The 72,089-nt window shown below is 38.2% G+C and overlaps 2 protein-coding genes across 2 annotated transcripts; both read right to left on the bottom strand.

The window, feature by feature from the left end:
• Window positions 1-28,501: 28,501 nt before the first annotated feature.
• LOC136320166 (olfactory receptor 7E24-like) lies at window positions 28,502-29,404 on the bottom strand. The gene has a single exon (XM_066253329.1). It carries the CDS (start codon window positions 29,357-29,359, stop codon window positions 28,502-28,504), a length of 858 nt encoding a protein of 285 aa, XP_066109426.1. The 5' UTR covers window positions 29,360-29,404.
• Window positions 29,405-42,031: 12,627 nt separating this feature from the next.
• LOC136333223 (zinc finger protein 699-like) lies at window positions 42,032-57,866 on the bottom strand. Its single transcript, XM_066272078.1, is given in 8 exon segments — window positions 42,032-43,365; window positions 43,367-45,419; window positions 46,627-46,810; window positions 47,565-47,663; window positions 49,753-49,879; window positions 51,068-51,120; window positions 56,676-56,831; window positions 57,448-57,866. Coding segments are annotated over 6 exon segments (2,613 nt in total). The 5' UTR covers window positions 51,116-51,120; window positions 56,676-56,831; window positions 57,448-57,866; the 3' UTR covers window positions 42,032-43,263.
• Between the last annotated feature and the right edge of the window lie 14,223 nt (window positions 57,867-72,089).

The raw sequence follows: 72,089 nt of genomic DNA, 5'->3' as shown, positions 1-72,089 counted from the left end.
AAACTCAATTTAACTACAGAAAGGAGGTAAAAAAGAACCCACAAAAATGTAGAAACTAAACAACATACTTTACCTCTTTGAGAAAATACCGTGAAAAACTGTGAATTATATTGTGCTAAATAAAGCAAAAACTACCTATAATGGAGGGCCTGAGTTGGGGAGAAGTGATAAAGGAGCAAAAAAGGAGGTAGAGACCCACAAAATGCAAAAAAAGAAAAAATTTGGATCAAGAATAAAATGATTTGCTTGCAAATGATGGTTGACTGAGAGATATAATGAAAGGGAGAAGAGGAAAACAAGAAAAAGAAAAAAAATACTATTGTATTAAGTGGAACAAAAACTAGATAGAATGGAGAGCCGAGGTTGGGGGGAATGATAATAAGTTAAAACACGAAGTAAAAAGCACCCAAAATGCCACAAAGAAAAAATGAGTCCCAAATAAAATAATTTGTTTGTGAGTGAGGATTGAATTAGAGGAAAAGTAAAGAAGAAACTAAGAGAGAGAGAGAAAAAAAAGAGAAAAAGGGAAAAAAGAAAAGAAGAAAAAAAGGAAAAGAGTTAAGGGTTTTGGAGTGTAACCCTCATAGAAAAAAAGAAGAAAAAAATGGGAATGTAACACTTATGGGTAATGCAGTTCAAGATGAAGAGAAAAGAATAAGATGAGAAGAGAATAAAAGGACTCAGGTGGAAGAAAAAATAAATAAATTAAAGACAAGAAGATGGAGGAAACAAAAAGTTGGAAAAGTTATAATCTGTGGATTATTTTTATTTTGAGAGGTTATCTTCTTCCTTTTACTTTCCTCTCCCTCTTCCTGGTCGGTGACTCTGTACCCCAGGCTCTGCCCCTGTGGCACGCTAAGGTAGAGATTTGCAGTGATGAGTCTCTATGGCGATGTCATATACTCGGCTTCAGTCTTGTTGGTAGTCAGAGCTTGTTAGCATTTGCAGGCTCCAACAATGAAAGAGTCCATTTTCCCAGAGCCTCTCTTCTAGTTTCTCCTTCCTGAATTAGCAGCCTAATAATCCAGCTATGAGGTTGCTGCTGCCTCTGCCTGGAGAGTACAAGGCTCAAAGAGCTGGCAAATCTGCACTCAGCCCAGGGCTCTGGGTAAGGCTCTGTCAGTCAGAGCCTCCAGTGTAATCAGGCAGGGCTGGGAGCCAATTGCTCTCAAGGTGCCTTTTTTTTTAATAAGTAAATTTTTATTAATTTTAATGGGGTGACATCAGTAAATCAGGGTACATATATTCAAAGAAAACATGTCAGGTTATCTTGTCATTCAATTGTGTTGCATACCCATCGCCCAAAGTCAGATTGTCCTCCGTCACCTTCTATCTAGTTTTCTTTGTGCCCCTTCCCCTCTCCCTCCCCTTCTTCCTCCTTCCCTGCCCCCCCATTACCATCACACTCTTGTCCATGTCTCTTGGTCTCGTTTTTATGTCCCACCAATGTATGGAATTATGCAGTTCTTGTTTTTTTCTGATTTGCTTATTTCACTTCATATAATGTTATCAAGATCCCACCATTTTGTTGTAAATGATCCGATGTCATCATTTCTTATGGCTGAGTAGTATTCCATAGAGTATATGTGCCACATCTTCTCTTTTTTTGCAAGCAAGAACTTTATTTATTTATTTTTTATTAATTTTACTAGGGTAACATAAAAAAATCAGGGTACATATGTTCAAAGAAAACATGTCCAGGTTTCTTTGTGCCCCTCCCCCTCCCCCTTTTCCTCTCCCTCCCGCCCCCATAACCACCACACTCTTATCAATGTCTCTTAGTCTTGTTTTTATGTCCCACCTATGTATGGAATAATGCAGTTCTTGTTTTTTTCTGATTTACTTATTTCACTTTGTACAATGTTATCAAGATCCCACCATTTTGTTGTAAATGATCTGATGTCATCATTTCTAATGGCTGAGTTGTATTCCATAGTGTATATGTGTCACATCTTCTTTATCCAGTCTTCTAGTAAAGGGCTTTTTGGTTGTTTCCATGTCTTGGCCACTGTGAACAATGCTGCAATGAACATGGGGCTGCATGTGTCTTTACGTATCAATGTTTCTGAGTTTTTGGGGTATATACCCAGTAGAGAGATTGCTGGGTCAAAAGGTAGTTCTATTTTCAGTTTTTTGAGGAACCACCATACTTTCTTCCATAATGGTTGTACTAATTTCCATTCCCACCAACAGTGAATGAGGGTTCCCTTTTCTCCACAACCTCTCCAACACTTGGTATTACCTATCTAGTTGATAATAGCCAATCAAATAGATGTGAGGTGATATCTCATTGTAGTTTTGATTTGCATTTCTCAAATAGCTAGTGAAGATGAGCATCTTTTCATATATCTGTTGGTCATTTGTATGTCCTCTTTGGGAGAAGTGTCTGTTCATGTCCTCTTCCCATTTTTTTTTATTGGATTGTTTGTTTGTTTGTTGTTAAGTTTTATGAGTTCTTTGTATATTTTAAATATTAACCCCTTATCTGAGCTGTTGTTTGCATATATTATCTTCCATTTAGTTGGCTGCCTATTTGTATTGTCAGTTTCTTTTGCTGTGCAGAAGCTTTTTAGTTTGATACAGTCCCCATTCATTTATTTTTGCCTTGTCTTCCCTTGCCTCTGGGGTCAAATTCATAAAATATTTTCTACGGCCACAGTCCATGAGTTTAGTACCTATGTTTTCTCTATGTAATTTATTATTTCAGATCTTATATTTAGGTCTTTGATCCACTTTGAATTAATTTTTGTGCAGGGGGAAAAACTGTAGTCAAGTTTCATTCTTTTGCATGTGGCTTTTCAATTTTCCCAGCACCATTTATTGAAGAGGCTTTCTTTATTGTGTGTTTTTTGCTCCTTCGTCAAAAACAATTTTTTCATATATATATATATGTAGTTTTTATTTCTGGGCTCTCAATTTTGTTCCATTGGTCTGTCTGGTTTTCTGCCAATATCATGCTGTTTTGATTATCATGGCTCTATAGAATAATTTGAAATTGAATACTGGTGTGATACTTCTGACTTTATTTTTTTTTCCTCAGGATTGCTTTGGCTATTTGGGGTTTTTTATCATTCCATACAAACCTGGTAATTTTTTGTTCTATTTCTTTAAAAATAGCTATTGGGCTTTTGATGGTGGTTGCATTTCTTTTGTATATTGCATTGGGTAATATAGGCATTTTATTTTTTATTTATTTATTTATTTATTTTTATTTTTTTATATTTTTCTGAAGCTGGAAACGGGGAGAGACAGTTAGACAGACTCCCGCATGCGCCCGACCGGGATCCACCCGGCACGCCCACCATGGGGCGACGCTCTGCCCACCAGGGGGCAATGCTCTGCCCCTTCAGGGCGTCGCTCTGCCGTGACCAGAGCCACTCTAGCGCCTGGGGCAGAGGCCAAGGAGCCATCCCCAGCGCCCGGGCCATCTTTGCTCCAATGGAGCCTTGGCTGCGGGAGGGGAAGAGAGAGACAGAGAAGAAGGAGGGTGGGTGGAGAAGCAAATGGGCGCTTCTCCTATGTGCCCTGGCCGGGAATCGAACCCGGGTCCCCGCACGCCAGGCCGACACTCTACCGCTGAGCCAACCGGCCAGGGCCAAGGCATTTTAACTATGTTGATTCTTCCAATCCATGAACCTGGGAATATTTTTTAATTTCATTGTATCTTATGGAATTTCTTTCAATAATGCTTTGTAGTTTTCAGTATGTAGGTCCTTTACATTCTTTGCTAAGTTTATTCTTAGGTATATATATTTTTTTTGTTGCAATTAGAAAAGGAATTTTTTTAGTTCATTTTCTAAAGTTTTATTATTTGCATATAGGAAAGCAATAGACTTTTGTATATTGATTTTGTATCCGGTGACTTGACTTTACTGGTTTATTTTTTCTAATAGTTTTTTGGTGGAGTCTTTGGGGTTTTCTATATACATGATCATGTCATCTATAAGAAGTGATACCTTTACTTCTCCTTTCCCAATTTGGATGCCTTTTATTTTTCTCTGTTGCCTGATTGTTCTGGCTAAACCTTCCAGAACTATGTTGAATAAGAGTGGAGAGAGTGGGTAGCCTTGTCTGATTTTAGAGGAAAAGCCTTTATTTTTTAACCATTTAGTATAATATTAGCTAATGGTTTCTCATATACAGCCTTTTTTATGTTGAGATACTTTTCTTGTATTCTGATTTTATTGAGTGTTTTAAACATAAAGGAAGGTTGTACTTTTTCAAATACCTTTTCTGCATTTATTGAAAGGATCATAGATTATTGTTTTTTGTTTTGTTGATATGGTATATTATGTTGAACTATAATTGTGCTTTTCAAATGAATTCCACTTGATCGAGGTGTATTATTTTTTTAATGTGTTGTATTGAATTTGCTATTATTTTGTTTAAGATTTTTGCATCTGTATACATTAGAGATATTGGTCTGTAGTTTTCCTTTCTTTTGTGTCCTTGCCAGGTTCTCATATCAGGGTATGTTGGCCTCATCAAATATGATAGAAAGTATTGCTTCTTCTTCTATTTTCTGGAAGACTTTGAAAAGAATAGGTACTAATTCCTTTTGGAATGTTTGGTAAATTCACTAGTGTATCCACCTGGTCCTGGATTTTTTTTTTTTTTTTTGTAAATAGTCTTTTTCTTTTTAATTTAAATTTATTGTGTTAACATGGATTCAAGTGTCCCACTGAATATAACACACTCATTATATCCTCCACCACCATGTTCTTATCTACACCTCCTTTACCTCTCTTCTTTTTAACTCCCTACCCTTGTAACTCTGGGATTTGCTGTCCTGTTATCTGCATCGATGTGTTATGTATATATAATTTTACTAATCCCTACATCTTCTCTGATGGCTTCTCTTCATCCCTCTTCCCTCTGAGAGCTGTCCCTCTGATCCCTGTGACCCTGTCTCTGCCTCTATTCTGTTCCTCAGTTCACTTTTTTTTATTAGATTACACTTATAAGTGAGATCATATGATATTTGTCTTTCTCTGTATGGCTTATTTCACTTAGCATAATAATTGCCAGGTCCATCTATGCCATGCAAAATGTAAGATTTCCTTCTTTTTCATGACTAGATAGTATTCCATTGTGTATCTGTACAACTGTTTTTTGATCCACTCATCCACAGATAGACAGTTGGACTGTTTCTAGATCTTGACTATTGTAAACAATGATGCAATAAAAATGGAGGTACGTATCTTCTTTTGAATCAGTGATTTGGTATTTTTAGGATATATTCCTAAAGGTGGGATAACTGGGTAAAATGGCAGTTCCATTTTTAATTTTTTGAGGGAAACCCATACTGTTTTCCACAGTGGCTATATCAGTTTGCATTCTCATCAGCAGTGAAGGAGGGTTCCCTTTTATCCACATCATCATAAGCACTTATTATGTGTTGTTTTGTTCATTAGCGCCATTCTGACAGGTGTGAGGTGATATCTCATTGTGGTTTTAATTTGCATTTTTCTGATAATTAGTGACATTGAATATTTTCTCATATACCTATTGGTCATTTGTATATCCTCTTTGGAGAGTTGTCTATTCAGTTCTTTTGCCAATTTTTTTTTTTTACATTTTTCTGAAGTGAGAAGCAGGGAGGAGGCAGACAGACTCCTGCATGCATTCAATCGGGATCCATCCAGCATACACAGAAGGGGGCAATGCTCAGCCCTTCTGTGGCATTTCTTCACTGCAATCAGAGCCATGCTAGCACCTGAGGCAGAGGCCATGGAGCCATCCTCAGTGCCTGAGCCAACTTTGCTCCAATGCATCCTTGGCTGAGGAAGGAGAAGAGAGAGAGACGAAGGAAAGGAGAGGGGGAAGGGTTGAAAAGCAGATAGGTGCTTCTCCTGTGTGCCCTGACTAGAAATCGAGCCCAGGAGTTCCATATACCAGGCCAACACTCTACCACTGAGTCAACTGCCCAGTACCACTTTTGCCAATTTTTTAATTGAAATGTTTACTTTCCTGGTGTTGAGTTTTACAACTTCTTTAAAAATTTTGGTTATTAACCCCTTATAAGAATATTGGCAAATATATTCTCCCATTGTGTGGGTTTTTTTTTTATTTTGTTCATGGTGACTTTTGTTGTGCAAAAGCTTTTTAGTTTGATATAGTTCCATTTGTTCATCCTGTCCTTTATTTCACTTGCCCATGGAGTAAAAATATTGCTATGAGAAATATTCAAGGTTTACTGCCTATATTTTTCCAAGATATTTATGGTTTAATGACTTAAATTTAAGTCTCTTATCCATTTTGAGCTTATTTTTATAAATGGTGTAAGTTGGTGGTCTAGTTTCATGTTTTGCATGTACCTGTCCAATTTTTTCAACACCATTTATTAAAGAGATTGTCTCTACTCCACTATATGCTCTTACTTCCTTTGTCAAACATCAATTGACCAAAAAAGCATGGTCTTATTTCTGGGTTCTCTGTTCTGTTCCATTGATCTGTATGCCTGTTCTTATGCTAGTACCAAACTATTTTGAGTACAATGGCCTTGTAGTATCACTTGATATCAGGAAGTGTGATACCTTCTACTTTATTCTCCATTTTCAAGATTACTGAGGCAACCCATGTTCTTTTTTGGCTCCATATAAATATTTGGAATATTTGTTTATATCTTTGAAGTATGCCATTAGTATTTTCAAAGGAATTGCACTGAATTTATAAATTGCTTTGGGTAATATAGTCATTTTAGTGATGTTTATTCTTCCTATCCATGAACATGGAATATGTTTCCACTTGTTTGTATTTTCCTTGATTTCTTTTTCCAATGTTTTATAATTTTTTTAGTACAAGTCCTTTACCTTTTTGCTTAAATTTACTCCTAGGTACTTTATTTTTGTTGTTGTTCTTGCAGTAGTGAATGAGATTGTTTCCTTAATTTTGCTTTCAGACAGTTTATTGTTGGTGTATAAAAATGCCTCTGATTTCCCAGTATTAATTTTATGTCCTGCCTCTCGGAAAATTTATTTACCAGGTCTAGTAGTTTTTTGACTGAGATTTTAAGTTTTTCGTGTACAGTATCATGTCATCAGCAAATCATGATAGTTTTACTTCTTTTCCAATTTGGAAGCCTTTTATTTCTTCTTCTTGTCTGATTGCTGTGGCTAGGATTTCCAGCACTATGTTGAATAAGAGTGATGAAACGGGGCACTCCTAACTTGTTCCTGATCTTAAGAAAATTGCTTTTAATTTTTGCCAGTTAAGTATGATGTTGGCTGTGGGTTTGTCATAGATGGCCTTTATCATGGTGAGGTATGTTCCCTGTGTTCCCATTTTGCTGAGAGTTTTGATCATAAATGAGTCCTGGATTGTATCAAATGCTTTTTCTGCATCTATTAATATAATCATGTGATTTTTATCATTTCTTTTGTTTATCTGGTGAATTACATTTATTTATTTGTGAATCTTGTACCAGCCTTGCCTCCCCAGAATAAATCTCACTTGATCATGATGATAAATCCCACTTTATTCATGTATTGCTGGATCTGGTTTGTTAATATTTTGTTGAAAATTTTAGCATCTAAGTTCATCAGGGTTATTGGCCTATAGTTTTTTTTCTTTGTACTATCTTTACCTGGTTTTGGAATGAAGATTATGCTTGCCTCATAAGAGGAGATTGGAAGTCTTTCTTCCTCTTGAATTTTTTGAAATAGCTTGGGAAGAATAGGTATTAGTTCTTTTTTGAATGTTTGGTAAATTTTACTTTTGAAACCATCTGGTCCAGGACTTTTGTTTGTTGGGAGTTTTTTGATAACTGTTTCTATCTCATTTGTTTTTATCGGTCTGTTTAGGTTTTCTAATTTTTTCAGATTGAGTTTAGAAATATTGTATGTATCTAGGAATTTATCCATTTCACCTAGGTTGTCCATTTTTTAAGGCATACAGATCTTTATATTATTTTCTTACAATCATTTGTATTTCTGTGATGTAAGTTGCTACTTTTTCATTTTCATTTCTAATTGTATTTATTTGAGTCCTTTTTTTTTTATGATAAGTCTGGTTAAAGATTTGTCAATCTTGTTTACCTTTTCAAAGAACCAGCTCTTGATTTCATTGATCTTCTCTAATGTTTTTAGCCTGTATGTCATTTATTTTCACTCTGATCTTTATTATTTCCTTTCTTCTACTTCCTCTGGGCTTTATTGGTTGTTCTTTTTCTAATTGTTTTAGATGCAGTGTTAAGTTGTTTATTTGAGCTTTTTGTTTGTTTGTTTGTTTCTTAAGGTATTCCTGTAATGCTATGAACTTCTTTCTTAGAACTGCTTTTGCTGTGTCCCATAAAGTTTGAATTGTATGTTCATTTTTATTTGTTACAATGAAATTTTTTATTTCTTCTTTGATCTCGTTGCTAACCCATTCATTATTTAATAACATGCTATTTAGCCTCCAAGTGTTTGAGTATATTTCAGTTTTTTTATTGTAGTTGATTTCTCATTTCATGCCATTGTGATCAGAGAAGATGCTTGATATGATTTCAATCTTCTTAAATTTATTGAGACTTGTTTTGTTTCCTAACATGTGGTCTATCCTAGAGAATGTACCATAAGCACTTGAGAAGAATGTATATTCAGCTGTTTCAGGGTAAAACATTCTGAAGATATCTATTAAATCCAGTTGATCTAGTGTGTCATGTTTCTTTGTTAATTTTCTATCTGGAAGATTTATCCATTGATGTTAGTGAGATATTAAAATTTCCTACTATTATAGTATTGCTGTCGATCTCGCCCTTTATGTCCATCAAAATCTGCTTTATATATTTGGGTGCTCCTATATTAGGTGCATAGATATTTACAATGTTTGTATCTTCCTGTTGGATTGCTCTCTTTATCATTATGTAGTGACCTTCTTTACCCCTTAATATAGCCTTTGTTTTAAAGTTTATTTTGTCAGATATAAATATTGCTACCCCAGCTTTTTTTTTTTTTCATTTCCATTTGTGTAAAATACTTTTTCCATTCCTTCAATTTTAGTTTATGTGTATCTTCTGTTCTGAGGTGGGTCTCTTGTAGACAGCTTATGTATGGTCCTGTGTTTTTTGTCTATGCAGCTACCCTATGTCTTCTGATTGGAAAATTTAATCCACTTACATTTTAGGTTATTATTGACATGTACTTATTTATTGCCATTTTATTATTTAAATTTATATTCCTCTTTTTCTCTATTTTTAAAATTATTTTTGTTCTTTTTACAGCAGGCCCCTTAACATTTCTTGCAGTACTGGATTTGTTGTAGTGAATTTCTTGAGGTGTTGTGTTTTATTTTTTTCTGAGAAGCTTTTTATTTATCCTTCAATTTTAAATGATAACCTTGCTGGATAAAGCAGTCTTGCTTGTAGGTTCTTATTTTGCATCACTTTGAATATTTATGGCCAACCCCTCTGGCCTCAAGTGTTTTTCTTGAGAAGTCAGATGTCATCCGTATGGGAACTCATCTGTAGATCACTAACTGCTTTTCTCTTGCAGCTTTTAGTATTCTTTCTTTGTCTCTTAAATTTGGCATTTTAATTATAAAGTGTCTTGGTGTAGGCCTCCTTGGTTTCCTCTTTAATGGGACTCTCTGTGCTCCTTGAACATGTGTGACTTTTTTCTTCATTAATTTAGGGAAATTTTCAGGTGTGATTTTTTCAAACAGATTCTCTATCCCTTGTTTGTTCTCTTCTCATTCAGGAACCCCTATGATGCAGATGTTGTTTATCTTCATGTTGTTACAGAGCTCTCTTAAAGTTTCCTCAGTGTTTTTGAGCCTCTTTTCTCAATTATAAGTTATAATTAAGTGAATTATAACTTAAATCTGAGAACACTCATTGTGAAAGACAATTTTTGGACTGAACTAGGAGAATTCTACAACCAAGGACCACCAAAGAACCAACACTGAGCCTGGTAGGAGTGGTAGAGACACAGAGAAGGCTACTGTGCTCCTGGTACTAGGAAGCAGGGACTGGGGAGCAGAGCCTGGGAGGAATTTTCACAAAGAGGAGGGCTTTCCAGCTAGTTGCAGGTCCTTATTCCCCAAACCAGAATCCCAGCCTAGAGCCCTGGAGATGGGAGGGGGCTGGTGGACTATATTTGGCTGAGAAAAAAGCCAAGACATGGTTTGAGAGAAGGAGGCAGGACTCTCTAACCTAGGCTCTGTATTAAAAAAACTGCACGGATAGCCTCACTCACAGCCACTTTCTCAGGGCTCCAGGAGGCCAACCTAACCCCTGGGCTGAGTCACTCCCCAGATTTAAAGTGAACCAACAACATCAGCAAAGGAAAAAAAATGCCCCATCAACGGGAGGTTCCTCTACCCTTGCTAAAAAAAAAAAAAAAAAAGGTGCTTAATGCCAGGCGTCATGTTAGGGACACAAATAGGGAGTACGGAGGTCTAAACTAAACTACCCACTGCACTTCTGAGTGCTTGCCCAGGGCAGACAGGCTAGAGGCGACAGGGCTCATCTGCGGAGGTTCAAAAGAGCATACACAAGCTGGCCCACAGAGCCCAGGACCGCGGTTGCTGCTGGGAAAGCCTGGGCTCACGCACACCCCTGCTCCCTGAGTGGCCTGCCCTAGGCAGACACAGAGGCCCAAGAATCAACAAAAGGATAACACGCAGGCATGCACCAGCCAGCCAGCAAAGGCAGAAGTAGCCTGGCAGCTACAAGGAGCCTGGCTGGTGCTCAAACTGGCCCAGGGCTGGGCATACCCTTGGCAGTGATCTGAGTAGAGGCAGAGCCCCAGTGGCAACTGAGTGGGAAAGCGCTGGTGTGCATGCAAGTCCGCCAGTGACAGTGGAAGTCACACTAGCTACTGCAGGATCCTAGGCAGTGCGCAAACCTGCTCAAGGTGTAGACATCCCCTCAGCATGGGCTAACTCGGCAGAGATTTGAGAAGGCGGGTGTGACCCCTGAGGCAGCTGCTGAGATCTGAGCTTATGAGGGCAGTCCTGGAAGAGGTCTAAAGAGGCATGTAGGCACGCATGAGCCCAACCAGGGCAGCAGTGGTCATGGAGTTGGGCTGGAGCCAGCAGCACCTGAGCCCAAAAGCTCTGGGCAGCAATAGCAGCAGTGGCCTGGTAGAGAGACAACAAAATGGGAGCTAAAATGTCTAGAGAGAAAAACATCTGAAGCAAAGAAGTAGGCCACATCTAATACCATACCTAATTACTGAATTACAATACTGAGCCCAACAAGTAGCTAGCAATAAAGGAAAACAGAAAGCTGATTTTAGGGGAACTTGACCTTTTAAAGTAACTTCTCCCAGACCAAAAGTAGATAAAAGCAAGCCTAGCAGTGCAGCTGATATTTACAATGGCAGCTGGACCCAGCAGAGGCAGCCACAAGATATAGATAACCTGTAGCTCCCAAAAAGTGTATAAGAACCAGTCACAGGCAGTGATCTCCACTGACCTACCCCAGGCCCCAACCAGGGAAGTCCAGGGCAACACAGACAAAATGGGAAGACAGAGAAGTGCAATCCAAATGACTCAACAAGAGAAACCCTCAGAACAAGAACTGAGTGAGATGGATATAAGCAAACTACCAAAGGCAAAGTTTAGAATAATGATTATTAGAATGCTGAAAGATCTTAGAACAACAATGGATGGTCACAGTGAACACATAAAAGTATTAAAAAGGACATTGAAATAATAAAAAAAAAAAACCAGTTAGAAATGACATACAATATCTGAAATGAAGACTACACTAGAAGCAATTAAAAGCAGGCTGGATGAAGCAGAGAATTGAATCAGTGATTTAGAAGACAAGATAAATGAAAACACAGAAGCAGAGCAGCAGAAAAAAAAAGAATAAAAAATCTGAGGAAACTCTAAGAGAGCTCTGTGACAATATGAAGAGAGATAACATCCGCATCATAGGAATTCCTGAAGAAGAAGAGAAAGAACAAAAGATAGAGACTTTATTCAATCATAACATAGCTGAAAACTTCTCCAAATTAATGCAGGAAAAACTCTCACAAGTTCAAGAAGCATAGAGAACTCCATTAAAGAGAAACCTAAAGAAATCTACACCAAGACACATCATAATTAAAATACCAAGGCTAAGTGATAAAGAGAAAATATTAAAAGCTGCTAGAGAAAAAAAAAAGGCTATCACCTACAAAGGAGCCCCCATAAGGATGACATCTGATTTCTCAACAGAAACACTTGAGGCCAGAAGGGAATGGCAAGAAATATTCAAAGTAATGTAGAACAAGAACCCTCAACCAAGACTACTTTATTCAGCAAGGCTATCATTTAAAATTGAAAGAGAAATAAAAAGCTTCCCAGACAAAAAGAAACTCACAAAATTTATTACAACCAAACCAAGGCTTAAGGGGCCTGTTGTAAACAGAACAAAGAGGAAAAAATACAGCAAAAAGGAAATATAGCATTAAAGAACAAAATGGCAATAAACAACTACATATCAATAATAATCTTAAATGTAAATGAATTAAATGATCCAATCAAAAGGCATAGAGTAACTGCATGGATAAGAAAACAGGACCCATACATATACTATCTACAAGAGACACACCTAAAAACAAAGATACAGATAGTCTAAATGTAAAAGAATGGAAAGAAATATTTCATGCAAATGGAGATGAAGAAAAGCTAAAGTAGCAATACTTATATAAGACAAAATAGACTTTAAAACAAATGCTAGAGTAAGGGATAAAGAAGGTCACTACATAATGATAAAGGGAGCAATCCAACAGAAAGATATATCTATGTACCTAATATAGGAGCACCTAAATATATAAAGCAGACTTTGATGGATATAAAGGTGAGATCAATAGCAACACTATAATAGTAGGGGGATTTTATTACCCCACTAACATTGATGGATAAATCCTCAAGAAAGAAAATTAACAAGGAAACAACAGAATTAAGGGATACACTAGGTCAACTGGATTTAATAGGTGGATCCTGATCAGGTGTATGCGGGAGTCTGTCTCTGGCTCCCTGCTTTTCATTTCAAAAAAATTAAATAAATAAATAAATAAATAAATAAATAAATAAATAAATAAAATCTAATAGGAGCAGTTCTACTGCTCCTAGAAATCTAATAGGTCCATGTTTGTTGCCACTGTTAATGAACAGAATAAGGAACATGACTGAGATCACAATACAGCAGTGAACTATGGTCCATATATACTTTACCCACCACAATCAGGCATACTCCCAGGACTTAGATAAAGAATGTGAGGCTCCAGCATAAAATAAATTTCTAGAATCTCAAAGAAGGTAATGAGGAGGAAGAAAGCTTCCCTTCTACTTTGAGAGAGAAGAAACCAGAAGAATACAAGGGAAAGGAGCCAGCAGTGATAACTGAGTCAGCAGTTTGAAATTAACTACATCCCATAGTTCTCTAAATGGTTGCTTGGAGCCACTTGCAACACAAAACAAAAAATGCAGGATCTGTATGTAGCTACAACCAGTGATCTGGAAACCCCGTTCCCCTTGCTGACCCCACTGAATCTCCCCATCCCCTCTTCTTGAGTCTTAGGAAACCTTAAACAAGGAAATCACACACCCTTTGCTTTAATACTGTAAAGGTATGTAACCTATAAAAAAATCTAATTTGGAGAGCTAATGCTTTGATGCTATTAGCCTTATGTGCTCCACTGGCTACTAATAATGTCTCCTTTTTCTATTAATTAAGTTGTCTGAGTGACTCCTCCATCAGGGTTGTTTTCCTGCAACAGCCCCTCTCTTGCTTTGTGTGTGATGAGGGCTTGGGTCTTTCTCAGGTCTGGCACGAAGAAAGACTGGCTGGGACCTTCTGATACATAAGCCTGCAAAGAAAGGCAACTCAGAAATATGGAGCCACTATAGTAGAACTAAAAATCCTAAGGGCTGGAGGCATCAGACAATTATGTACAATGGTATGACCTCAGGAGCTCAATGCACAAATCTCCTTATTAGCCATCTGGTCCATGTTGTCCAGTCTCTGGAAGTTGGCTAATATTAATGAAAAGGGGTGAGGAAAAACTTAATGTCCTTGAAGGGTCCTAGATTTTTCTATCCTGATAAGAAAGGTGTGGAGGAACAGTGTGTTATATATTATATACAAAATCATATATATATACTTTTGAACTCAATTGAACATGAACAATAACCATTGCAAAAAAAAGTGGTTTCAGAAATGACTGAGTTATTTACTTAAGGTGGGATAAGACGTCCTGTGGCAATTTCCACTGAAGCCAGGGAGGATGTTCTTATATCTTAATTGCTGGCCTAAGTTAATTATTTTAGAATGTAGTGACCTTTCTTTGTTTCTAGAAGTTATGCAGAAAGGGCCCACATGTTACAGCCTCCAGAAAAAATTTTCCTATGAAATATTTTCTATAGGAAAATAGGGTCTCAGACCACCCCTGAAGCTCTAGAGATCTTCTCCTCATTGATGCACACAGGGGGTGGGGGACTGGGAGGGGGGAGGAGTAAATTTGGAGCCCAGGCTGATGCTTCTCAGTCTTTTGATGGTTTGGTGAGATTTGCACATACTCATTATTCTCTTTTTCTTAGTCTATTGCTTCAACTGGCTATGACTCAAGAACTCAAGGTGATGTTTCTTCATCCAGTGATGTGTAGCTTATTGTTGTGTTGGTTCTTTTTCTTCTATTTCAGGTTACATAACTTCAAAACATTTTGATTTTGCCTTGATTATCTTTTATTTTTATTAATCACAGTAAATTTTCTTCTAAAATCCATCCGTGAGTAATTGCAACTTTGTGTTATGCCTCCTGCACAGCACAGAAGGTTATCTGCATTCTTTGCTTTTTACTTCCAACTTAAAAGATCTCAATACAAAAGTTAAAATTAATCTTTTCAACTTAACCATTAAATGAATGACTTTGATATCTGTAATTCTTTCTATTAATCATAAAGTCTATATAGAAATAAGTCTTCAATACAAAGAATGTGATATTCATTTAAAGCTATACCAAATAATGTGATATTATGTCTATGTTATCAATTTATAGTTGTCTCTAAATGCAACTTTTTATTTTTATTTCCTTACATGTTGTTGGGTTGGAATTTTGTATTTTAGAGATTTACAGGTTTTTCTATTTATTTATTTTTGCTATTATGAATGAGATTTCCGTTCTACATTTTTAAAATGAATTATATTTGTATTTTTTAAAACTTTTGATTTGTATATATTTTATATATTTATTTGGTAAATAATATAAATGATACTTACCTACTTCCAGAACTTCTCACAAGGTACTATCAGGTGTCACCCAGGGCAGCAGTCATCTCAAAGCCTGACTGTCAGAGGCCCACTTCCAAGTTCACTTACAAGGCTGTTGGTAGGTGTCACATGTTTGGAAGCTATTGGCCAGAAAACTTCCTCAGTTTTTTTACACATGGGCCTCCTGATGGAGCAGGTCACAATGTGAATGTTGGGGTACATCAGTCCTGGGGAAAAAAAGAGGGACAACAAGAAAATGCCAGATTTCGCCCTGGCCGGTTGGCTCAGCGGTTGAGTGTTGGCCTAGCGTGCGGAGGACCCGGGTTCGATTCCTGGCCAGGGCACACAGGAGAAGCGCCCATTTGCTTCTCCACCCCTCGGCCGTGCCTTCCTCTCTGTCTCTCTCTTCCCCTCCCGCAGCCAAGGCTCCATTGGAGCAAAGATGGCCCGGGCGCTGGGGATGGCTCCTTGGCCTCTGCCCCAGGCGCTAGAGTGGCTCTGGTCGCAACATGGCGACGCCCAGGATGGGCAGAGCATCGCCCCCTGGTGGGCAGAGTGTCGCCCCATGGTGGGCGTGCCGGGTGGATCCCGGTCGGGCGCATGCGGGAGTCTGTCTGACTGTCTCTCCCTGTTTCCAGCTTCAGAAAAATGCAAAAAAAAAAAAAAAAAAAAAAAAAAAAAAAGAAAATGCCAGATTTCTTTCACTATATTTTCAGAAATGAATTCTCATCATTTTTACCCAATGTTCATTGTTGGAAGCAAGGCACTATCTGCAGCTCAAACTCTGGAAATACACATGGGTATGGAAACCAGAAGTTGAGGATCAGTGGGAACACCTCAGATACAGCACACCAATGGCCTTATCTCCCTAAGGGCTTTGTGTTTGTTGGTCAAATAAGTTTTTAAATATTATATACATGTTTGCTCACTTATACTTTGCATTGGGTGTAGTAGACAAGCTGTAAGTAGGCTGGATTCTTATAGCCTAGCAGGCATCCCCAAACTATGGCCCACGGGCCGCATGCAGCCCCCTGAGGCCATTTATCTGCCACCCCACCACACTTCCAAAAGGGGCACCTCTTTCATTGGTGGTCAGTGAGAGGAGCACTGTATGTGGCGGCCCTCCAACGGTCTGAAGGAGAGTGATCTGGCTCCTTGTGTAAAAAGTTTGGGGACGCCTGGTAAGGCTTAGTATTAAGACTAAGCCTTTTCTGCCTTTCAATACTAAGATCTTTTCAAAATTAAGCTTTTATCCACACCCTTGACTGTTGCATGATGTGGGGTGATGTACTCTTATGAGGAATCCTGAGGAATCCTATTATGCCTGAGGTAAGTAAATTTGTATCAGAAACTTTGAGTATTTGCATATTGGCTTTCTTTTATTATAAATTTTTATTAATTTTAATGGGGTGACATCAAGAAATCAGGGTACATACATTCAAAGACAACATCTCCAGGTTATCTTGTCAATTATGTTGCATACCCATCACCCAAAGTCAGATTATCCTCTGTCATCTTCTATCTAGTTTTCTTTATGCCCCTCCCCCTCCCCTGACCCTTTCCCTCTCTCTCCTTCACCCCCCCCATTAACCACCACACTTGTATCCATGTCTATTAGTCTCGTTTTTATGTCCCATCTATGTATGAAATCAGGCAGTTCATAGTTTTTTCTGATTTACTTATTTCACTCTGTATAATGTTATCAAGATCCATCCATTTTGTTGTAATTAATCCTAAATCATCATTTCTTATGGCTGAGTAGTAATCCATAGTGTATATGTACCAAATCTTCTTTATTCAGGCATCTATTGAAGGGCTTTGTGGTTATTTCCATGTCTTGGCCACTGTGAACAATGGTGCAATGAACATGGGGCTACATGTGTCTTTACATATCAATGTCTCTGAGTTTTGGGGGTATATACCCAGTAGAGGGATTGCTGGGTCATATGGTAGTTCTATTTTCAATTTTTTGAGAAACGACCATACTTTCTTCCATAATGGTTGTACTACTTTGCATTCCTACCAACAGTGGATGAAAGTTCCTTTTTCTCCACAACCTCTCCAACACTTGCTATTACCTGTCTTGATAATAGCTAACCTAACAGGTGTAAGGTGGTATCTCATTGCAGTTTTGGTTTGCATTTCTCTAATAACTAATAAAGATGAGCATCTTTTCATATATCTGTTGGCCATTTGTATTTCTTCCTGGGAGAAGTGTCTGTTCATATCCTCTTCCCATTTTTTTTTAAAGTTTATTTCTGTATTCTCAGCACATGCCAGGGTTTTTTTTACAGAGACAGAGAGAGTCAGAGTGAGGAATAGACAGAGACAGACAGACAGGAATGGAGAAATGAGAAGCATCAATCATTAGTTTTTCATTGCGCATTGCAACAGCTTAGTTGTTCATTGATTGCTTTCTCATATGTGCCTTGACCGTGGGCTTTCAGCAGACCGAGTAACCCCTTGCTTGAGCCAGCGATCTTGGGTCCAAGCTGGTGAATTTTTACTCAAACCAGATGAGCCCACGCTCAAGCTGGCGACTTCTGGGTCTCGAACCTGAGTCTTCCGCATCCCAGTCCGATGCTCTGTCCACTGCGCCACCGCCTGATCAGGCCTCTTCCCATTTTTTTATTGGGTTGTTTGATTGTTTGTTGTTGAGTTTTATAAGATCTTTCTATATTTTGGATATTAGGCCCTTATCTGAGCTGTTGTTTGAAAATATCATTTCCCATTTAGTTGGCTGTCTGTTTATTTTGTTGTCAGTTTCTCTTGCTGAGCAAAAACTTCTTAGTCTGATGTAGTTCCATTTATTTATCTTTGCCTTCACTTCTCTTGCTTTTGGAGTCAAATTCATAAAATGGTCTTTAAAACCAAGGTCCATGAGTTTAGAGCACCTATATTTTCTTCTATGTACTTTATTGTTTCAGGTCTTATATTTAGGTCTTTGATCCATTTTGAATTAATTTTAGTACAAGGGGACAAACTGTAGTTGAGTTTCATTCTTTTGCATGTAGCTTTCCAGTTTTCCCAGCACCATTTGTTGAAGAGGCTTTTTTCTCTCCATTGTGTGTTTTGGCCCCTTTATCAAAAATTATTTGACCATATATGTGTGGTTTTATTTCTGGACATTCTATTCTGTTCCATTGCTCTTAGTGTCTATTTTTCTGCCAATACCATACTGTTTTGATTGTCATGGCTCTATAATATAATTTGAAGTCAGGTATTGTAATGCCCCCAGCTTTGTTCTTTTTTCCTTAGGATTGCTTTTGCTATTTGGTGTTTTTTATAGTTCCATATAAATCTGATGAGTTTTTTTTCCATTTCTTTAAAAAATGTCATTGGAATTTTGATGGAAATTGCATTAAATTTCTATAATGCTTTAGGTAATATGGTCATTTTGATTATATTTATTCTTCCTATTTGAGAACAAGAAATATTTTTCCATTTCAATGTATCTTTTTTTATTTCCCTTAAGAATGCTTTGTAGTTTTCATTATATAGGTCCTTTACATTCTTATGTTTATTCCTAGGTATTTTATTTCTTTTGTTGCAATCGTGAATGGGATTATTTTTTTTAGTTTGTTTTCTAATGTTTTGTTGTTGACATATAAAAAGGCTTTTCTATATTATTATTGTATCCTGCAACCTTACTGTATTGGTTTATTGTTTCTAGTAGTCTTTTTGTGGAGACTTTGGGGTTTTCGATATATAGGATCATATCATCTGCAAAAAGTGATACCTTTACTTCTTTGTTTCCACTATGGATGCCTTTTATTTCTTTATCTTGTCTGATTGCTCGGGCTACAACTTCTAGCACCACGTTAAATAAGAGTGGAGAGACTGGACAACCCTGTATTGTTCCTGTTTTAAGGGGAAAGTCCTCAGTTTTATGGCTTATAATATATGGTTTTTATCATGTTGAAATATTTTCCTTCTATACTCATTTTGTTGAGTGTCTTAAACATAAAGTTGTGTTGTATTTTATCAAATGCCTTTTCTGCATCTATTGATAAGATCATGTGGCTTTTTGTTCTTTGTTTTGTTGATATGGTGTATCACGTTAACCGTTTTACATATGTTGAACCATTTTTGAGATTCTGGGATAAATCCCACTTAATCACGATGTATTATTTTTAAATATGTTGTTGTATTCAATTTGCTAGTATTTTTTTTAGTATTTTAGTATCTATATTTATTATAGATATTGGTCTGTAGTTTTCTTTTTTGTGCCATCCTTGCCAGGTTTTGTTATGAGGGTTATGTTGGCCTCATAAAATGTGTTTGGAAGTATTGCTTCTTCTTCAATTTTTTTGGAAGACTTTGAATAGAATAGGAACCCAGTCCTCTTTGAATGTTTGATAGAATTCACTAGTATAGCCATCTGGGCCTGGACTTTTATTTTGGGGGAGTTTTTTCTATTTCCTCCCTGCAAATTGGTCTGTTTAGGCTTTCTGCTTTTTCATGACTCAGTCTAGAAAGGTTGTATTGTTCTAGGAATTTATCCATTTCTTCTAGATTGTTGAATTTGATGGCATATAGTTTTTCATAGTATTCTATAATAATTCTTTGTATATCTATGATGTCTGTGGTGATTTCTCCTCTTTCATTTGGGATTTTGTTTATTTGAGTCCTGTGTCTTTTTTCCTTGGTGAGTTTTGCCAAGAGTTTGTCAATTTTGTTGATCTTTTAAAAGAACCAGCTTTTTGTTTTATTAATTTTTCTATAGATTTTCTGTTCTCTATTTCATTTATTTCTGCTCTGATTTTTATTATTTTCTTTCTTCTGCTGGTTTTAGGTTGTTTTTGTTCTTCTTTTTCTAGTTCCTTAAGATGTGAAGTTAAGTGGTTTACTTGGGCTCTCTCTTGTTTGTTAATATAGGCCTGAAGTGATATGAACTTCCCTTTTATTACTGCTTTTGCTGCATCCCAGAGATTCTGATATATCGTATTGTCATTTTCATTTGTCTATATGTATCTTCTGATCTCTGCTTTTATTTCTTCTTTAGTACACTCATTTTTTAGAAGTATGTTGTTTAGTATTCACATTTTTGGGGTTTGTTTACTTTTTTTGCAGTTAAATTCTAGTTTCAAGGCTTTATGATCAGAAAATATGCTTGGTACAATTTTAATTTTTCTGAATTTGCTGATGTTATTTTTGTGACCCAACATATGGTCAATTCTTGATAATGTTCCATGTACACTAGAGAAAAATGTATACTCTGTCACTTTGGGATGAAATGTCCTGTACATGTCTATCTTATCCAATTGCTATAGTGTTTTGTTTAAGGCCAATATTTCTTTATTAATTTTTTAGTTTGGATGACTAATGTAGAGCCATTAGCAGTGTATTGAGGTCTCCAAATATAATTGTATTTTTGTCAGTTTTTGTTTTTAGGTCAGTCAGTAGCTGTCCTATATATTTTGATGCTCCTTGGTTTGGTGCATATATATTAAGAATTGTTATGTCTTCTTGATTCAGTGTCCCCTTAATCATTATGAAATGACCATTTTTGTCTCTGATTACTTTTGCTGTCTTGTAGTCAGCATTGTTCGATATGAGTATTACTACATCTGCTTTCTTTGGGATGTTATTTGCTTGGGGTATTGTTTTCCAGTCTTTCACTTTGAATTTGTTTTTATTATTTGTAGCTTAGATGTGGTTCTTGTAGGCAGCATACAGTTGGATTTTTTTTGTCTTCTTTTTTTTTTTTTTCATTTTCATTTTTTTCTGAAGCTGGAAACAAGGAGAGACAGTCAGACAGACTCCCGCATGCGCCCGACCGGGATTCACCCAGCACACCCTCCAGGGGCGAGGCTCTGCCCACCAGGGGGCGATGCTCTGCCCAGCCTGGGCGTCGCCATGTTGCAACCAGAGCCATTCTAGCACCTGAGGCAGAGGCCACAGAGCCATGCCCAGTGCCCGGGCCATCTTTGCTCCAATGAAGGCTCGCTGCGGGAGGGGAAGAGAGAGACAGAGAGGAAAGCGTGGCAGAGGGGTGGAGAAGCAAATGGGCACTTCTCCTGTGTGCCCTGGCCGGGAATCGAACCCGGGTCCTCTGCAGGCTAGGCCGACGCTCTACCGCTGAGCCAACCGGCCAGGGCACAGTTGGATTTTTTTTAATTCCTTCTGCTACTCTGTGTCTTTTTAATGGTGAGTTTAATCTATTTACATTTAGTTTAATTATTTACACTAGAAGGTTCCCTATTGCCATTTTATAAATTTTTTTCTGTTAGTTTTGTATCTTGTTTGATTCTTCCCTTTTGTTTTTCTATCAATTGTTTTTCTTTGGTTGTAATCCTCTGTTACTACCTTTTTTAAGTCGGTGTTTCTGTGGTTGGTTTTTTCAGGGGTGGTTACCATTAAGTAATAAAAAGGGTAGCTACCATGTTCATTGTAGTACACTGTCTTATGAATGCTTCTGCACTCCATCATTCTTTGCTACTGTTAAACTCTGTCCTCTCCTCTTTTTTTTTTTGTTTTTGGTGTCACGGTTTAAATTTGGTTTTATTGTGTTCTTCGTAGAGCTTTTACTTGTGGTTTTGTTCTTTGTATCTGGTTGGAAAACCACCTTTAGTATTTCCTGAAGTGGGGGTTTTCTGATGATATATTTCCTCATCTTTTTTGTAACTGTGAATATTTTTATTTCTTTTTTGTATTTGCAGGAATAGCTTTGATGGTTATAGTATTCTTGGCTGGAAGTTTCTCTTTTTCAGAACTTTAAATATTGGGGTCCAATCTCTTCTAGCTTTTAGAGTTTCTGCTGAGAAATCTGATGATAATGTAATGGATCTTCCTTTATATGTTGTATTCTTTTTTTCCCTGGCTGCTTTGAGAGTTTTTTCTTTGTCATTGGTTTGTACCAATTTTATTATGATGTGGCTTGGACTAGTTCGTTGGGTTTAAGAAAACTCGGTATTCTGTTTGCTTCTTGAATTTGAGGCTTTAGTTCTTTGCACAGGCTCGGGAAGTTCTCATCTATTTTTTCTTTGAATATGTCCTCCATTCCATTTTATCTCTTTTCTCCTTCAAATATACCTATTATTCTTATGTTAGTCTTTTTGATGGAATCAAACAATTCCTAAAGGGCTTTCTCATTTTTAAAAATTTTTGAGTCTCTCTCTTCTTCTCTCTGTTGTACCTCGAGTTGCTTGTTTTTTATGTCACTAATTCTATCTTCTATCTGGCCTATTCTCCCATCCAAGTACTAACCAGGCCCGACTCTGTTTAGTTTACAAGATCACACGAGATTGGGCACGTTCAGGGTGATATGGCCATAGACTATTTGGCCTGTCCTATTAGCTAAGCTTGTTACCTCATTTTTCAGTTCATGAATTGAGTTTTTTTTTTTTTATCTCTGTTTGATTTGGTTTTATATTTTCAATATCCTTGGTAATATATTCTTTGTGTTCATTGAGTTGTTTTTTGAGTTCCCTAAATTACCTTTCTGTGTTTTCTTGTATATCTCTGAGTATTTTTAGGATTTTTATTTTAACTTCTCTGTCATTTAACTCCAAGGTTTCCAATTTATTAAATTTTTTTTACATAAATTTTCTTCTCATCTATCTGTGCTACATCTCTGTCTTTTGTATCCATAATATTTTATTTCCTTTTTCTTAATGGCATCTGACAGTGGTCTTGATAATAGCACTAATGAGAATTAATAAAGAATAAAAAGTAAAAAAAGTAAAAAAGAAAAAAATTTATTACTTTTTTCTTTTCTCTTTTTCCCTTCCTCCTTGAGAAAATATTGTGAAACACTGTGAATTATACTGTGCTAAATGGAACATAACGTACCTATAACAGAAGGCCTGAGTTGGGGAAAAGTGATAAGGGGCAAAAAAGGAGGTAGGGACCCACAAAATGCAAAAAATATTTAGGTCAAGAATAAAATGACTTGCTTATAAATGATGGTTGACTGAGAGATATAATGAAAGGGATAAGAGAGAAAAAGGAAAAGAAAAAATACTATTATATTAAGTGGAAGAGAAACTACATAGAATGGAGAGCTGGGGTTGGGGGAAATGCTAATGAATTAAAAAGAAAAGTAAAAAGCACACAAAATGCCACAAAGAAAAAAATTGAGTCCCAAATAAAATAATTTGTTCGTGAGTGAGTATTGAATGAGAAGAAAAGTAAAGGAGAAAAGAAGAAACTAAGAGAGAGGGAGAAAAAAGAAAAAGAAAAAAAGTAAAAAAAGAGAAGAGAGAGTTGAGGGTTTTAGAGTGTAACCCTCATAGAGAGAAAGGAAGAAGAAAAGAAAAAAAAAGGGAAATATAACACTTATGGGTAATGTAGTTTAAGATGAAGAGAAAAGAATAAGACAAGCAGAGAATAAAAGAACCAAGGTGGAAAAAAATAATAATAAAGACAAGAAGATAAAGGAAACAAAATATAGTGGTAAAAGTTATGAAGTGTGGGTTTTTCTTGATTTTGAGAGGTTATCTTCTTTCTTTCTCTTTCCTCTCTCTCTTCCTGGTCAGTGGCTCTGTGCCCCAGGCTCTGTTCCTGTGGCATGCTTAGGTAGAGATTTGCAGTTGATGAGTCTCTATGGTGATGTCATATACTAGGCTTCAGTCTCATTGGTAGTCAGGGCTTGTTAGCATTTGCAGGCTCCAACAATGGGAGAGTTTGTTTTCCTGGAGTCTCTCTTCTATTCTCTCCTTCCTGAATTAGCAGCCTAATGATCCAGCTATGAGGTGGCTGCTGCCTCTCCATGGAGAGTAAGAGGCTCAAAGATCTGGCAAATCCCCACTCTATCCCCACTCAGCACAGGCCTCTGGGTAAGGCTCTGTCAGTCAGAGTCTCCAGCATAATCAAGCAGGGCTGAGAATCAGTTGCTCTCAAGATGCCTTTCTATGAGCCTCTAGGCATGTCCAGTATGCCTCAGTACTCTGTGGGACCAGTCTCCCCAGGCCTTTTGCACTTTGTAATCTGTTCTGGCTGGGAAGAAGATGCCTTAGTCACTGCCTGCAAAACAGGAGGTCTTAAAAGCTGCCAAGTCCCTCTTTTTAATGTACAGCCCTGAGTATGAAAGCTCTGCCAATCAGAGCTACCAGCTTAAGCAGGTAGGGGGGGCTTGTTGAATTCTGTTTAGTTCCCCATGTGTATCTAGTTAAATTTGCCTTAGCATTTCATGCAATTGTTTTCTGCAGGCTTCTTTCTTGTTAAAAAGCCTGCAGCCTAGCCTGTCTAACTTCTGCAGTGTTCTCTGAGGTTTGTTCCATAGGAATGTGTTTTTCACTATGTATTGGATGACAGGAAGTTGCCCCTGCCCCTACATGCATAGCAAGAGGCACTAAAAAATATCACATCTCTTGTCTTAGATTGCTGATTTGAGAGAGATTTTGTCAGTTAGAGCTGCATAAGTCAGTTGGGAGGTGAGCATACTGTGAGTTAAGCTAATTTCAGCAATTGGATCCACAGATCTGCTCCAGAGACAGACTGCAAGCTGCTTGTGCACCCCTGCCCCTAGTGCTTCTGTATTTTTTCTTCCCTGGGATGTTAGCCTGATAGGCTGAGTGAGGCACCCCTACCGCCCGGAGAAATTTGGGCATAGGAAAGTTTGCTTTCTTGCACTCCCTGTGCACTGCTGGGAGTGCTGAAACCACACTGAGACTGGTCACAGCCCATGCAGAGGCCTCTGACCCTGCCCCTCTGTCTGGGAACATGGGTGTTCACTCCCTGGGCACTAGGAGAAACCTCTTGCACACTATCTGCACTCACCAACCAGGATATCAGGGATAATGGTGGCCGCCACTCACCCACCTTTGCTGGGGTCAGCACGAGCATTGGCTTGAGTGGGTTGAGTTGCTGCAGGCACACTCTTTCCTCAGCTTGGATGCTGTGCCACAGGCTGCTTCCCTCCATACTCCCAGCCCCCCCTGTCTCTCAGTTTCTAGTGAAAGCAGCCCTTTCTTACAGGGTTGATTATATATTTAGTCAATTTTTGGTTCAATCATACCTTCATGTTCAGTGTGTGGGACTTCCAGATGATCCAAGGATAGATTTTTCTGTCACTGGTTGAAGAACTTATTGAAATTTTAGGGAGAGGTATCGGGAGTGCTCCTCATGGCACAATTTCTCTGATATCACTCACATATTGGCTTAAAGGTTTGGATTTCTACACTATAAAATGAGATACATCAGGGGCTTTCTCTCTCTTGCTTCCTGAAATTAGTATTGCAAGGAGAGGCAGCCAAGATGGCAGAGTGCCGAAGGAGAAGCCAGTTTGTGCAAAGAGAATGAGATGGGGAACAGAAATGAATAAGGTTGGTGAGGTAGAAACTTTTGAATCTAGGAATACTCTGATAAGTCAGTGGATTTTGGAGCCTTGAATGGAAAGGGAAATGTTTTCCCACTGTATTTCTTACCCACTGAGTGCAAACTAGGATTAAAGGTAATGGCCCACCAGTTCTTGGCTTTGTTGCTTCATTACCATCTGTCCAAATCAAATGTGAACCTGCAAGAGCCAGACAGCTGTGATGGTGGCTGTGGCTACTGGCTTTACAGTGTTCAGTCTCTTCAAGATTCAAATCATGTCTATCTGCTTTGCAGCATTGTCTCAATTCATCACACAACAAAAACTCAACAGATATTCACCAGAGACAACCTGGTAAGTGGGTAGAACTTCCTCCCCATTGGTAACTTCTGCAAACCTTATTATACCACTTCTGGTCATAAAGAATCAAGGAGACCACTTGGTCTCTGTTATGCCAGAAGGGCTCCTCCATCAACATCAGGCCACTCTTAAGCCATTCCACAGCTAAATTTAACAAATGTCCCCAGCAATTCTGAACTTTGAAATCAAGGAAGGAATGAACTCAATTTAGAATATATATTTTATATATTTTTTTGTTTTCTCTCATCTTAAACAGTATAATAAAATATGGTTTGGATGAATCTTTTTTTCTCATAAATAAATTGGAATGTTGCATTGGTTAGTTGCATACTATAACCTTCTAAATACTAACCATCCATGCTTCCTGAGTCAGAGGGATGTGGAGGTTGGTTTGTCACATCATGCTTCCTGAGTCAGAGGGATGTGGAGGTTGGTTTGTCACTAAATGATATAAAAAATCCTGTACATACAATTGTGTAGAACTCAAAAGGAGCCCAAAGGTTCAGTTATCATAACAGAAGACAGGAGCATGGTAATAAAATGAAGTCTTAACTAGACTATCACTAGTGAGAGAAAAGAATACCCTTTTGCTGAATACATGCTCCTTGGCATTTCTAGAGTAATATAAAAGAAGGGCAATTTCATCCTGGCCCATTGGCTCAGTGGTAGAGCATCAGCCTGGCGTGTAGGAGTCCTGGGTTTGATTCCCGGCCAGGGCACACAGGAGAAGTGCCCATCTGCTTCTCCACCCCTCCCCTTCTCCTCTCCTTCCTCTCTGTCTCTCTCTTCCCCTCCTGCAGCCGAGGCTCCATTGGAGCAAAGTTGGCCTGGGTGCTGAGGATGGCTCCATGTCCTCTGCCTTGGGTGCTAGAATGGCTCTGGTAGCAACAGAGCAATGCCCCAGATGGGCAGAGCATTGCCCCCTGGTGGGCATGCCGAGTGGATCCCGGTCGGGCGCATGCAGGAGTCTGACTGCCTCCCCATTTCCAACTTCAGAAAAATACAAAAAAAAAAAAAGAAGAAGGGCAATTTCATGTGATGACCAGTGACTTCATGATCCTCAAACATCATTAGAGGACACAGAAACTATAAATACAATGTACCACTGATTTTACAATTCTATATACATCATTTACAAACACTTTCTTCCTGAACTTATTATGCAACCTTCCTGTTGCTGACACCTAACAAAAAATATTTCTACCCTATATTGTAATACCAGTCAGAGCTCAGTCATGAAAAGATAAAACAATTAGTCACCTTGATGAACAAATTTTAAAAAAAGACATTACTTAAACAATTACTGAAAGACTAAAATACAAAGAACAAACCAGTAACATAGCAATTATAAGTGAATAAAAAAGATCACCACTTCTCAAGGAATGTTAAGAGAAAAGTTGAGTTTTTAGAACATAATGACTTTGTTACCACTATTGACAGTACAGTCATCCCTTACCATATCGTGGTTCACTTTTTATTGTCTCACTGTATTTTGAATTTTTTATTATATATATCTAATTTTGTATCATGGATTTTTTGCTATATTGTGGGATTTTGTGGTTTTTTAATATTTATTATTTTAATTATTTTTGTGGCAAAATAAGCATTTTCTAGCCTAAAAAAATGAAAACAATAAAAATTAATTAAAACATATTAAAAGAATATTAAATAAAAATAAAGCCTTAAAAGTATATAAATAATAAAATAAATATAAGGCCGCTACTTTGTAAATTTTCACCTATTGTGGGAAGTTCTGGAACCTAACCCCCATTATAGACGAGGAACTACTGTATGTAAGATGGACAAAAGATGGAAAATACAGTAGTGATTTTGAGTCCCATCCCAACATCACAAAGCATTCAAGTGAGTTTGGAGAAGAGAGGCAATAGAGCTTCAACATAAACACATCTGCCCAGCTGTACAGTATAAAGAGGGTACTTGAAGGAACATTGTCAGTAATAAGTAGGAAAACACATTGCCTATTGCTACCATGGCTCTATGTTTTTCCACCTTTTACCTCTGATTTTCTTCAGATTTTTCAGCATTTATTTATGAGCAGGTAGACACAAGTCATTAGGCCATTTTTGAAGGAAAGATCTGACTTCAATCAGTAGTTCTCAAACCTGGCTGTACACTACAACCACCAGGAGGCTCTTTAAAATCCTCATTTTCAGACCATATTTCAGTCTCATGAAATCAGAATACATGATTTCATGTATTCTGGGTGATGGGACCCAGTGTTAGTATTTGTAAGCTTTGCAGATGATTTCAATAAAAACCAATGTTTAGAAACAGAAACAATCAACTCACACATACCTGCATAAAGAAAGCTGATAGATAATAAATTGTATAAAAAATTCAAAGAGCTGTCAAAAGGATGTAAATTTTAGATATACATATAAAGTGTTATTTATCAGTCTAAGATGCTTGGGTCATCAATGTTAAACTACAGAAGTCTCCAGTGATGTTATAATATTCAATCAGGCAGTGATGATGATACACAAAGGATCCCAGGATATACCCCAGTCCATTACAGACATACCAAAAGAAGTGATATTCAGATGATAAACAGGGAGAAGAGTGAAAGTCATGAGAGCTACATACATGATGTGATGAAAGAGGTGGGATTTTCAGGTCTTGATGCTTAGTTCTGCTGCATTTTTCCATTTACACCTCAAATGCATCCACGAGCACTGAGATCAGATTGTGTTTCTGAGAAGCTTCTTTGTGGCCCTTTTGATGTTTTTTTTCTTAAACTGTATAAAGGTAATCACAGTGTACATCACCAAGGCCACTACACACTGTCTAGGAGAGGGTGAGACAGCTGAACTGAGGTACACTCCAAGGGCTCTTCCATAAAATAAACAAAAAAATGACATGTGAGAGTGACAGGTGGACAAGGCTTTATACTTCTCATCTGTCAACAGGATTCTCAGAATGGAGCAAATGTTATAGTAAGAGAAAATAATCCCTAAGAGAAGAACACTACCAAATATGGCACCAATAGAATAAATAAATATGTTATTGGTGAGGAGTTCAAAACAGGCAAGGTTTAAGAGCTGAGAAGGGTCACAGAAGAAATGTGGTATTTCCACATTCATAAAGCAGGTAAGTTGTGACACAATCAAGTAATGCAACTGGGAGTCCAAAAGTCTGATGAAAAATGACAAAACTAACAAGCCATAGAGACATGGCTTCATAGTAACCAAGTAGTGCAGAGGATAACAGATGGCCTCAAATGGGTCATAAGCCATCACGGTCAAAAGAAAATCATCTATACATCCAAAAAACATAAAAATTGACATTTGAGTCAGACAGACCCCACAGGAAATGACTCTGCTGAGAGTCTGGATGTTCACAATCATCTTTGGGATAGTTTTTGAAATGAAACCAATGTCAGCCAAGGACAAGAGGAAGAAGTACATGTGTGTGTGCACCTGGTAGTCTGAGTTGAGAGCCAGAATGATGAGCACGTTCCCCAACATGATGACCAGGTACATGGACAGGAAGAACCCAGAGAGCAAAGGCTGCAATTCCAGATCATCTGACAGACCCATGATGAAGAACTCTGATACACATGTTAGATTTTGTGGTTCAATGTAGCCTGGGTAACTTTACGAAAAGAAAATACAGTAGAAAAAAAAAAACACAAACATGCTAATGAACACCCAGTGCCATGTCCATAGTTTAGATCCAAGCAGTTCACAAGTAAAGTCTTTACACTTGAGTTTATCCACCCCAGTGCCTTCAACAATATTTCTCAGTGTCTTAATTTCTGTTTTTTAGAAGTGTTTACTCATTGGTTTACATATTATTCACCCATTTTTATACAGACTTAAATTAGAGACACTTCCTTGAGAAATGTTAAAAAATAAACACATTTAGAAATAGCATATCTTTAAACATATCAATGCAATCTACTTTTTTAGATAAAGTGTTGAATAAAAATATTCTCCCTCTAAGAAAAAAAATATTCTTCTTAAATAGCACTTAGAAACAGCTCTAAATATTTAGACACAGTGCAGGAAATGCAAAAATACTGATAAGCTGTATTATTGCTAGAGCTGTATTATCTGCTCTCTACATTAAAGTCAATGTTCATAATCACAAGGCAGCTTTTTATGAGCCTTATCTTCATGAGTTCTTATTACCATTTTGGATTTCTGACTTTCCTCCTCTAATGAAATATGTGCTCGCTCAGACATATGGGTTGTCTTTAAAAAGCCTTATCAAATATCACTCCCAACCTTGACCTGGTAGACTTCAAATTTTGTTAAGTATACTTTAGTTAAATACACAAAGTCTTAGAGCATCATTGACCCCTACTCATGGTATTAGTGCACCACACAGCTATCAATCATTAAACAAGAATTAACTCTACAAATAAAAACTTGCTTCCTATATCTCACCTTAGACAAGCTAACATATCAGTTCCAGAGAAACTCAGGGAAACAACTGGGGTTTGACCCTGCTTTTTGATTTCTTTATTTCTCTCCATTTTGATGACTTTGTAATTATATGTATTTCTATATGTAAACATTGTAATGCTTTTGTTCAGATCAACCCAGCATTCTTATGCCTTCTTTTTAAACTAATTCTATTGTAAATCAATTCTCCTTAAATACAGTTCTTCTTACATTAACTTCCTGGAACCAACTCTGATTTTTATTTCTCTTGAAAGTACATATTGTATTTTAAATTTGGAAAAAAATACAAAAGAGAAAAGTATAGAAATTAATGTAACAAACACCTCGAAAGTTTCCACATTAATAAAAGGTGTTGTTCTATGAAATTAAATAGAATTAAAAATACATTAGTCAGACAAGTTATTATTATGTTGATTATCATGCTTCCTATAAATATTGTAAAATGTATGATGACCTAACCACAGCCTACAATCAATTAAATAATAATCTCTCCATGCATGGTTTTCAGTGGTGGTAACACTGCCTTAGAATATGGCCAAGCACTTAGAAAATGTTCAAATAACATTACCTATTATACTTATAATCAATATAAAAACATAAGTATTAACAAAAATTTGCCTTTAAATTTATATTTTATAGAAATTTGTAATATTGGCACTGGCCGGTTGGCTCAGCGGCCTGGCACGCGGGGGACCCGGGTTCGATTCCTGGCCAGGGCACATAGGAGAAGCGCCCATTTGCTTCTCCATACCCCCCTCCTTCCTCTCTGTCTCTCTCTTCCCCTCCTGCAGCCAAGGCTCCATTGGAGCAAAGATGGCCCGGGCGCTGGGGATGGCTCCTTGGCCTCTGCCTCAAGCGCTAGAGTGGCTCTGGTCGCGGCAGAGCGACACCCCAGAGGGGCAGAGCATTGCCCCCTGGTGGGCAGAGCGTCGCCCCCTGGTGGGCGTCCTGGGTGGATCCCGGTTGGGCGTATGCGGGAGTCTGTCTGTCTCTCCCCGTTTCCAGCTTCAGGAAAAAAAAAAAAAAAAAGAAATTTGTAATATTAACAATAAAATATGTGTTTTTGAAATTCCTACATGATCCCATTGCCCTGCACACCTGTCCCTCAAGAGCAAACACTGTCATTAACTTTGTGGGTGTATTTTCTGTCTGTGTCTTCATACTGTTAGTGTTTATTTGTGTTTCTAGAGCTTTTCAAATATTTGCATAAATAGTTAACTGCACACATTCTCTCTAAAATGTGCTTGTTTGCTACAATAATCTGTTTACATATTTCTTTGAAGTACACACATTTAGACACTTTAACTGATACATAGCATAACCTGAAAAAATTCCTTTATTCATCAATGCTTTATTTGAGCATTCTATCAATATTCTTTTGCCTCTCTTCTTATTTTACAAGTAAAAATTTCTATATATGTCCATTGTGATGACTATTTATGTTATAAAAATCATTGCAAGTTAAATTTCACCTCTTACTAACTTTGCTTTTTCTATAGAAAAATTAGTTGCTGTCAATTATGTACTACTTTTGGAAATATTTCTGAATAATTTAAGTATAGTCATTCCATGAAATTCTTATCTTATATAATGGGGATAATAGTTCTGTATCTCAGATTTCCAAAATGGAATGTAAAGAGCATTACTATTTATGAAAAATGCTATAATCCCTATGTTAAGGCCATGATTCCAGAGGTGTGTAGAATCCCCCCTCCTCTCTATACTGGCATTCCTTTTCTGGGATAGAACAACAGCCATCTCCAGAAACATGTGGCGTCCAAGGGAGGTAGAAATTAATCTCTATTTTTTATTAATAAATATTTGTTTATTGTATTGTAACCAGAAACTGATATATTATAAGAGTGGGTTTACTGATAAAATGCAAGCTTAAGAAAGTTTTAATCACCTGCGATTTTATTAGAAGGCAGAGAATCTAAAGGCTGTCTTGTCTGAGGCACTAGAGCATAGAATGACTTCAAATCCAAAAATTTGTCTCAGCTCACGCAGTAAAATTTATCTTCTCCTTCTCATTATACCTCTTCTTCCTTATATTTATGAAAATTATCATGATGGTTTTTGAATATGTAGATATTATAGATGCTTCTGAATGAGAAATAATAGGTCCCATTGAAAGCCTATGACATACACACAAACAAGTGCAGTTTTATCCTGTCTCTTGTCCAATGGGACATCCCTGAAATAAATGAAACCACAGAAAAAAAATCACCAGTGTGTGAGTGCCACATAAATATGTTCTGTTTCTGGGAACCAAGAAAGGTTTTATTTAGTATTTATCATAAGGTAAGGTATTTAGTTTTGTTATTGTTTGGACTCCTCTGTGCCAGAAATGATCTAAGCTCTGGGGATCCAGAATACAATGTGACTTTGTTCTTTCCTTCCAAGTTATCAGTATTTGTATAAGGACAAAAATAAATTGTTGTCTCAGATATTTGTTTATTGTTTTTTAACCAGAAATTAAATTTATAGAATAGTGAATTTATTCACAAAAATGCAATTCTAAGAAGTTTAATATCCATTGATTATACATATCATCACCTTTAATCACATAGCTAGTAACTGTTCTCTATTTAGTCTTTACTCAATGGAATTGTATGAACTAAACATCAACTCAGTTGACACTGTTGAGGCTCAGAGACACTAAGAACTTGCTTTATTGAATTAGATGATAAGTACAGCAGATAGAACTCTAAATTATATTATGAATCTCTGAAGCACATGAAGATAACATTTCCTCTATTAAAATTTAGAAAGTTTAAAGCAGAAATCGACAGGTCTTAACCAATGAAACATACATGATATATCTTTAAATAGTTACTGTTTTTCTGAGTATAGATGGAAACTGACATATTGATGTTATGTCTCCCTTTGACATGAAAATGGACTGAATTAACAGATTAGAAGTGGAAGCAGACAGTTGAGATAAAGTGCAGTAGAAGGGGCAAGAGAGAGATCTACCCTAAAAGTCATGAGATGGCTCTTTTTGTGATCACTGTATCTGATCTCAACCATCCTTCCTACAGTTAAATCAGTAATGGCCACATATGGCTCTCCTCTGTGGTCTACCAAAAACTTACAAAAAGAAAAACACAGTGAGCAGAGGATGTCTGTGTTGAATGACAGAGAAGTGAAATGGCTGTTCAGTTGACAAAGGGAGACTACTAGGCAGGTTCCCTATGTATGGAGTCAGGCTGATTGAAACCTGACTTTATTCCATCTTATTCTATGATCTGCTACAAGTTAAATTAAAAGACTATAATCTTTTTATCCTTTATAGAAAAACAATAATATGTGACAATACAGATAAAGACAATCTACTTAGCACTTGATTCAGACCTTCTCACTTGGAAATATTGAGTAAAGGTTTATGATGGCCTGACCTGTGGTGGCACAGTGGATAAAGCATCAACCTGGAAGGCTGAGGTCACCAGTTCAAAACCCTGGGCTTGCTTCATCAAGGCCACTATGGGACTTGATGCTTCCTGCTCTTTCCTTTTCCTCTCTCTCCCTCCTCTCTTGCTCTCTTCTCTAAAATGAGAAAAATAAAAAAGTTTACAATTCAATTAAAAAATGGGCAAAAGAAATGAACAGATACTTCTCCAAAGAGGATATACAGATGGCCAATAGGCATATGAAAAAATGCTCAACATCACTAATGATTAGAGAAATGCAAATTAAAACCACATTGAGATATCACCTCACACCAGTCAGAATGGCGCTCATTAACAAAACAACACAGAATAAGTGCTGGCAAGGATGTGGAGAAAAGCGAACCCTCCTGCACTGCTTTTGGGAATGCAGACTGGTGCAGCCACTGTGAAAAACAGAATAAAGATTCCTTAAGAAATTAAAGATCAAACTGCCTTTTGACCCAGTTATACCACTTTTAGGAATATACCCCAGAAACACCATAGCACTGTTTGAAAAGATGAAATGCACCTCCATATTTATGGCAGCATTGTTCACAATAGCAAAGATCTGAAAACAGCCCAAGTGTCCGTCAGTGGACAAGTGGATTAAAAAGCTTTGGTACATATATACTATGGAATACTACTCAGCCATAGGAAATGATGACATTGGATCATTCACAACAACATGGATAGACCTTGATAACATTATACTGAGCGACATAAGTAAATCAGAAAAAACTAAGAACTATATGATTCCATACATAGGTGGGACATAAAAATGAGACTCAGAGACATGGACAAGAGTGTGGGGGTTATGGGGTGGAGAGGGAAGGGGTTGGGGGAGGGCAGGGGCACAAAGAAAACCAGTTAGAAGGCGATGGAAGACAATTGGACTTTGGGTGATGGGAATGCAGCATAATCAAATGTCAAAATAACCTAGAGATGTTTTCTCTGAACATATGTACCCTGATTTGTCAATATCACCCCATTGAAATTAATTTTTAAAAAGTTTATGAATATTTGTGAGTGTGAGAGAGGTGGGGAGGCAGAGAGACAAGACTCCTGCATGCACCCCAATCAAAACCTACTTGCAAACCCATTTAGGGAGCAATGTTTTGTCCATATGGGGTCATTACTCCCTCACTTGGCAACTGAAGCAAGGGCATGGTCTCATTCTTAGTGCCCTAGGCCAAACTGCTCAAACTATTAAAGCCATGGCAGCGGGAGGTGGAGAGAGATAGAGAGAAAAAGAAAGAGAAACATATGGTCCCTTTTTCTGTGTGTTCTGCCCGGGAGTTGAACCTCAAACTTCCACTCACGAGGTTGACACTCTACTGCGAAGCCAGCAAGCCAGGGCCAAAGGTTCATGATTTTATGCATATGCTCATCTGGCATTAATTGGACATTCATCTTCATCATCACCATTGTAATCAGTTTAGCATATGTAGGAGGTAATTTAGAGAAACTTATTTTTCAGGTCTGGTGAGAAAGATGCCTACAGGACATAGACCCAGTGTGGAAAAATAGCAGAAATTGAATCAGAACCTTTATACCACCAACAGAACCAAGAACATAAACTTCATAGGCCTCTGAGCTAAAACTGTATATTGGTATATATTATTAGGGTACTCAATTATTTTGCTTGTTCCGATGATGAAAAACAATCATTATTCTATCCCTCCTGTATCCAGTATCTCCAGTAGCACTCACAGCACTACACTGCTTCCATGCAGAAAAATGTCAGAGACATGATGATCCATCAATCTCCTTATGCCTGGTGAGTGACAAAGGCTCAGGCTGTGTCATCAGGACTGCAGGAAGACAGAGTTGGGCATGGACCCCTAGATGTACACATTGAATATCTAAGAGAAGACACATAAATAGATCCAGCAGTATAGGACCAATAAAGTGAACAGTTGCAGAACACGGGCTGTTAATTAGGAGTTCTTTGTGCTTGAGAGCACAATACACTGAACTCATCACTAGCCAGATTGGTCCATGTCATCTCAGTCTCTGGAAACCTGTTAATATTAATAAAATAGGGTCATAGGAAAAGTAAATGTCTTTTGAAGGGTCTGAGTCCCTCCACTTCTCTGTAAGAGTCTTACCTGTACACCTTTATTAGACTTTCAAGTATTATAAATCCTAATGAACAATTCAGACTTACTTTTTAAATTAACATGTCAAAATGTGAGTTTTTCATCATAAAATGTACTCAAGTGACTATGTAATTTAAAGAGAAGTCTTCTATAACAAGAATCTAATAGCATTTCCATTTTTTTAGTTAATACTTGTGTCTCTCAGGACAGCTTTTTATTGTAAAAGAACATTTTGCATGAGACTTGCCTTCTTAACAAATTTTGAAGTGTTTATATATGATTGTGGACTCTAGGTACAATGCTGGATAGCAGGTCTCAAAGGCTTCTTACCTTCCCTGCCTGAAACTTTATGCCCTATGATTAGTAATTCTCCATATTCCCCTCCCTCCACCCATGGCAGCCACCACCACTGCAGTGTGATTCTATGAAGTTGACTTTCTGAGATACATCACAGAGGTGAAGTCATGCAGTATTTATCCTTCTGTGATTGGCCCATTTCATTTACTATAATGTCGTTGAACTTCACCCATATTGTTAAAAATGGCACAATTTTCTTTCTTCTAAATAAATAGTATTTTTATTTATATTAATCCCAGTTTTATTTATTTGTCAATGGTCATTTAGTTTATTCCTAATTGTAAGTAATTTTAAAGACAATATTACTTTATTTAATACTGTTCTTTTAGAGAAACAGAATAAAAAAGATATGTGTATGTTTATATATAGAAATATCTTTTAATAATTGGTTCACTCAATTGTGGAGACTTGTTAGGTCCAAATTTTACTAGGGAAAAGTTGCAGCTCAAGTCCAAATGCAGTCTGCTATTAGGCTTCTTGCTCCCCCTAGTCAGTCGTTGTTCTAGTAAGGACTTGAACTGATTAAGTGAAACCCACCCACATTACAAAGGGCAATCAGCTTTACTCAAAGTCTGCTGATCCAACTGTTAATCTCAATCAAATAAAATCACTAACAAAAAACATCCAGAATAATGTTTGTCCAAATATCTGGGCATCATGGCCCAACCAAGTTGACACATGTTAGATTCTTTATTTCTATGGGGTTGAGACACCTGCTGAAAAAGAAAAGGGGCTTAGATGAAACAACTGAACAGGCAGTTATCACTGAGTCTGTATTTTGGATTATGGAACACATACTCCAGGACTTCGGCAGTATTTCTTGAATAAGAACAACCTCAGAGGACTATTTTCTTATTGATTTTTTGGCTATTTACCTGTTTCTATATATATCTACTATAGAGACACTAAGTTAATAAAATTAATAAAGTCATAAACACAGTAAATATTATTTTCCTCTCTTGAAAAAATGGATTAAAAAATCTTTCTTCATTTAAAAAGATCATTCCAGTTAAAATACACAAAAAGCAAATACACTTTAATTTACCTAAATCCAATGCACAAAATTTCTTTGATTTGGAATATTTATACGTGTTCCTAACATAACTGTACTCTAAGTTAAAGCTTGTTATACTTAGTCAATTAGAATCTTTATGTAACTGTTACATTCCTGGATTTTTATTATTTGATTTCTCCAATATTCATCCCAAATGCTAACAAATGCTTTCTCAAATATTTAAGCTTTCTTTTAAAAATCTTTTTAGATATTCATTAAATCCTGGGCTTTTTATACAGGGTTATTCATAGCAACATTCTAAAATCTCAGAGTCTTCGTGTTGGAAACTGTTCTTTGCTTTTCTTTTGTGTAGTGGCTTCATTAGAGTGTTTAAACATGCTCCTCATCCTAAGATTTGTGAAGCATTGTTTCTTCATTAAATCAACCATATTATTTACAGTTGAAGTTTTAAAACCAAAACCCAAAGGGATGTCTGAAACCCAGTCTCCTTAAGCCTAGTTAAAAACGTTTTATGTCAAACCTGCCAATTAACAGAAATTTTGGTTCTCTGTACACCAGGTGTCTGAGGACAACTTGAGACTTTCTTTTCCCTGGCAGAAAGCAATGGGAATTAATTTGAGAAAATGCAAAGGAGGAAAGCACAGGAAATAATATAAAAAAAGCTTGGATAATTTCTGTATCATTAAAATGGATAAAAATAAAACCTACTTTACAGAATTGTTGAAAAAAATTAAGTGAAAATAAATATAAACCAGTAACTATCACTCCTTATTGGCCGTTATAATCACCTGCAGATTTTTAAAAATCTACTGATGCTCTTAGCCCAGTGGTTCTTAAATTTTTTGAAGCCAGGGAGCATTTAAAATACTACAAATAATTGTAGGTGCACTATATACAAAATTTTGAGAAATGTTATAAAGTTAAATATTAAAAATATATAAAGTCCAAGCATGCTTTTATAATAATTAGCTAAATATGACAAAACTAAATTTATTCTGACATTAAAAATATTTTTATGTTATTTTTTGAGTTATGCTTTTTAGAGTTCATAAAAAAGGGGGGTTAAAAATTAAAAAAACACAAGTTTTTTTTATATATACATATAGATACATTCTCAGTAAGATTTAGTAAATTCTGCAGGTCCCAGCATGAATATGTTAAGTTTTTTTCATTCTTGTGTTTATGAGAAACATGAGCCTGATGTGTGCTAGTAATTTCTTCAATGTTTGGGCATATATTTGAAAGGCAAACTCTCATTTCCTCTTCAATACTTTGAAGAATTCCTTCCTTTTTACTCTTGTGTTGAGGGTAGAAAATTTTAATTCACATAAATAAGATGGTGAAAATTGTAGTAAAATGTTCAAAGCTTTTTTAGATATTGTCACATATTCTTATTTTATAGAAATCCAAAAGGCTTCGAGACAATTTCTTATGTTTAATCATCAATCCATTATCAGTGGATATAGCTGCCAGTTCTTCTTTTTCTGTTAATATTAAACCAAAATCACTTGAAGCTTCCATGAATAGGTATCCAATCCAATTGTATTGTTTAGTGTTATGTAATGGAAAAGGCTATAAATTAAATTCTGCCCTTCAGACTTCAAGTCCTATTTTATTTACACTTAATTTTTGCTCACTTTCAGAATCAGATTCTTCAATATCATGCTTCTATTTAAGAAATGTATCCATTTTACTTGGGTGTATTTATCTAAAAACAATATAACGAAGTGTTAATAAATATAATAATGATGTGTTAACAAAAAGTGATATTTCTGTAATGAAATGGTATAATAGAGTAACTATATTTATTTTTATATCTAAGCACATGCCACGAACCAGTGCAGCTAGTAATTTCAGGTCCCGAGTGGGAATGGTGCAGAATTAAGAAAATACAGGGTTGGGAGGGCCCTATAATTACTGCTGACAAAAACAAAGCACACCAAAAACTATATGTTACTATATTTATAGGGTAAAGTGGGCAATTTAGCAAATCAATGAGATCTTTGATCATGTTTTTAAGGCAACCCAAAAATTTTACCAAGTGCTGAAAACCCCTACCATACATATCATCTTAACTTGACACCAAACAAAGGATAGAAGAAACTTGCCTCCAGTCTGTCTGGAGAACATGGGGGTAGTGTAAACAATCCAGCACCACAGCTTAGCAGCCCTTTACAACCTAATCAGTGAATTGAGGTGGGGGTGTTGGGCAAAGAGTTAGCTTACAGCAAATTCCCACACCTCTGTCCCCCAAAAATCTAAACTCCAAAACCCTGTTGGTTTTTTGGTCCCCAACAAGCACATATTTTCCTGGAATACCATTGGGTGCACCTGGAAATCTTCTAGGGCACACCAGTGCACCCTGGTGCACACTTTGAGAGCCACTATCTTAGCCACAGCCTAGAACCAGTTATAACAGACTTTCTACATGTGAGTCTGATGATCTAATATGCAGCCAGAGCTGAGAGTCATTGCTTTAGAACACTCCCAGGCACTGAGAGGAAGTCTCATTGATAATATCTATTATCATTGACATCCACTCATCATATTTAAAGTGTGATCTTTCAGTAATATTTTTGCAGAACTTATATTTTTATAGAGATTTGCAATATTGTCAATAAAATTTGTTTGTTGCTATCCCTGTCCCACAGAGTCAACCACTGTCAGGAAATTTGGTGGGGATATTTTTCAGCTTATACTTTTACGGTGTTAGGATTGATTTTGTACTCTTAAGTAACTTTCATGAAAATTTAACTGTAATACTACACGTTCTTTTGAAATGTTTTCATTAAAACTTTAAATTTTTATTTTTTCAATAAAGTATATGCATCTTTTTGAAACCTTTAAGCTGCTGCATAATATTGACAGAGGGATAGAGATAATTTATTTTTTAATTCATTATACTGACAATTCTACGCAAACTTTTATGTCTCCTTATCACACAAGTGAGAACGTCAGTAAGACATATGTGAGGTACAGTTGTTTATATTGTAAAAATTAGTGCACATTAAATTTTACTATTTACCTAAATTTTTCTCCAAAAAATCAGATACAATCAATAACCTGTTCTTATTGCTGAGATCTAGAACTAGGATTTCCTTGAAGTCTGTCTAGTAATAGTCATGTCATGATAGCTCACTAATGTCTCAATTTGTAGAGGAAATATTGCTTGCACACATCAGATTTCCAGTGAGATGGAAAAACATACTATTTATAGAGAATCCTACAAACTAAAATTTTTATTTCAGAAAGGCTCTTGTAAATCACTTGTTTTGTTCCCTTATTTATAGTGACCTTACTGAATCCCAATAGAAGGAACCAATAAAACTGCCTCTGTTTCCTGATAAAGGACAAAGGAGGCATGAAAAAAAATTGATCAGCTCTAGTTGAGAAACAGAGTCCTGGATCAGGACTCAGGGGATAAACATTTGAGTCCTAGATCTTTCACACAGAAAATATAGAATGTATATAAATATCACAGCCTCTTTCTGATGACATTTTTACCTGGAAATGGGGAGAAAATATTCCCAAAAGTTTGGTAATTAACATTGTTACCTTTTATAGATACCAATCATTCCCATATTGTAATAAAAATTAAATTGTTATTAAAGTAACCACTTATTGATAAATTTAACCTCAGGAAATATTTAATGACTTCTATATAATTACATGGCAGAGAGATCAAAGCCTTCCCTGTCCCAGGGAACTTGAACATGAAATGACATGACATTTTGAATGTGAAATCCTAAAATTGTCACAGTCCAGGAAGTCAGATTGATCCTGCCTTCTTCCATCCTTTAAAGTTTTTATTATTTAAAATTAACACAATTTTTTCAAAGTGAATGATGCATGTCTTATAAAAAGAAAGAGGTGCAGAGGAAGTTCATTTCATAGATGCACATAATCCCCTTTGCAGCTTTTCTGTACTCCTGTGAAATATTGCTGGAAGGGATGAAAGGACAGGGAGAAAAGCAGCCCAGGGTGGAAGCCTATTGCCTACTCTGTGTTTGTGTGAATAAAGGGACTATTTAATGTTAAAGTTTTGGGGTTTTTTTTTGTTGCCTACCCTGTGCAAAGTTATAGACTCTGAGAAATCAGAAATTTAAAAGATTCAGCCATGGCCAAGTAGCTCAGTCGGGTGAAACATTTCCTGATACACCAAGGTTGTGGGTTTCCCCCCAGTTTTGGCATGTGCAAGAAGCAACCAGTGAACACATAACTAAGTTTTTGATTTTTTTTTTTCTTTGTATTTTTCCAAAGTTAGAAATGGGGAGGCAGTCTGACAAACTCCTGCATGTGCCAGACCAAGATCCACCTGGCATGCCCACCAAGAGGCAATGCTCTGCCCATCTGGGAATCACTTTGTTTTTGCAGGAATCATACTAGTGCCATAAGTGGAGGCATGGAGTCGTTCTCAGCACCTGGGCCAACTTTGCTACAGTGGAGCCTTGGCTCTGGGAGGCAAATAGAAAGAGTGGGAAGGGTAAGAAGCAGATGGGCACTTCTGTGTGCTCTGCTTGGGAATTGAACCCTGGACTTCCACACGCTGGGCTGATGTTCTACAACTGAGCAACCCTGCCAGGGTTATTTTATTTTTTATTAAGCGACAGGTGAAGTGGCAGAGAGACAGACTCCTACATGAGCTCCAACTGAGATCTAATCTGCCAGCCCTCTATGGGGCAATGTTCTTCTCATCTGTGGCCATTGCTCCCTTACTCAAAGAAGGGATTCTATCCTCTGCCTTCCAATTTACCTACAAACTCTATTTTAGACAACTCTAACCAGGAAATGTATAAAAAAATGCTTCTGGAAAATGGAGTCCCAGCCATGCCCAAATCAACACAAAGAAGTAAACTGACTTTATTCTAGCTTTCTTTTCACAAGATCTTTTTTGACTCTCAAAACACTAGGTGTTCCATTATCAGCCAAGAGCAAGGACAAAGAATGAAATACAAAACATCAGACTAGACAATTCCTGAAGACCTATACACTTAACAACTTCTGCTGAAATTACTTATTACACAGGTAAAGCTTTGAATAGTAAAAACTGATAACTTCAAAAAGAATAAAAGGGGTGAATAATATTCAGTATGTAATTTCCAGTATTGGCCATACTAGATCAAACTAAAATGACCATTACAAAGGCGATTAAAAATACTTGTGTCCATACCATGATCACTGCACACTTAGCAATGAGTTAATCAAAAACAAAAATAAAGAACCACTTCTTCCTGGATATGAGAAAACACACTCCCTCACTTAGTGATGGAAATAACATTTACATCTAAACCCAAAAAAAGAGCACCGCAGAAGAAAATAGTGGAAAAGTATTAGAGAAAAATTTATCACCTTATTCATGAGAAAATACAAACCAGAAACCACTCAGCCAACTTTCTACTTTAAAGGTGAAACACTAATATTTGCTTCTAGAGCAAATTTTCTTATACACTTATTTCTTAAGAATTTTTTTTTTGTGTGCGTGTGTGACAGAGAGGAACAGAGAGGGACAGACATGAAAGGAGAGAGATGAGAAGCATCAGTTTTTCATTGCGGCATCTTAATTTCTCATTGATAGATTTCTCACATGTGCTTGACTGGGGGGCTATAGCAGACTGACTGACCCCTTGCTCAAGCCAGCGAACTAGGGCTGAAGCTGGTAAGCCATGCTCAAACCATATAAACCTGTGCTCAAGCCAGCAACCTCAGGGTATCAAACCTGGGTCCTCCGCATCCCAGTCCAATGATCTATATTCTGTGCCTCCACCTGGTCAAGCTCTTAGGAATTTTGACTTCTAATAAGCAATATTTTTGAAGATGTTACCACATGGTTTATGTACAATGGGTTTCTCTCAATTGTGAGTTCTCAGGAGTCTTCAAAAAATGAGGGAGAATTAACTACTTTGTTAAAGTCATAGAATGCCTCAACTGTGTGAGATCTCACATGTTGCCTATGATTTGAAAAGCTTTCCAGATGTTCCCATAGTCCTAATATTTGTATGTTTTCTCTTGGGTTAATTTTTGTGTGTGTTAGAAAGGAGGCAAGACAAAGGCTTTCCCACACATTCATACGGCTTCTCCCCAGTGTGCACCTTCAAGTGAACCCTAAAAACTGAGGAACAAATAAAAGGCTTTCCCTCATTTCTTATATTCATAAGGTTTCTCCCCAGTGTGAGTACATCCATGCACTGTAAGGTGGGAGAAACTAATAAAGGCTTTTCCACATTCCTTACATTTATTTATAGGGTTTCTCCTTAGTGTGGCTTCTTATGTGTCTTCGAAAGGATGAGAGACAACTGAAGGCTTTCGCACACTGTGGACAGTCGAAAGGCTTCTCTCCAGTGTGAGTCCGTCCGTGCACTGTAAGAATGGAGGAACTAATAAAGGCTTTCCCACATTCCTTACATTCATAGGGTTTCTCCCCTGTGTGTGTCCTCATGTGAGTCCTAAGAACTGAGGCATAAGTAAAGGCTTTTCCACATTTCTTACATTGATGAGGCTTCTCCCCACTGTGAGCTCGTCCATGCACTGTAAGGTAGGAGGAACTAGTAAAAGCTTTCCCACATTCCTTGCATTTATAGGGTTTCTCCCCAGTATGGCTTTTAATGTGTCTTCGAAAGGATGGGAGAGAACTGAAGGCTTTCCCACACTGTAGACAGTCAAAAGGCTTCTCTCCAGTGTGTATTCGGGCGACGTGTAAAGTCAGGCCTGAAGAGAGACTAAAGGCCTTCCCACATTCCTTGCATTTATAGGGTTTCTCCCCAGTGTGAGTCCGTCCATGCACTGTGAGGTGGGAAGAACTAATAAAGGCTTTCCCACATTCCTTACATACATAGGGTTTCTCTCCTGTGTGTGTCCTCATGTGAGTCCTAAGAACTGAGGCATAAGTAAAGGCTTTTCCGCATTTCTTACATTCATGAGGTTTCTCCCCACTGTGAGTTCGTCCATGCACTGTAAGGTAGGAAGAACTAAAAAAGGCTTTTCCACATTCCTTGCATTTATAAGTTTTCTCCCCAGTGTGGCTTCTTATGTGTCTTTGAAAGGATAAGTGACAACTGAATGCTTCCCCACACTGTAGACAGTCAAAAGGCTTCTCTCCAGTGTGCATTCGGGCAATGTGTACATTCAGGGCTGAAGAGTGATGAAAGGTTTTCCCACACTCCTTGCATTTATAAGGTTTCTCCCCAGTGTGGTTTCTTACATGTCTTCGAAAGGATTTCAGACAACTAAAGGCTTTCCCACACTGTAGACAGCTGAAAGGCTTCTCTCCAGTGTGCATTCGGGCGATGTGTACACTCAGGGCTGAAGAGTGATGAAAGGTTTTCCCACACTCCTTACATTCATAGGGTTTTTCCCCAGTGTGAGTCCATCCATGCACTGTAAGTTGGGAGAAACAAGTAAAGGCTTTCCCACATTCCTTGCATTTATAAGAATTCTCTCCACTGTGCAGTTTCAAGTGTGCAGTCAGAGATGAGGGACAACTAAAGGCCTTCCCACATTCTTTACACTCATATTTTGTCTTGACAGTATGATCTCTCACATGAGCTCTGAAGGATGAGGGACAGCTAAAGGCTGTTCCACACTCCTTACATTCATAGGAATTCTCTCTACTTTGATTTTTCACATGCATATTAAGGGAAGTCAGGAGAGAGGCTTTCCCACATTCAAGACATTCATAGAGTTTCTCTCCAGTGTGCTTTCTCATATGGATACTTAAGGAGGAGGGACCATTGTAGGCCTTCCCACACTCCTTACATTTATAGAGTTTCTTTCCAGTATGTGTTCGAACTTGTACAGTGAGTTTCAAGGAGTCACTGAAGACTTTGCCACACTCCTTACATTCATAAGGCTTATCTCCACTGTGAATTTTTTTGTGCTCTGTGAGTAATGAAGAACAGCTGAAGGTTTTGCCACATTGCTCACATTCACAGCTTGTCTGTCCAGGGTGAAGCTTCATATGTGCCCTGAAGAATGAAGAACAGCCGAAGGCTCTGGTACACTGCTGACATTCGTAGGGTTTGTCTTCCACAGGGGTTTTCATATGCTTCCTAAAACAGGCGAGGGAATGGAAAGCCTTCCCACACTCCCTGCACTGGTAGGGTTTGCATCCCGTGTGTGAACTGATGTGGGTCTTCAGGGAAACATGATCCATGAAGACCTTTTTACATTCACAGCATTCATAGGATTGTACCTCAGCAGTTCTCTGGAGTACGTTAAGATTTGAAATTTGGCATACGTTTTTTCCATACTTGTTTTCTTGATTACATTTATAGATGTTCTCCACCACATGAATTCTTTTAAAAATAAAAAGCACAATATTAGTAATAAATATATTTTTACCATTAACAGTAACTGTACATGTTTTGCACCCTCTGGTGTTATAAGCTGAAACTCCTCACAGGGGGCTCTACCATAGCTAGTATTTATCAGAGTTGGTTGGTTTTTTTAAATTCTTTTCCAAGTAAGAGAACAAGAATAGACAGACTCCTGCATGCGCCTTGACTGGGATTCACCAGGCCACCCGCATCTGTGGCTGATGCATTGCCAATCAGGAGCCATGTTTGCAACTGAGCTATTTTAGCACCTCAGGTAGAGGCTCCACAGAGTCATTATCACTTCCCAGGGGTGATGCACTCAAACCAATGGAGCCATAGCTACAGGAGTCTGAGAAAGAGAAAGAGAGAGAGAAAAAGAGAGGAAAAGACAGGGACTAATTCAGAAGAGTATTTTTGCTTCTCTTGTATGCCATGATGGGGGATTAAACCTGGGACATCCATACACCAGGCTGACACTCTACCAGAACACCAAAAGGTCAGGGATTTTTTTATTTTTCTTTAATTAAATTTAATGAGGTGAAACTGATCAATAGACACATAGGTTTCACTAAACATCTCTATAGCATTTTAATTGTGAATTGCATTATGTACCAGTGACTTTTTGACTTACTGGATTTTTCTCATAACTGCTTACAACAAAATTATATCAAACATTGAAGATTACAGTCTCGCCTGACCAGGCAGTGGCGCAGTGGATACAGTGTCGGACTGGGATGCGGAAGACCCAGGTTTGAGACCCCAAGGTCGCCAGCTTGAGCAAGGGCTCATCTGGTTTGAGCAAAAGCTCACCAGCTTGAGCCCAAGGTCGCTGGTTCGAGCAAGGGGTTACTCAGTCTGCTGAAGGCCCGCAATCAAGGCAAATCTAAAAAAGCAATCAATGAACAATTAAGGTGTTGCAACACGCAACAGAAAAGTAATGATTGACGCTTCTCATCTCTCTGTTCCTGTCTGCCTGTCCCTGTCTATCCCTCTCTCTGACTCTGTCTCTGTGGGGAAAAAAAAAAAAGATCACAGTCTCATTTGTAGAAGAAAATATCTGGTAAAAATTCTTTATGAAATCACAACTTTTGAAAAGTTTTATATATGTGTTCTTTCTACTTTGTGACATTTTAAGATGCTCTTCTGGGGCACTTTTACTTTTTACTTTTATATGAATGGAACTCACCTCAAATGTCTCTCATGGTTTTTGTTCTTACAGTCAATACCATGGTGTTCCCACTTTTTGTATAAAATAGATGACTGTGTATCATTCCTCTTTAATCTTATAATTTTCTGTTCATTGGATACTGTTTCTTCATAAATATCTTTTAAAGTGACTGATTCAATAGTCTTAGGTTGAGTGTCAAAATCTGAAACAAAAGGAAAAGTTACCTTTGAACAAAGGGCTTTCACAGTGTGGTTATTTCAAGACTGCTTTCAAGAACAGGGTCAAACAATAATCAACTGAATGAGAAATAATTCCATGAAGATTTTGATGAATGGTAAAAACAACAAGGTATTTTTGGAAAAACAAAACAAACAGGAACAGGTTCTTGCCAGTTGGCTCAACAGTGGAGCACTGGCTTGGCATGTGGAAGTCCCAAGTTTGATTCCCAGCCATGGAACAAAGTAGAAGCACCATCTGCTTCTCCACCCTTCCCCTTTCTCTCTATGTCTCTCTTTTCTTCCCGCAGCCAAATCTCCATTGGAGCAATGTTGGCCAGGCACTGAGGATGGCTCCATGGCCTCTACCTCAGGTGCTAGAATGCCTCTGATTGCATCAGAGCAATACCCCAGAAAGGCTGAGCATTGCCCCCTTATGGGCATGCCAGGTAGACCCCAGTCAGTCGCATGCGGGAGTCTGTCTACCTCCCCGCTGCTTCTCACTTCAGACAACTACAAAAAACAGAAACAGGGTAAAATGGTCATGACCAAATACAAACTTACAAAAAGGAAACAAAAAAAGTCTTTTCAAAAACAAGGAAGTTTGTTAATAAAAAGTCAAATAGTAATCAATGGTGTATGAGGAAAATCGTATCAGACAAAACAGCTGTGTTTGGCATTCACTACATTTTTCCAAATGAATACCCCCCAACCTAGACAGTTTCTCCCAAGAACTCTTGCCTTCCTGGCACTCCCCATGGACAGGCCCTCTCTTTGTCATCTCCAGGTCCTCCTCCTGCTTCCATTGGAAGATCAGCCAGGGTGTATGTACTGCGTACCCTGTTAAAGCAGAAACACATGTCACATGCAGAAAAACAATGAGGAACAAGAAACATTTCCAGGAGACAAGGCTGAAACTTTGGTCCTCTGAAACTGCAAATTTAGCACCAAGTGTGACTTTAACTGCAACAAAATGTTTAACAAAAATATGTTTATGTAAGAGAAGTAGCAACAAACCTCTGATGTCTAAAACTGATGTGAACCCTGGCAGAATAGCTCAGTTGGTTAGACCATAGTCCCAAAGCACAGAGGTTGCAAGTTTGATCCTCGGTCAGGGCACATACAGGAATAGATAGATGTGCCTGCCTCTTTATCTCTCTCTCTATTCCACTTTTGCTAAAGTCAATAAGTAAAAATTAAAAACTGATCTGACATTCATACCTAATGCTCAGTATTATTCGACTGGTCTAATACTTACAGCCAGGACATTTTGTACTCCTGCTGAACATGAGTAATCTCACAGAATACCAATTTTACACAAGGTTACTCTAAGACCTGGTACAGTGAAAAACAAGGAAAAGGTCCACCCACATGGCCAAACAGTCATTCTCTTTAGAATTTATCTGAAGAAGTTGGAAACATGCCCATACAACACCTGCACACACATTTATAGCAGCTTTATTCAAAATTGCCATAACTTGGCAGCAGAAAATATGGCCTCCTGTAGGTGAATGGATGAATAAAAATCTAGAAAATTGAATAAAAGGCATGAAAGAACCTTAAATGTGTTACTAACTAAATGAAACCAATGTCAAAAGAGTACATAGTGTAAGACTTCAAATACATGACTTTCTCAAAAAGAAAAAAACAATGGACACAGTAAAAAGAGCAATAGTTGCCAGGAGATACAAGGGAAGAAGAAATGAGTCAGCCAGACAAAGAGGACTTTTAGGACAGTGAAACTGCTCTACATGATATTACAGCAGTAGGTGTATCTCATCACATATTTGTTCAAACAACAGAGGTACAACACCAAGAGTGAAGCCTAATGGAAGCTATGGACTCTAGGTGATGATCATGTGTCACTGTAGGCTCATCAACTGTGACAAATGCAGGACTCTGGTGGTGTGTGCTGACAGTGGGGAGGCTGTGCATGGGGCGGTAAGGGGGTATATGGTAAATCTCTGTATTTTCCATTCAGTTTGGCTATGAACCTAAAACTGCTCTAAAAATAAATAAACTTATGTGTTAAAAGTTTTTTGTCTGCCTAGAATCTCAGAATGTTGCTTTATTTGGAAATAAGGTCATTGCTGATGTAATCAAGTTAAGAGGAAGTTACACTGGATTAGGGTGAGTCCTAAATCCAATGACTACTTAGTCCTACAAAGAGGGAGAGACTTAGAGACAGAAGTCTGTGTGAAGATGGAGGCAGATTTAGAGAAATGCAGCTGCAAGTCAAGAATACCAAGACTGCTGGCCACCACCAGAGCTAGGAATAAACAGGCAAAATTTTTTTCATAGAGCTTCAGGAGCATGGCCCTGCTACCATCTTGGTTTCAGACTTCAAAAAGTTTCTTTTGTGTTGAGTCACCCAGTTTGCAGTACTTTGTTACAAAAGGCCTCAGAAACTAATACAGCTTGATCCACAGATCCATCCTCCAATTACTCAACCAAAGTTCAAATCCTGTAAAATGTACCAACACCCTCTGACTGTGACCCACCACAGCTCCCTGTGTCATGTGTTTTTCTCATTTGACTGAGTAATAAACCCAACTTCTTTAACTTTTATGTTTTCCTGATGGTCCTTCGGTAAAGGGCATTGAAGTCAGCAAAATTCTCAAGAGGTCCCAAACCATAAGCCTCCCTGTGTCCTGCAGTGACCCCTGAAGTCTATGCCCACACTTTCAACCCTCAATAAGTCTTGAGACTTTCAATCACAATAAAAAGGCAGTTGAACACACAGTTGTTTATTTTTATCATCAAGCCACTACACTATATGTTTCTTGGGGTTTCTGACTGTGTTCGTCATATTTACTAATGTATTTTTATTTCTCAGCCCAAATCCTAAAATAAAAAATAAGGTTCATTTTTCAGATTTTTTTTCTAAACAACTCACCTTAGGAACAAAGAATTGTAGTGCCTTTCTTACCTAGGGAGGCCAGGTTCTGAAAAGTCTCCAGCATCACATCTCTGTAGAGGCTCCTCTGAGCGAGATCAAGCAAAGCCCACTCCTCCTGGCTGAAGTCCACAACCACATCCTCAAAGAGCATTGGGTTCTGAAATATCCCACACATTCTTTTCAGAATAGTACCAATTTCGAATTTAGACAATACTGACAATACAGGGCCCAGTGAATCCATTTACAAGATATTTGAAGACTGTATGGTCTCGTAAAATCAATCCCAGGACTCGGCCATCAGATCTCTTTCTCTTTCCCCCACACATGCTCCTGACTGATCAAGTCCTGTATCACAGACATCACAACACTCCTAAAAATCACAGTTTCTATCTAAACAATGTGGTGGTCAGCAATTCCAGTCTTATCATGATCCAGAGCAGTCCAGAGCATATAGGACAAATTAGAGAAAACTATATAAATGAAACATAACAGGTCCTCGAATGTCTTCTTTTTGTTACAATGTTAATGAGATGCTGTGGAAACTTTACTCTTATTTATATCAATTAGTCTATGGTAATATTGGTTTCATTATTTGCTGTTTTTCTTAAAGATACAGAACCTATCAACAATGGTAAGTAAGGACTTAGCTGTAAATTCTACCCTGACATCAACAATTCCTTGTTCCAGAAACAATTTCATCTTCTTCCTTCTCTCTCTCTGCAGTGATTAGTGCAACATGAAATACTGAGTCAAATCTGGATGAGGTTTTAATAAAAAAAGACACAATGTGGAATGCACAAGAATAAATTCAAAATGAAATAAACACTTAAATATTAGACTTAAATCACTATTATTCCAGAAGAAAACATAGGCACTAAAATCTTGGGTATTTCTTATAGCAGTATATTTTCTGATCTATAATCTTGAGCAAGAAAACAATTTAAAAATGGGACATCAATTAAAAATTTTTCACAGCAAAAAAACCCCATAAACAAAACAAAAAGTCAACCTACTGAATGGGAGAACATTTTTGCCAATACTTTTGATAAGGGATTAATATGCAAAAATTATAGAGAACTTATAAAAATAGACATACAATCCAGTCCTAGCCAGATGGCTCAGAGGATAAAGAGTCAATGTGGAATGCCAGATATCATGAGTTTGACCTGAGTCTGGGCGCATATGACAAGCAATAAATGAGTACACAACTAAATGGAAAAACTAAGAGATATACTTTGTATGTGGACAACACAGAAGCAGGTTGCAGATCCCGGCTCTAAACAAACAGATCGACAAACTAGTGAAATAGAAATATTCTCTTGGGAAATTATTAGCTTTTACTGACCTGTGTCATGTTTTCATGGAACTTGGCAGCGGTATTTTCCTCACCCATGTTCCCTTCTTGAAGAAAGACAGAATGTTGAGAAGTTACACTGAGGCAGGAGAGTCATAGTCCTCTAGGTCTCCCCACAATTTGCACAATCATGAGCCTGGATGCTGCAGCACACTATAAGGGACCAAGCCCCTCAAATACCGCCACCTCCCACCCACACACACAATACCCTCAGATGCGCACACACAAACCCAAGACACCAAAGCAAACACACACTGCTCCTGTAAGAAGATGGAGTAATCTTACCTCATCTAGAACTAGAAAACTATTATCTGGTTCTTGTTGAGGTTTATTTTTTTATTTTTTTAAGAGTCCCATTTTGCGAGTTCAGTTCACTGCAGTCTAAAAGTTTAAGTGGCAGTTTGCCCATGATATAGAGAAGCATAAAAGTATCAGGCAATACCTCCAACCTTCAGAATATACTGAAAATACACACAGCCTAAAACCCAAGAAAGAACTGGCTTAAATACCATTTTTGGGTGCTTCATTCCCAATATTCTTTATTTCTGCACCCCTTGGCAGGCCAACACACATTACTGCTCAGCCCCTAATCAATGGGCTTCACCCATGGGCTTCAGGGTCCATGAAACCTGGTTTTTGAAAAAGTGCATCAACTGTCTAAATTCCACACATAGGACGCAGAGAAGACTGCCATGCTGTAATTCTGCCGCAAAAGTTTACAAGTACAGAAGCAGGTTCAGAAGAATACTTAAGTTAGCAATGTGGGTCATCTGATAGTAATATACACAAATTTCAAATAATGAAAACATAACTGTTCCTTTCACTGCAGTGGATCAAGTATGTATTTTAAAGCCAATAAAAACTGTGATATTCTTTACTATATTAATAACATGTTCCATTTGAGCAACCATGATATGAGAATTATTGTAAAGAGATGCCCATACATTTGCAAAGAAATTACTTATTTTTCATAGAAACTGTGCAAATAATATTACTATGTACACTAACACTGGGGAACAAAATATTTTGTTGTATCCACAAAAACACTTGTTCTTACCTACCTCAAGTGTGCTGATCTCAAATTTGACATTAGTTTTTCTCTGTAAGCTACAGTTTTTTTGCAATTCAAGATTTTAGGTTTTCATCTTATTGTAAAATATTCAACATTTAGTTTAACATAATGAAGTAGAATGTCTTCTTGGGCATCATCTTTGTGAAAATATAATAATTTATATAATGCAGTAAATACACTAATACACTACAAGATATGATTGCATCATAATTTGTCTACAATTTTAAAATAGAACATATTAAAACACTTATTTTAATCATGAAATTTGCTTAAAACTTATTTAAATTCTATTTAGGCAAAAATTTGCATTTGTAGCTCTTGCGTTTGTGTACTTGTTGAGGACACTCTCGTTTGATGCTCCAGCAGTAGTCTGCTTATCACTAACAGCTCCAAAATTTTGGGGAAACTTATCTAGGTGATTGTTCAGCATGTGAATCTTAATGCTCATCCAATGTCACGGAAAGTCAACAGCATTCTTTGAACCACAAATTCATAGTTTTCTGTATTTTTGGTTGTCAAGGAAGTTCTTTGTAACTGCCACAAAAGACTGCCATGCTGCTTTCTCCTCCTTATTCATCTTCCTGGCAAATTCTTCATCACCTATGAGGGTTTGAATTAAGGTCTATTGAATACACCTGCTTTTATCTTCTAGAAAAACAAGGAAGAAAAAGCAGAAATAATATGTTGAAAGCATTCACTTTCTCTATTCAAAGCCTAAACAAACTGCTTCATTAAGCCAAGTTTGATGTGAAGTGGGGGAAAAATGATCCTGTCTTGATTAACTACAGCTTCATTCACAATATTTTGCATCCCTACTTCAGAGCTTCACGTTTCAGCCACTCTTTCTGTGTCCAGTGTTTCTCCCAAACTTGGCTGTCCCACAAACACAGAAAGCAAGGATACTTAGTGAAACCTATGTGTTAATCTAGCACAGTGGTAGTCAACCTGGCCCGCTAGTAGGTGTTCAAGCTTTCATGGTGGGTGGTAGCGAAGCAACCAAGTGTAAATAAAAAGATAGATTTAACTATACTAAGTTGTTTTATAACGATTTATTCTGCCAAACTTAGCAAAAATCTGACATAAAGTACTTGGTAAGTAATTATTATTATATGCTTTAACTGGCTGTAACTCTGCTTTATAAATTTTATAAAGTAAAGTTACTTTCCTACTTTATAAATCACCATTACTGTGGAATCGGTGGATGGTTAGAAAATTTTACTACTAACAGAGATACAAAAGTGGGCGGTAGGTATAAAACGGCAGGAAATTTATCATTTTAAGATTCACACAGTGATAGAGGGTTGGCCTGGTGTGCAGGAGTCCCGGGTTTGATTCCCAGCCAGGGCACACAAGAGAAGTGCCCATCTGCTTCTCCACCTCTCTCTCTCTCCTTCCTCTCTGTCTCTCTCTTCCCCTCCTGCAGCCAAGGCTCCATTGGAGCAAAGTTGGCCCAGGCTCTGAGGATGGCTCCATGGCCTCTGCCTCAGGTACTAGAATGGCCCTGGTTGCAACAGAGCAACGCCCCAGATGGGCAGAGCATCGCCCCCTGGTTGGCATGCCGGGTGGATCCCGGTCGGGTGCATGCAGGAGTCTGTCTGACTGCCTCCCCGTTTCCAACTTCAGAAAAATACAAAAAATACAAAAAAAAAAAAAAAAAAAAGAAAGAAAAAGATTCACACAAATGACCCAGTTATACTCCTCATACTTCAGAAAGTCACGGACAATGTTTATGTCATTATAATCTTCTCACAGATTAAATAACCAACTGGAACCACTGCATAAACATTACTGTTGTGTAGGAGAACCCATTTCAGACTCTGTTTAGAGCTGTCAAGAAATAGCCGCCATTCTGTTGGACTGTAAGTGGTTAACACCTAGCTGGCTAAGAAGACTACTGATACCATGACAGTAAACAAAGTGTTTGTCTCCAGAAAAAAAGTTCACTCTTCCTGAAATGGGATACTTTAGCTGACCGGTGAAGTACATTCTTTTCTTGAAGCCTGGAGGCTAATAACTCAGCTGCTTTCTTTGATAGGCTCAAATCTCTTACTAAGTCATTCAATTTGGGTTGGCTAAACTGTTGAGGGGTTATTGACTGCTTTGCATCAGAAGAAGAAGACTTTTTTTTTTAGATTCTACAACCATTTCCTCATGCATCTTATCAAAATACACTTGATCACGATGTTCACTTTCTTCATCCTTAGAAGATATAAAACCATTGAAAACTGGAACAGAGAGTGTCTCAGAGTGTGGCATATGTTGTATTCCTAAAGGAATATTAGAATATGTGATCATATGCCGTTTTTTCTTGCCAATGCCCTTTGTATGAATCAGACAGAAATAAAAGCCACTGCTGTGGTCCTTAGGTTCATGCCAAACCATGGGAATACCAAAAGGCATTCCTTTGCATTTTCCTTTTGTCCAGTCACAAAGAATTTCCTCACAATTATCACATACAATATGAGGAGGCCAATTCTTGTCTTGATCACCAAGGGGAACTTAAAAATAGGCGATATATGTATATGGCAAAAATGATGAAATATTGCGCCTTTGATAGTGAAGTGTGTAACAGCCACATATATGAAAGAATGTGTCAGGACTATTCTAACATTTACGCCTACTCAAAGAAGCCATGATTCAATCTTAAAACAAAACAAGAGGTTGTTTTTATCAGATAATGCTTTTTTACATTTAAAAACAACTATAAATATGGAAAAGTGACGTTTGTAAAACATTAACTGTCTTCTGGTTATGTTCAATCCAAGAGTCATTGCCCTTTAACTCCAATTTATAAACCAATTATAATTAATACATACTTCAGGAATCTGATAGTCAATTAACTACACACTCAGTGTTACCCAATTAGAGAGCCACTCTGTCAGGTGTGTATGCAGGTCTATTTACCTTCAAAGCCGAAATGCCCAGTGAGCATATTTCTCAACATACACTTATAATTTCAAAGTTAGTGAGGACCTTATTCCCTAACCTAACAGGGTCTGGCCTAGAACTTTGTTGGGCACACTATGCAGAATAGACAAATGGAGTATTCCATTCAAATGTTTTGTCTTTGAATACCTTCTCTTTACTAAGACCTATCTCTTAAACAAGGTAGCTTCCCTTAAGGCCCCTACCTCCTACTTCTTCATTCAATATTCACTTAGGTAACATCTCCCCTGATCCTACACATGCAGTCACAGGGGACACAGCACTAAACAAAACAGAAGAATCCTGAAAAACATGGACTTCATCATTTCTTGAAGGAAGGAGGTAAATTAACAAACTATCAGGTGGTTGCAAATGCTATATATAGTGAAACACATTATGGGGATAAGGAGCATACCTATTTTACTTTAGTAAGTCAGAATTACTCAAATGGCAGGACAGAATCAGAAAATTAAAATACTGTAACTGGTTTCATATAGCACTGGAAATCCACAGCTGGGGTTGTGTACATACATTTATAGACCTATAAATATCATCAAATCTCAGAGAAGAACAAAATCAGTAAAAATGGGCTAACCACAGAAGGTTGGAGAAATATGGTATAAATGGTTAGAAAGAAAAATGAAAACAAGGTATAATTAATGATGCTTTAAGATTAATAAAGAAAATCAGAAAAGACAGCAATATGTCCTTTAAAAAGTAATGAAGACGCCTGACCAGGCGGTGGTGCAGTGGATAGAGCGTCAGACTGGGATGCAGAGGACCCAGGTTCGAGACCCCGAGGTCGCGAGCTTGAGCACAGGCTCATCTGGTTTGAGCAAAAGCCCACCAGCTTGAACCCAACCAAGGTCACTGGCTCCAACAAGGGGTTACTTGGTCTGCTGAAGGCCCACGGTCAAGGCACATATGAGAAAGCAATCAATGAACAACTAAGGTGTTGCAACGTGCAATGGAAAACTAATGATTGATGCTTCTCATCTCTCTCCATTCCTGTCTGTCTGTCCCTGTCTATCCCTCTCTCTGACTCACTCCCTGTCTCTGTAAAAAAAAAAAAAAAAAAAAAAAAGTAATGAAGACGACAAACCTATAGCAATTCTTTTTAGGAACAGAGCCCAGACAAAAGGAGATATGAATTAATTATAATTACACATGTTACAGAAAGACTACAACAAAAATAGTTAAGGGAATAAATATGGAAATGTACAAGTAATGAGCTAATTTTGAGAGATATACAACTTTCCAGCAATGATCTAAAATAAATACAACACTTTATTATATCTAGTCATTTAAAAAAATATTCAGACCTTTAAAACAAACCCACCAAAAAACCCAGAAGTTACAAATTGCTTAACCAGCTGGCTCACCAAAAAAAAATTTTAACATTCTATTATAGAAGAGAAAACACTGTTTTCCGGAGTATTTCTAAAACCAGAGAAAGACAATTAAAAAAAAAATTCATACACATTAGTGCAAATAATGTATTAGTGCAATCCACACATGAATAATAAAGATATTAATCAGAAACCTTATTCATTTTGTCCTAAGAATAAAATGTGGTTAAAAATAGAATCATCATCGCCTGACCTGTGGTGGCGCAGTGAATAAAAAAGCGTCAACCTGGAAATGCTGAGGTCGCCGGTTCGAAACCCTGGGCTTGCCTGGTCGGGGCGCGTATGGGAGTTGATGCTTCCAGCTCCTCCCCCCTTCTCTCTCTCTGTCTCTCTCTCCTCTCTCTCCTCTCTAAAAATGAATAAATAAAATTAAAAAAAAATAGAATCATCAATTAATATAATTCACTTTATTAACAGTAAAAGATAATATCACTTATCCCCTTAGATACAAAGTAGTTACTGATCTATAATAATGTTCATTGGTGATAACAACTTAACCCACCAGAACAAAACGGGAACACATTTTACTAGAGAAAAAAAATCTACAAACACATACAATAAACATCCTATTTCCTGTTAAAATGGTAGAATAATTCCCTCTGGGATTGGGAACAAGGCAAGGATATAAATTCTATGCTATTCAACATGAACTGGATGGAGGTTCTGGGAAGTGCACTAAAGAAATACAAGGTACAAGGTAAAAAAAACAGCTAAAACTGGCAGATGATCATACTAGATGTGTGAAATTCAAAAAAGATCTACACACAAATGATTACAATGGATAGCTGCATTCGGCGACAACGGTTACAAATACACTTAATAATTAGTTCACTTGTATGCATCTAGATATAATAGAGCAAACGGGTGCCCACAGGCAGGGTAACATAAAAATTAATTAGTATCTCCTGCACCAGAAGGGAAGGGGTGGGGGGCGTAGTGGAGCCGAATGCCAGCCCCTTGCTCACCAAATAACGCAGAAATTCGCAGATTGTCGCAGAGACGACCAGGTGAAGTTCTAGTCCCCGGGGTGGGAAAGGCAGGGATGTTTTTCTTTCTGGAGAGTAGAGGACGCTTCTAGAAGCAAATTATAAATACAAGGTTGTTCTCCACTCCCCTTTTGCACTCATCCGACTGGACCCAGCTTAGAGTGCCCGATTCATGGAGTTGGGGGCGAGCAACAGCCACCGCCCGAGCGGGCCAGGACTCTAAGGTAACGGCCTGGAGATCCGAGGCCGGGTGCGAGGTCCAGGCGGCGGCCACCCTCTGCTCTCTGGCTTCCCCAAGGCCGAGCTCTCCGCCTCTGACACCGGACCTGAGACAGGGCCCACCCAAGGTGGGAAGATGGCGGACACAGTTGAAAGTAGAGCTCAGAGGCAAGGGATGCTGCCACCAAGTGCCGGCTCACAACTTGCGCACGCGCAAAAGCACACTTTTGCTTTGCTTTTTGCACCACGCCCAGCAAAAGGGGCGGGGCCTCAGGAGCTGCGAAATACAGTTAAGGGTGCAAGGCTCAGAAGGACAGTAAAAGGGGCGAGGGAACGGGGAACCGCTGGCTTTCTTCGGGGAGAGATGCCATTCGGTCCTGGGGCCGGGTCAGCGCAGTTGAGATTGGATGAATGTGAGACAGGACTACGTCGGTGGTTTGATAGACTAGTCCTATGGGGCAGGACTTAGTTGAATATTCGGTGAGGCAAGGCTAGGTCGAGGGGTGGAACTCCAGAAAATTGGTGCTACAGGCTGGGTTAGGCTTAGGGCTTCCTATAGAGTCAGAGACTGGACAAAAAACTTAAGCCTGTACCAGTCCCTGAGATCTCTGTTGCATTTACTCAGTTCTTTCATTAGACCTTTAGTGTTCCCTTTCATTGCTTTGTTGATAACTGCTCATGTAGAGGAAGGCAATTAAAAATTATTTATGTAAAAAAAAATTTTTTTTTTAATTATTTATGTAGGCTCATTCACCTGGAAACCTTGATGACCTCTAATGGTGTCCTTTCCTAAATTTGGAATTAATAAATAAATAAAATGTTCTGTACAGATTTTTTTTTTCATATATTAAGGTTTTTTTCTTTTTTGTGCAGTGTCTCTTAAAGTAAGAAAGAAATAAAAGATTCTTAGTAATAACTATCAATCTATTTGCTTTAGGTTGTGGCCTTTATTAAGTTAATAAAGACCCTTTTAAATCTGGTTTATGTGTACATGTTAACAATTGTTGATTAATGCTATCAAATGTTTTTGTATCTATTGAATTGATAACTTTGTTCCTTTAACTTACTGTATGATATCTGTATAAAATCTTTAATTTTATATAGTTCGAGTCTATACTATTAAAAGAATGCTTTCTGACCTCTCATCAAGACGGCAGTGTAGGTAAACACAGTACTTGCATCCTCGCACAACCATATCAAAATTACAACTAAACTACAGAACAACCATCATGCAGAGCTGCGGATATTTAGCTGAATAGAAATCCTACCAGTAGAGATTTAAAGAATAAGGCTCATCAAGACTGGTAGAAGGGGCAGAGATGTGAAATGGCCTGGTTCGATACCTATGTGAAGTTGATTAAAATGGGATGACATATATCTGCTGCAGAGGTTTTTGCTGAGGAGCAAGTCGTCCCAGCCACAGGCCAGGCTCCCCAGCCCAGGATTTCAGTAACTGGAAGAGAAGTCCCTATAGCTTTTCATAGTAAAAACCCCAGGGATAATGGCTGAGTGTGATGGAGGACTGCTGGAGTCCCATGCAGTTTCTCTTGAAGGGCCAGCATGCAGACTTAATCTGTGAGTCTCAGTCTTGCTGAGCTCTGGTGTTGCAATAACAATCAAAAGGCACCAGGGATATATGGAGAGAAAATGAAGTATCTGGCATCAGCGTGGGAACTAGGCTTGGCTTTCTCACAGATGGAAGTGCTGGCAGATAATGAGCCCTTCTCCCACAGAGATGACAGGCAGGAGCCATTTCTCAGTTTCTACCAACCTGACTATTACTGTTTACCCCACTCTGGTGATTCCAGGAGAACAAGCCGCACCAATCTTACATGCCTATCCAAGCTGTTTCCAGTACCTTTTCCTTATAAATGGCCTATCCTGGTTCATGCTTCAGATTTTCCTAAAATCTCTCAATCTTAAGGAAGCTTTCTGTCATTATTTCTTCAAATACGTTTTTAATTTCTTGCTCCCTCTTTTCTCCTTCCAGCACTCCCATGATACAAATGTAGGTATGCTTGAAGTTCTCCCAGAGGCTCTTTACACTATTTTTATTTTTTAAGTTATTCCTTTTTCTTTTTGCTGTTGTGACTGGGTATGTTTTGCTTCCTTACATTCCAAATTATAATACTTATTTAATTCTCAGCTTTATCTACTCTAATGCTGATTTTCTGTAAATTATTCTTCATTTTATTTAGAGAATCCTTTATTTCTGACTGGTTATTTATAATGGTTTCAATGTCCTTTTACATGCTGTTGAAGTTCTCCTTAAGTTTATCTACTCTTCCCCTAAAGTCACTAAGCATTCTTATAAACAGTGTTTTGAACTCTGCATCTACTGTAGTAGATTGCTTGTTTCCATTTTGTTTAGTTCTTTTCCTAGAATTTTGTTCTGTTCCTTCATTTGGGATGTGCTTCTTTGTCTCTTTATTTTGGCAGCGCCCCTATGCTTGCTTCTATGTATTAGGTAGAGCTGCTATGTCTCCTGGCTGGTAGAATGGTCTAATGTAGTAGGAGGTGTACTATAGGGTCTTTTGCCTTAGCTTCCCCAATCACCCAATCTGGGCATTCCAATTGTGCCCCCTACCCTGTATGGGCTGTGTACACCCTCCTGTTGTAGTTGAGCCTTGATTGCTGTTAGCACATCAATGACATCAGGGACTTACCCCCAGGCTGATCTGTTGCAAGGACTGTCTAAGACCACTGATCACTGTGGAAAATCAGCTGTGCCGGGGTCCCCCCCACAGAGCATGACTTACTTCAGTGGGCTCTGCTGCCTTCTGCGACCAGCCTTTGATTGTGTCACTGTGGAGGTGGGTGGGTGGCATTTTGACATGGCCTGAAGCTGTCTACCAGGTGTGCTGGCTTTCATGGCTCCTGGGAGGTAGAGGCCAAATTCAGGAATAGTCTGGGTTTTGTCCAGGGCCACCTGGCCTGAGGTACAGAGTGATCTAAAGCTGGCTACTAGATGTACTGGAATTTGGAGTGCTTCAGGAGAGGCCACACTGTGAACCACAACTGGATGCTGCTACTGTCAGGCCTGGGGCCACTTAGCAAAACGTATAGGGCACACTGAGGTTAGATATTGCTTGAATGACATTTTAGAAAAGTCTAAAACATGAGCCAAGACAGGCCATTTATAAGGAAAAGGCACTGGAAACAGCTTGGATAGGCCTGCAAGTTTGGTGGGGTTTGGTCTCCTGGAATCACCAACATGGAATAAACAGCAACAGCCAGATTGATGTAAACTCAGATATGGCTCCTGCCTGTCATCTCTGTGGAGGGAGGGTTCGTGATAGGAACAATGGGCCCTGCCAGCACTTCTGTCTGGGAGAAAGCCAACCCTAGGTCCCATGCTGATGCCAGCCACTTCATTTTCTCCCCATATATTCCTACTGCATTTTCTTTTGACAGGTAAGCACAATTCACATTTTATTAATTCATTATCTATTTAATAATTTCCAAATACTTATAATTTTACTTACAAATATTTTCCTGAAATTCGAGTTTTATTTTTTTAATTATTTTTAATACGGTGACATTGATAAATCAGGGTACATATGTTCAGAGAAAACATCTCTAGGTTATTTTGACATTTGATTATGCTGCATTCCCATCACCCAAAGTCCAATTGTCTTCTGTCACCTTCTAACTGGTTTTCTTAGTGCCCCTCCGCTCCCTCAATTCCCTCCCTCTCCTACCCCCCCCCACCCCATAACCCCCACACTCTTGTCCATGTCTCTGAGTCTCATTTTTATGTCCCACCTCTGTATGGAATCATGCAGTTCTTAGTTTTTTCTGATTTACTTATTTCACTCAGTATAATGTTATCAAGGTCCATCCATGTTGTTGTGAATGATCCAATGTCATCATTTCTTATGGCTGAGTAGTATTCCATAGTATATATGTACCAAAGCTTTTTAATCCACTCATCAACTGACGGACACTTGGGCAGTTTCCAGATCTTCGCTATTGTGAACAATGCTGCCATAAACATGGGGATGCATTTCTTCTTTTCATACAGTGCTATGGTGTTCTTAGGGTATATTCCTAAAAGTGGATTGTGGGTCAAAAGGCAGTTCAATTTTTAATTTCTTGAGGAATCTCCATACTGTTTTCCACAGTGGCTGCACCAGTCTGCATTCCCATCAGCAGTGCAGGAGGGTTCCCTTTTCTCCACATCCTCGCCAGCACTCATTCTGTGATTCTGTGTTGTTTTGTTGATGAGCACCATTCTGACTGGTGTGAGGAGATATCTCATTGTGGTTTTAATTTGCATTTCTCTAATGATTAGTGATGTTGAGCATTTTTTCATATGCCTATTGACCATCTGTATGTCCTCTTTGGAGACATGTCTATTCATTTCTTAAGCCAATTTTTTGATTGGATTGTTTGTCTTCCTGGTATTGAATTTTACAAGTTCTTTATAAATTTTGGTTATTAACCCCTTATCAGCCATATTGTCAAGTATATTCTCCCATTGTGTAGTTTGTATTTTTATTCTGTTCTTATTGTCTTTAGCTGTGCAGAAGCTTTTTAGTCTGATATAGTCCCATTTGTTTATCCTGTCTTTTATTTCACTTCCCCGTGGAGATAAATTGGCAAATGTATTGCTGCGAGAGATGTTAGAGAGCTTACTGCCTATGTTTTCTTCTAAGATACTTATGGTTTTACAGGTTACATTTAAGTCTTTTATCTACTTTGAGATTAGTTTTTAGAATGGTGTAAGTTGGTGGTCTAGTTTTATTTTTTTGCAGGTAGCTGTCCAATTCTCCCAACACCAAAGAGGCTGCCTTAACTCCATTGTATGCTCTTACCTCCTTTGTCAAATATCAGTTGTCCATAGAGCTGTGGGTTTATTTCTGGGTTCTCTGTTCTGTTCCATTGATCTATATGCCTGTTCTTATGCCAGTACCAGGCTGTTTTGAGTACAGTGACCTTGTAGTATAAATTGATGTGCAGAAGTGTGATACCTCCCACTTTATTCTTCCTTTTTAAGATTGCTGAGGCTATTTTTGTTCTCTTTTGGTTCCACGTAAAGTTTTGGAATACGTGTTCTATATCTTTTAAGTATGTCACTGGTATTTTAATCGGTATTGCATTAAATTTATAAATTGCTTTGGGTAATATAGACATTTTAATGATGTTTATTCTTCCTAACCATGAGCACAGTATATGCTTCCACTTGTTTCTATCTTCCCTGATTTCTTTTATCAATGTTTTATAATTTTCTGAGTACAAGTCTTTAATCTCCCTGGTTAAATTTATTTCTAGGTACTTTATTTTTTTGGTTGAAATAGAAAAGGGGAATGCTTCCTTAATTTCTCTTTCTGATAGTACATTGTTAGTGTATAAAAATGCCTCTAATTTCTGAGTATTAATTTTATATCCTGCCACGTTGCTGAATTCATTTATCAGGTCTAGTAGTTTTTTGACTAAGGCTTTAGGATTTTCTATATACAATATCATATCATCTGCAAATAATGATAGTTTTACTTCTTCTTTTCCAATTTGGATGCCTTTTATTTCTCTCTCTCTCTCCCTGTGTGTGTGTGTGTGTGTGTGTGTGAGATTGCTGTGGCTAGGGCTCCCAGAACTATATTGATAAGAGTGGTGAAAGGGGGCACCCCTGCCTTGTTCCTGATCTTGAGGAGACTGCTTTTAATTTTTGCCCATTGAGAATGATGTTGGCTGTGGGTTTGTCATAGGTGGCCTTTATCATGTTGAGGTATGTTCCCTGTATTCCCACTGTGCTGAGAGTTTTGAACATGAATGGGTTCTGGATTTTATCAAATGCTTTTTCTGCATCTATTGAAATTATCATATGGTTTTTCTCCTTCCTTTCATTTATGTGATGAATAACATTGAAAGATTTGTGAATATTGTACTAGCCTTGCCTCCCCAGAATAAATCCTACTTGATCATGTTGTATGATATTTTCCATATATTGTTGGATCCAGTTTGCTAATATTTTGTTGAGGATTTTAGCATCTAAATTCATCAGGGATATTGGCCTATAATTATCTTTCTTTGTGTTGTCTTTGCTTGGTTTTGGAATCAGAATTATACTCACTTCATAAAAGGAATTTGGAAGTCTTCCTTCCTCTTGAATTTTTAGAAATAGCTTGAGAAGGATAGGAGTTAGTTCTTTGAATATTTGGTAGAATTTACTGTGAAGACATCAGGCCCAGGACTTTTTTTTTGGGGGGGGGGGGAGTTTTTTGATAATTGTTTTAATCTCATTTGTTGTAATTCATCTCTTTAGGTTTTCTGATTCTTCCATAATAATTTTTAAAAGATTATAAGTACATAGAAGAAGACATACATACTAAACTCATGGATCTGGGTTTTAAAGAGCATTTTATGAATTTGACTCCAAAGGCAAGAGAAGTGAAGGCAAAAATTAATGAATGGGACTACATCAGACTAAGAAGTTTTTGCTCAGCAAGAGAAACTGATAACAAAATAAACAGACAGCCAACTAAATGGGAAATGATATTTTCAAACAACAGCTCAGATAAGGGCCTAATATCCAAAATATACAAAGAACTCATAAAACTCAATAACAAACAAACAAACAATCCAATAAAAAAATGGGAAGAGGACCTGAACAAACACTTCTCCCAGGAAGAAATACAAATGGCCAACAGATATATGAAAAGATGCTCATCTTCTTTAGTTATTAGAGAAATGCAAATCAAAACTGCAATGAGATAGATGGCACTGGAGTAGGCGGATGTACCAGCATCTACCTCCCAGAACAAAAGTGGATTACAAACTAATTTTATGAACTATCATCTGGAAAACCCAACTTTGGACTAAACTAAAAGGACTCTTCAACCAAGGAACACTGAAGAAGCCACACAGAGACTGGTAGGAAAAGCAGAAATGCGGAAATGCGGAGAGGGCTGCCCAGCTCCTCTGAGCGAACGGCAGCAGGGAGAGACTCGCATGGTGGGAAGTGAGTTTAGCAGAGGGGAAAGGGTCCTGAGCCCCAGGAACAAAGCCCCAGCCTGCAGCCCCAGACCCCAGAAGAGGCATAAGGACAGGATTTAGCTGGAAACAAGTCAGGATACTGTTTGTGAGAGAGTCTGATTTCTCAGACCCAGGATCCTTCTTAAAGGGACCGCGCAGAACATCTCTCTCAAAAACAATCACCTGGGGCTCCTGGGGACGGGGGGAGAGAGGAGAAAACCACAGTAACAGGAAGAGAGTGCAATCTAGGAGGCATAGGGAGAAACATTTTGGGAGATAGCCACCCTAACCCCTGGGATGAGTCACTCCCCAAAGCTGAAGTGAATATTTCCCCTGGAAACAGCAATACCGGCAAAGGGAAGCAGGAGAGCAGCCAAACAAGCTCCCCCGTGGCAATCAGAGCAGAGACGCATAGAAGGAGGGAGCTTTCGGGTCTACAGTAGTGAGTCTTAGGGTCCGAGCTGCAACACCCCCACCCATGCGGCTGAGGGCGCGCCGGAGGGCAGGCGGCAGCGGGAGACAAAAGCGCAGTTCTGCTGGCAGGGGCGGAAGCCAGCTGGCCACCACTGAGCTCAGGTGTGAGCTCAATCTTGCCCGGCTGGGGAGAAGGGGGCATGCAAAAGCGGTCAAGCTCAGCTGCTGGCAGCCTGTAATCCAGCCTATGGGAGAAGAGCAGGAACCCTGGAAAGGGTAGAAACCAGCCCCAGAGCAAGGGCAGAGGAGCACAGCCTTGCCCCACCCCTGCAACCCAGGCTTGCGGTCTGACTTGGTAGCTGGCTCCTCCTGCGGGTGTGGAGCCAAAAGCCCAGAAGAGGCAGAGTTCCGCTACAAAGCTGAGCTTGGGCACGCAGCCCTGCCCTGCAGTAGAGCCAAGGCTAGCAGCTGTTCCTTGAGTGAGATCCTCCTGCAAAGGCAGGGCGAAAGCTCAGAAACAGATGGAGACCCGCAGCTGAGCAAAGGTGCTCGCCAGTGCCCTCAGGACCGAGCATAACGTCACAAACAGAGGCAGGGCAAAGGCCAAGGCCACCAATCCTTGTGCACCCGAGCACGTGATCACAGCCACTCCCGTGAAGAGAAAATGCGGAGGCAGAGAATACAACACAAATAAACCAAGAAAAATCCCCAGAAAAGGACCTAAGTGAACCAGATATAACCAAATTACCAGATGCAGAGTTTAAAATAACGATTGTTAGGATGCTCAAAGATATTAGAACAACCATAGATGGCCATTACAAAAACCTAAATAAAGAGATAACATATATAAAAAAGGACATTGAAATAATAAAAAAGAATCAGACAGAAATGACAAATACAATATCTGAAATAAAGAATACAATGGAAGGAATTAAAAGCAGGATGGATGAAGCAGAGAATCGAATCAGTGAGTTAGAGGACACAATAGATAAAGGCACAGAAGCAGAGCAGAAAAAAGAAAAGAGACTCAAAAAGTCTGAGGAAACTCTAAGAGAGCTCTGTGACAACATGAAGAGAAATAACATCCGCATCATAGGGGTTCCTGAAGAAGAAGAGAAAAAACAAGGGATAGAGACTTTGTTCAAACATATTATAGCGGAAAACTTCCCCCAATTAAGGCAGGAAAACATTTCACATGTTCAGGAAGCACAGAGAACTCCATTAAGGAGAAACCCAAAGAAACCAACACCAAGACACATAATAATTAAATTACCAAAGCTAAATGATAAAGAGAAAATATTAAAAGCTGCTAGAGAAAAAAAGACTATCACCTACAAAAGAGCCCCCATAAGGATGACTTCTGACTTCTCAACAGAAACACTTGAGGCCAGAAGGGAATGGAAAGAAATGTTCAAAATAATGCAGAACAAGAAGCTACAACCAAGACTACTTTATCCAGCAAGGCTATCATTTAAAATTGAGGGTGAAATAAAAAGCTTTACAGACAAAAAAAAACTCAAGGATTTCACTGCAACCAAACCAAGGCTTCAAGAAATGCTAAGGGACGTGTTGTAAACAGATCAAAGGAAAAAAAGAATATAGGAAAAGAGAAAAACAGTTTCAAAGAAAAAAAATGGCAATAAACAATTACATATCAGTAATAACCTTAAATGTTAATGGATTAAATGATCTGATCAAGAGACATAGGGTAGCTGCGTGGATAAGAAAACAGGACCCATACATATGCTGTCTACAAGAGACACACCTTAAATCAAAAGATGCACACAGACTGAAGATAAAAGGATGGAAAAAAATATTTCACGCAAATGGAAATGAAAAAAAAGCTGGGGTAGCAATACTTATATCAGACAAAATGGACTTTAAAACAAAAACCATAGTTAGAGATAAAGAAGGTCACTACATAATGATAAAGGGAGCAATCCAAAAGGAAGATATAACCATTATAAATATCTACGCACCTAATATAGGAGCACCTAAATATATAAAGCAGACTTTGATAGACTTAAAGGGCGAGATCAACAGCAATACTATAATAGTAGGAGATTTCAATACCCCATTAACATCATTAGACAGATCCTCAAGAAAGAAAATTAACAAAGAAACAGCAGACTTAAAGGACATATTAGATCAACTTCATTTAATAGATATCTTCAGAACCTTTCACCCTAAAACAACAGAATATACATTCTTTTCAAGCGCTCATGGTACATTCTCTAGAATAGACCACATGTTAGGGCACAAAAGTGGGCTCAACAAATTTAAGAAGATTGAAATCATATCGAGCACTTTCTCTGATCACAATGGCATGAAACTAGAAATCAACCACAATAGAAAAATTGAAAAACATTCAAACACTTGGAAACTAAATAACATGTTATTTTTTTTTTTTTTTTTTTTTTGCATTTTTCTGAAGCTGGAAACAGGGAGAGACAGTCAGACAGACTCCCGCATGCGCCCGACCGGGATCCACCCGGCACGCCCACCATAGGGCGAAGCTCTGCTCACCAGGGGGCGATGCTCTGCCCATCCTGGGGGTCGCCATGTTGCGACCAGAGCCACTCTAGCGCCTGAGGCAGAGGCCACAGAGCCATCCCCAGCGCCCGGGCCATCTTTGCTCCAATGGAGCCTTGGCTGCGGGAGGGGAAGAGAGAGACAGAGAGGAAGGTGCGGTGGAGGGGTGGAGAAGCAAATGGGCGCTTCTCCTGTGTGCCCTGTCCGGGAATCGAACCCGGGTCCTCCGCACGCTAGGCCGACGCTCTACCACTGAGCCAACCGGCCAGGGCCTAAATAACATGTTATTAAACAATGAATGGGTTAACATTGAGATCAAAGAAGAAATTAAAAATTCCTAGAAACAAACGATAATGAGCATACATAAACTCAAAATTTATGGGACACAGCAAAAGCAGTCCTTAGAGGGAAGTTTATAGCATTACAGACATACCTCAAGAAGCTAGAAAAAGCTCAAATAAACAACTTAACCCAGCATCTAAAAGAACTAGAAAAAGAACAGCAAGTAAAGCCCAAATGTAGTAGAAGGAAGGAAATAATAAAGATCAGAGCAGAAATAAATGACATAGAGGCTAAAGAAACAATACAGAGGATCAATGAAACCAGGAGCTGGTTCTTTGAAAAGATAAAAAAGATTGATGAACCTTTAACAAGACTCACCAAGAAAAAAAGAGAGAGGACTCAAATAAATAAAATTAGAAGTGAGAGTGGAGAAATAACAACTGACACAACAGAAATACAAAATATTGTAAGAAAATACTATGAAGAACTGTATGCCAAAAAACTAGACAACCTAGAGGAAATGGACAAATTCCTTGAATCATATAATCTTCCAAAAATCAATCTGGAAGAATCAGAAAACCTAAACAGACCAATTACAACAAAGGAGATTGAAACAGCTATCAAAAAACTCCCAAAAAAGAAAAGTCCTGGGTCTGATGGCTTCACAAGTGAATTCTACCAAATATTCAAAGAAGAACTAACTCCTATCCTTCTCAAGCTTTTTTCAAAAAATTCAAGAGGAAGGAAGACTTCCAAACTCCTTTTATGAGGCGAGCATAATTCTGATTCCAAAACCAGGCAAAGACAACACAAAAAAAGAAAATTATAGGCCAATATCCCTGATGAACTTAGATGCAAAAATCCTCAACAAAATATTAGCAAACTGGATCCAGCAATATATGGAAAAAATCATACACCATGATCAAGTAGGATTTATTCTTGGGAGGCAAGGCTGGTACAATATTCGCAAATCAATCAATGTGATTCATCACATAAATAAAAGAAAGGAGAAAAACCACATCATAATTTCAATAGATGCAGAAAAAGCATTTGATAGAGTCCAGCACCCATTCATGATCAAAACTCTCAGCAAAGTGGGAATACAGGGAACATACTTCAACATGATAAAGGCCATCTATGACAAACCCACAGCCAACATCATACTCAATGGGCAAAAATGAAAAGCAATCCCCTTAAGATCAGGAACAAGGCAGGGGTGCCCCCCTTCACCACTCTTATTCAACATAGTTCTGGAAGTCCTAGCCACAGCAATCAGACAAGAAAAAGAAATAAAAGGCATCCAAATTGGAAAAGAAGAAGTAAAACTATCATTATTTGCAGATGACATGATATTGTATATAGAAAACCATAATGTCTCAATCAAAAAACAACTAGACCTGATAAATGAATTTGGCAAGTTGGCAGGATATAAAATCAATACTCAGAAATCAGAGGCATTTTTATACACTAATAATGAACTGTCAGAAAGAGAAATCAGGGAATCAATTCCCTTTACCATTGCAACCAAAAAAATAAAGTACCTAGGAATAAATCTAACCAAGGAGATTAAAGACTTGTACTCGGAAAATTATAAAACATTGATAAAAGAAATCAGGGAAGATACGGATAAGTGGAGGCATATACCGTGCTCATGGTTAGGAAGAATAAACATCATTAAAATGTCTATATTTTCCAAAGCAATTTATAAATTCAATGCAATACCAATGAAAATACCAATGACTTACTTCAAAGATATAGAACACATATTTCAAAAATTTATATGGAACCAAAAAAGAACACAAATAGCCTCAGCAATCCTGAAAAGGAAGAAAAAAGCGGGAGGTATCACACTTCCAGATATCAAGTTATATTATAAGGCCATTGTACTCAAAACAGCCTGGTAATGGCATAAGAACAGGCACATAGATCAATGGAACAGAACAGAGAACTCAGAAATAAACCCACAGCTCTATGGTCAACTGATATTTGACAAAGGAGGTAAGACAATACAATGGAGTAAAGACAGCCTCTTCAACAAATGGTGTTGGAAAAATTGGACAGCTACCTGCAAAAAAATGAAACTAGACCACCAACTTACACCACTCACAAAAATAAACTCAAAATGGATAAAAGACTTGAATGTAAGCCGTGAAACCATAAGCATCTTAGAAGAAAACATAGGCAGTAAGCTCTCTGACATCTCTCGCAGCAATATATTTGCTGATTTGTCTCCACAGGCAAGTGAAATAAAAGACAGGATATACAAATGGGACTTTATCAAACTAAAAAGCTTCTGCACAGCTAAAGACAATAAGAACAGAATAAAAAGACAAACTACACAATGGGAGAATATATTTGACATAGCGTCTGATAAGGGGTTAATAACCAAAATTTATAAAGAACTTGTAAAACTTAATACCAGGAAGACAAACAATCCAATCCAAAAATGGGCAAAAGAAATGAATAGACACTTCTCCAAAGAGGACACACAGATGGCCAACAGGCATATGAAAAAATGTTCAACATCACTAATGATTAGAGAAATGCAAATTAAAACCACAATGAGATATCACCTCACACCAGTCAGAATGGCGCTCATCAATAAAACAACACAGAATAAGTGCTGGTGAGGATGTGGAGAAAAGGGAACCCTCCTGCACTGCTGGTGGGAATGCAGACTGGTGCAGCTACTGTGGAAAACAGTATGGAGATTCCTCAAGAAATTAAATATCGAACTGCCTTTTGACCCATCTATACCACTGTTAGGAATATACCCCAAGAACACCATAGCACTGTTTGAAAAGAAGAAATGCACCCCCATGTTTATGGCAGCATTGTTCACAATAGCAAAGATTTGGAAACAGCCGAAGTGTCCATCAGAGGACGAGTGGATTAAAAAGTTTTGGTATATATATACTATGGAATACTACTCAGCCATAAGAAATGATGACATAGGATCTTTTACAACAACATGGATGGGCCTTGATAACATTATACTGAGTGAAAGAAGTAAATCAGAAAAAACTAAGAACTATATGTTTCCATACATAGGTGGGACATAAAGATGAGACTCAGAGACATGAACAACAGTGTTGGAGTTACAGGATGGGAGGAGGAGAGGGAGGGGGTTGGGGGAGGGGAAGGGCACAAAGATTATGGCTTTTCAGCATTTGCCATATTCCCCCCTTAATCTATAGACAGACAGCAAATATTTACGTATGGTGTTCCCACTATAAAGACTGCTGTCTTAGGGACAAATGCTGATAAACTATTTCAGCAGTTCCTCCTTCTTCAAAGACTTATATGTCAACATAGAGCTCCATGTTTCATAGGACATACTCAAGCTCACTCCGTGCTCCCTGGAGCTTTAGCACAAGGGAATGCCCCCCCTTTTATTATTATTATTTTTTTAGTATTTTTTCTTTTATTTATTTATTCTTTGTATTTTTCTGAGGATGGGGATGGGGAGGCAGTCAGACAGACTCCTGCATGCGCCTGAACAGGGACCCACCTGGCATGCCTACCAGGGGGGAATGCTCTGCCCATCTGGGGTGTTGCTCTGTTACAACCGGAGCCATTCTAGCGACTGGGGTGGAGGCCATGGGGCCATCCTTAGTGCCCAGGGTGGCTTTGCTCCGGTGGAGCCTTGGCTGCGGGCGGGAGGAGAGAGACGAAGAGGAAGGAGAGGGGGAGGAGTGGAGAGGTAGATGGGCGCTTCTCCTGTGTGCTCTGGCCAGGAATCGAACCCAGGAATCCTGCACACCAGGCCAATGACTCCGACGAGTCTACCATATCATGCTTTTTACTTAAAAAAAAAATTACATTTCTTTTGAATGCTGATGAACAAGAGACACCAAATCTTTTTCGCCTGAAAACTACTACCTTCTTTATTAGATCTAGTTAATAACACTGTTCTGTCTTTTTTCCAAATAGCTCCAGATATATGGAAAAGATTTATATAGGCGGATGGGGATCCTCAAACCCCTCAGCGAGATCTTCTGAGAATGGCTTTTAAGATACCTAGAGGCAGAAAAAGCCCAATAGAGATCAGGGGAACTACCAGCATTTAGGATACACCCTTAAAGGCTCCAACGCCCCAAAGGGGTCTCATAGAATGCCATCTGGGTCCTGCTTCAATAGTGGAAAGGAAGGTCATTGAGCTAAAGCCTGCCAGGCTTACACACCTCTGCTGTGAGGAA

Source organism: Saccopteryx bilineata, chromosome 1 (genome assembly GCF_036850765.1).
Source record: "Saccopteryx bilineata isolate mSacBil1 chromosome 1, mSacBil1_pri_phased_curated, whole genome shotgun sequence".
NCBI lineage: Eukaryota > Metazoa > Chordata > Mammalia > Chiroptera > Emballonuridae > Saccopteryx > Saccopteryx bilineata.
The sequence above is the reverse complement of the archived record's forward strand: the minus strand, read 5'-3'. Positions and strand labels throughout refer to the sequence as shown.

Excerpts from the sequence above, each read along its gene's own strand:
- LOC136320166 (XM_066253329.1), bottom strand. The coding sequence starts at position 29,359 with ATGGGTCTGTCAGATGATCTGGAATTGCAGCCTTTGCTCTCTGGGTTC.